This window comes from Denticeps clupeoides, chromosome 11 (genome assembly GCF_900700375.1).
Source record: "Denticeps clupeoides chromosome 11, fDenClu1.1, whole genome shotgun sequence".
Lineage (NCBI taxonomy): Eukaryota > Metazoa > Chordata > Actinopteri > Clupeiformes > Denticipitidae > Denticeps > Denticeps clupeoides.
Genome location: NC_041717.1, coordinates 11,025,209 through 11,097,297, shown reverse-complemented (window position 1 = coordinate 11,097,297; position 72,089 = coordinate 11,025,209). Strand labels below are relative to the sequence as shown.

Sequence of the window (72,089 nt, the reverse complement as noted above, 5' to 3'; positions counted from 1 at the left end):
CTGCCCTGATCCATGGGGCTCAGTCATCATCATGGAGGCACCCAGTCAAAGAGGACTGAATGAGGCACAACAGGGACTGAAATCCCCAGCCTAATAAAGCAGACCTACACAAAAGCATGCTGCTTAGCCCCTAGACAAAGCCTTTCAAAAGGCCCACAGACAGAGTCAAAGGGTTTTTACGTAAAAGCCTCTACTGTCACACTCATTCACTCCTTCAGCCATTCACTCGTTCATTTCAGACATAAACATTATCAGGTGAACCTGTGCTGTGTGTGATGCACTGTCTGTCATTTACATACATCTATTTACTACAATATGCAGCACAGACGTTCTCTGAATAATAAATATATAATATGTTTAGCAAACCCTGAAATTTTCTCATCCGCTGGTGTAACTATGATCCAGGCTGTACTACATCAAAGAGAGCCAAGAAATATGGTATTTTTATGAATTTCCAAGCAGTCTGGCAACCCATGAATGTTCTATATCCATGCATTCAATATCAACATCAGCGTGAGGGTCTGAAGTTTCAGTATTTTTTTGGGCAGTAAAAATGAAAACAAACCACGTCTTCACCATTTTGCACCCAGGAGTTATGCTTGCAACATTATGTATTATGATAATATGATATGTTTGGGCTTTAGGGGCAATTTGATTTATGTATGTCTTCATTCATGACCCTTCCCCGCCATATGTGAAATTCCACTATCTAATGAATGCACACCTTCCAGTCTCAGCTTTCTGTCATGCATTAAAAAAAATTAAAACGCTTATTAAAAAACAACAATCGCATCTACATACTGCTTTAGACATACTTTAGAAAATCAGCTTCTTTGGAGATCACACAAGTATGTCTTTTTTTCTCCTGAAGGCAGTCTCAACTGGTTTCCATAGAAACAACTGTATTTTGGTATCAGCACTTGACCTTTAGTGTATAATGAAACTGCTCAAAGCATTTAGTGCATATCAAATTATTCACCTCTTCATGACTTTTAGCAACTACGTTCTTGTTGAAGCAACATCGTTACATGTTCTTGTAGAAGCAACACAGTTTTCCCTAAATTGATTTTTTGTGGATACATATTAATACATATTAATATAATAGGGTTTTATTATTGCTCTATTAATATGTATGTGTATCATTAACCGATTTAAACAGACAATCCTAAAATGTGTTATTTCCACTTATCTGAGACAGTATTTGAATATTAAATATTGTGTGCAGTTTTATTACCACAATGTAGCTCTCCTTTTTAATAAATCTAGTAAATAAAAAAATGCCAATCCCACAGCACATAACACAGAATGAAGAATATAGGCAGTTGAAGCACTTAATTTCATTGTCCTCTCAGAAGCATCATCTACTTTTATGCACACACTCTACAGTGTACAAAAATGTGACAAGTGAAAGGTGTGGCAACGTTCACTGCTGTCACAGTCACTGCTCACTTACAGAGTGATATATGACACTGTCTGCAGAAAGCATGGCGATAAGTGTCATTTGAGACAGATCTGCTGTGTGAGATTCCCTAAATGAACATGACATTGTATGGATACGTGCATTGGAGCTGAATAAAATGAAGTGCATTGGTGCTTGGAACACTGTAGGCAAACTGCTTTAATGCATGCAATCCACATTAAACGTCATGAAAAAGGAGTACTTGATAAAAAAAATATTTTAACCCGTCGCTGCAATTTTTGATCTGATGAGCAGATGCTACCTCCCCATGATGATATTAATTAATATATTAATGACCTTCAACATTCCCAAATTGCTTTAGCCACAGAAGCCTTATGGGCATGAGCAGTCCAATAATATTCTCTTTGATCCGATTAAGCTGATTTAGACACATAAACTTCCAGATATTTAACCAAAAGATGTCATTAAAGACCTTAACAGATAAATTCATCTTTACTGTCTCTGAGAAAAGAAATGAAAAAATTGGTAAAATTATATAATTGAAGGATTTGGTTTGTCCTGGAATCAGAGCTTGCAAGTCGTTCCCGGTCTCCAGATATACTCCAGGGACGGCAGTCTGTATGTACTTATTGACATAGAATATATTACTAAGTAGTTTTGCACTAGACTTTTACCATTGCCAGTACAATCCATCCAGTAGATTTTGGACTTCCTGTAAAAAAAGACTGATTGTCCCAGATGCACCGTTAATGCAAATATAAAACCACAGACATCTTGGAGGAATAAGAGTTACTGTGCAACAAACGGCCCATAAACGTGGCCTGACAGCGGGGCTCGCAAACAAATAATAGCCAACATTAACTCAGAGGGACCATTTGCTTTCAATTTTGCAACTGAAGAAAAACATTTGCACCGAAGTAGGAAATGTCACTCACTATATGGTATGAGTGTGTGAGATCATTAGCCAAGTACTGAGGTTGGAAGCTGCATAAAAGAGAAATTGTGTATATTGTTCTGTAGATTGGCTTATCTATGTGTTCATAGATGTATATTTGATGCATTGTGTTTTCATTGGATAAAATAATAATAATAAATATATAATAAAACATATACTGTGGTGTGAAAAAGTGCTCCGATTTGGTACTTTTTTCAATGTTAGCCACATTTAAATGCTTCTGACCATCAAATAATAATAAATATTGGTCAAAAACAACACAAGCAATCACAAAAGTGAAGGATTTTATTATTAACCCTAATTAAAAAACAAAAAGATGCACGCACTGAATTAAACTAAATCAATCTGATGTTACCCGGACATAAAGAGGTTACAAGAATGAACAGTTTCTAATTCATTAACTCTGGAAAATTACTATTGCAGTTAAATGTAAATATTGTATGAAAAAAAGGTGCTAATGTTTCAGAAAAAACTAAAATTAAAGAAAGGAGAAAGGGATAGAGAGAGAGGGAAAAAGAGAGAAAAAAGACAGGATCCAAGCTGCAGAGGAGCCAGGGATTTCTCATCTTACACCTACATGGCCCTGTCTAGCAGTTTGATTGGCCCCTTAAACCTAAAATTCGCTGGGCCTCCTTTATTAGCAACATCTGAAATCAAGAATTTGGGATAACTCACAATTAGTCTTTTACAGTGCAGTGGTGGCCCACTCATCTTTGCACAATTGTTGTGGTTCAGCCACATCGAAGGGTTTTATAGCATGAACCGCATTTTAAGGTTAACTGAGGCAACTGAAGCCTGAAGTTCTTCGAATGTTGTTTTGGGGTCATTTGAGACCTCTTGGATGATTCAATACTTTTTGATGATCTGAAATATTTAAATGTGACTAACATGGAAAAAAGAGAGGGGGCTCTGAGAGGGGGTTTACGTACCTACAGATGCATGCGACTAAGTTTGTTGAGGGATTATGTGTAGTATAATGCAGTAGTAAAGCCTCAAGCACAACGGATTTTATCAACAGAGGGGAGTCCAATGCTGTCAACACCTGGGATTGACACTTGCTGAAAAATTTGATGCGCTGTTGGCTTCTGTTATGCTGCCTTTCTTCTCCACTGATCTGAGACAAAGTCTTTTTGGTCCCGGCTGACAGCGCACATGACACTTCGTGGGATTACCTCAGCAGAGGATAGCCACAGGCTTCAGCAATACAGAAATATGACGGAATGTTTCATATTTATCTGTGGCCATTTTTAAGTCTATGAAATGATATGTTGACCACAAATATTATAGGTCACCTGATGCAGGTCTAAATGCAAAAATCCATATCAAAAGGACATTTTCTGCTTCCTTGCAACAGTCTATGCAACAGTCTATGTTGGATATTATGCACATACTAATCAGTAATGTTAAAAGTCTCTATTTCAAAACTGAGAAAGTGCATTGGATTTATCTCAACATTATCAGGGACAACACAGACAGGAGGTGTTGTTTAGGACCACGTACTTTCCTGACATTTACTAAATAGATAGGGAGCACTAAGTCTTCAGTTCTGGGTCCCATGTTGATATGGAATGAAAATTGGCTGTAGGTGTAAGTTTATGAGAGAAGTAATCAATTGTTTTAAGTGTTTCCAAGGTTTTAAGAATTAAATAATTTTTATGTTACATAAGTAAAATAAATCTAATGCATATTTATACATGCTTTCTCAAGGTTTCTCACTATTTGCTTTGTGCCCACAGTAAAACTGAGGTCAGTCTGAACCTGGACTCGCCAATATTTTTCATTACATGGCAGGAACGGTGACACTACTGTTCCCCTCCTCAGGAGTGATGATGTCATTCTAGAGAGCCAGCAGTCAGTGCCTGCAAAAAGCCACCAGAGGGCGCAAGGGCCCGAACCAGAAGACGGCGCTGTGTGATGCAGGCAGCGTTTGTGAAAGCAGTGTGGAAAATAAAAAGCTTCCAAGTAAACGTGGGTCCTTAGCAGGGTCAGCGCTGAGCGACATCATTTCCTTCCTTGTGTTAATTTGCAGATGACAGGGTGAGGAGTAAACACTCCTGTGCTCGGCATCAGTGACTTTGTTGAATGGGCCTGCCAGTAGCAATGGTGGAATAAAGCTCTTCAAATAGATTTAGATAAATAGTTGTGTAAATTATCATATTGGTTTACTTCTTCATTCCCTCGCTATCCATGCTCAAGATCTGAGTTCATTCCTGGACACTGGGCACCAGTGTGGGGCGCTACCCCTGTACATGGTACACACACTCATACTCAGGGCCAATTTAGAGTCACTGATTCACCTAGTGGAAGGAGGAAAGAGGAGAACTCAGAAGAACCCATGGAGAGCATAAAAAGCATAAGGCAACAACATCTAAGCACCACATTGCCACGTGACATATTATGCCATTTAAGGTTTACATTTTTATGTCATTAAAGACTTCATCAATACATATGCTATTTAAAAATATGATCATTAATCTGAACCTGTAACAGACTGTAATCTTCTTATTTATAGCCCAGTGTATGTGTGCATATGTGTGTGAGTACAGTATGATAAACGCTAGTCAGTATGCAATCAAATCCATATTTATATCTTCATTTTTCCAACTTGATTTATTGTGACCTTATATATTAATGCAGCATTGGCCATGCATCCACGAAGGACCCAATTCTATGTGGTTTTTATAGAACAGGCATTAATTAAAGCATTTATAGGTTGATTAGCCAGTCAGTTCACTTAGTTTGCAATTGTTTGAGTTGCAACAAAAATCTGCATACACACTAGTCAATCGCAGAGTAATGCTCATGTTATGTTCTCCTTTAGCATAAAACATTTGCTTGAATTTTAGGTTGCTGTCAAGGGGCCGACCAGGGGGTGCATTAGCAGACAAGCGTATTTGCGCTGTGATGGCAGGGGAGGCGGAGGAGGAGGAGTGCAGAGCAGCAGATACAGAAGACAGCTCAGTAGCCTGCCTGTGGGCGGCAGGAGTACTCAGCAGAGGAGAAGGTGAAATGAAAGCTGTACCTTGACTGGTGGAACCAGGAGTTGGGCTGGCTGGAGAATTAACGTCGGTCCGGAGTTGACAATGAGACGGCGTTGGGGCACAGGCGAGGTTTCGCGGCATCAGGGGCCAACAACGGCAGATAAGGGCGATCCAGAAGAGTAAACGAAAACAAGGCAAGGGTGGGCGTGAGGCGATAGCAAGGTCAGCAGCAGCAGAAGAGGAACATACTCACTACTGAAGAGTGGGCGGTGTAGACTGGGTCTTTATTGTGGAGATTATTCGCCGGTGTCTGGGTGGTCGGCGGCGAGGGCGGCGTGGTGTGGTGCGCCAGGCACTGTGACAGAGCCCCCTCCACAAGGCACCACCCGGCACCAGATGAATCAATGAATTTCTGGAACTGTTTCCAAAACCGAATGCTGGACTGGGGTCATCAGCCCGACAGGAGGTCCAACGGGGGTGACTCACGATTTCTCTGATGGCTGGGGTCACATGACAGGGCGGGGTCATATGCCCAGCACAGCACTTGTGGGGGACCATTGAGGTGACTTACATGCAGTCAGGCAGGGTTTCGGTGGGAGAGGGTAAACCTCAAATGGGTGTGCCCTCTAGCAAGTGCCTCCACTCCTCCAGGGCCAGCTTGAGCAAGCAGCTCCATGTTGCCGACATCATAATTTCGCTAAGCATGGGTCAGACACCAGGAGAAGAATTGTAGTTTTTGGTCGTTGGGGGTCCACTGTGAGAGGACAGCACCTACCCCTACACTGGAGGCATTCACCTCCACTGTGAAGTGCAGTTGGGGGTCCGGATGGACCAGGATGAATTTTTCTTTTAGTGCCTCAAACGCTGACTGGGCCATGTAGTTCCACTGCAGGGCTATTTGAGAGCCAGAGGGGCATTAATAAATATTCATAATGGCCACTGTGGATATGGTCTTCAACTCATCCCCCTCTTTAATCCGGACCAAAAAGTCTAGCTTGGTGAGCACTTTAGCCCTGGCGAGGAGACCGGTTCTTCTGTGTGATCTTGTTCAGGCTCCAGTTATCAATTCCCATCATTTTTTCACAGAAAAAAAGAAGGGGGCAGCTGCATGGGTGTGGAAGGGAGCTGCAGATGGGGTGTGTTTAGTTGTAGAACAGGGCATGAGACATGGGGCAGAACCCAGGCAGAACAAGATGGTCTCTTCATCTCACCAGCTGGTCCGGATCCACAGGGAAGCTGAGCAGAAATATACATGCTTGTCCAACCCCATGACAGCTCACATGAGGGATGTTTTGCCAAGCTTGTGGAGACTGGTCAAATACAGCAGGAGGCAGAGCTGAAAGGGTTCTCAGGGCTCACCAGGGGGTGAACCGCTAGTAAAGGAGTTCACCGGCGACTGAGGGGTGCGGCAGTCGGTGCCGAAGGGTGAAAGGGGTCCGGACGAGGTTGGGGGTGCTCCTGGTTTCGTTCAGTGAGTCAACGGTCAATAGAGGTAGCGAGTGAAATCACACTGCCCAACAAAGGACCCCAATCTCTGTTGATCATTTCGTCCTTGATGCTCCATAATCAGAGACACTGTGAGAGCCTTGTTTCAAATGAGAGCCAAACACAGTCTGAATTTTATCTAGGAAGGCTGTGAGGGATTGCCATACCTGGTCTAGCCATTTAAGGAGCCCAGTCCAAAGCACAGCCAGTCAGGCGGGTTATGAAGTAAGCCATGACCATCTCTTGTGGAATTGTGCTGCCTGAAGCCAGATGAGCAGTCTGCACTGGGTAAGAAAGCCCCGGCGACCCGTCATGTTGTCGTCATGAATAGGTCATGCAGGATTCAGAGCTGCAGCGGCAGAGGAACCAGCTGAAGTGTGGGCTGCAGCTGAAGTGTTTGGAGTTGTGAGGAGATTTCCGTGACCATGGTTCTCAGCTGCTGCGGGGCTTGCTGGATTGCAGCTGGGTCTGCTGTTGTAGCTGGATGGAGTGCTGCTGCTGCCGCAGCATGATGAGCAACTTGTTAATGGCATCTTGGACGGGCATGCAGTCCACAGCTCCCAACCCACTCTTACTGTCAAGCAACCAATTTCTCTTAAATTATATTTTATTTTATCCTTTTATTAATTTTTTTATAACTTAATTTACTTAGCTATTCACAGCCAAAAAAGAATGGTTCAGGATGCATCTCACTGTTGTACTGCTATAATCACTATGCCCATGACAAATAAAAATCTTAATAAAGCAAACAGAAAACTGTGGGATGTCATTTATTTATTTATTATCAAGTCAGTCTGAACATTTTTATGAAGCTAATGACATTATTATATATATTTATTTTTACATTCCATAAATATCATGAATTCTTGTACAAGGGATACCCCTTTGTCCATTTAATTATTCATTTTTTATTAAAAAATAGTGCACTAGCTTTTGGTTCTTATCGTAATGCATTACTCTCACCCAATGTTAATTAAAATTCAGCCTTACAGCTATAATGGACTTTTTCCACTAGCAGTTAAAATTTAATGGGTCATTCTCTCTGCTTACAAATGCAGGGATCCTTAGCTAAATTATATATACCTTGCTGTAAAATTTGTCTTCCTCTAATTTCTGCATTGTGGTACAGCCATGCTCAATGGTGCAAAAGTAAATTTGCACGCGGTCTAATAAGTCATGTTTTGTCTAGGAGTTAATGTAATGAACTTCATGCATTCTTTGCAAAGGATTCTAGGCTGTATAAAAAAGCATCTTTATGCAAGTAACTCTGTGATGGTCGAGGAAAATTAAAGTAGATGCCTTCTTTAATAAGTACATATATATATTTGCATTTTTGTTTCAAGTGCAGAACTGCACTTGTAAATGCCTCCTGTAAATTTCAGAGCTGGACCCAGAACAGTTTGAGTTTTTTTGCTAAATTGACATTTAGACATCAAGTCTATAAGTTTATAAGTTCCTCTTACAGGAAATGTATGGTCAGACAGCATTATGAGCCCTAGAAAAGCCCTATTATTAAATGTCATGGCACAGTCCTATATTTTAGATGGTCTGTACACTTTCTGGTTGGACCTGTCGCATTGTTAGTAAAATTAAGGGCCAGTGGAGATCCCCGGCAGGCGTGCTGCCCCCGCAGGAATTTGGATGTGTGAATCATGGTTATCCCAAAGTTGCTTCCTCTGATCATTTGCTGATGACATGATACTTGTAAAGATACAGTGTGTAAGAAAGTGTGTGAGAAAGACAGAAATAATAATTACACTGTACATTGTGTATTATTTATAGTGAAATCTGTTAAAAGGCTGTAATACTCAAAATAAACTACATGCAGTACATTTCCTCATTCAATTTGTTTTCTTTATTTTTATAAAACTCCAAAACCCCGCTGTTCACGCTGATCTAGGAACTTAAATGAGATAGAAGGATGATATATTACTGTCACGCAGTCACACCACCCAACCACCAGCAGGCAGACGACAATGACAGACATCAGTGACGCGGAAACGAAGGAGGATGGTGTCCCCTAACCCGTCGCCCTGCCGACCCAACCCTAAACTTTGCCGCGACCCTGGATCATTCTCAGGCCAGCCACACTCCGCTTCTCCTTCTTCACGACCGCCCCGAGCACCCAGTACCCACAGTGCCCAGAAACTTGCCCCGTCCACTTGTCCAGCCTCCACTTACCTGTTGCCTCCCTCAGGCATGCTCCAGCTACAATTACAGCTTTGGAACCTCTAGACTAGCAAATTCTTGTTCAACATATTAACACCTTGTTTAAGTTAGCAGCACTGATATATGGTCACCCAGAGAAGGTTTCAGCTTCCTTTAGTGTGTAGATCTTTTAAGCTGTGTCAAGTGGCAAATGGAATGTATTCAATGCATCTTCACTCCAGTGGCGCTCTAGAAAAAAAGAAGAGGTAGAAATTGGGCCATTCAATTGAGCTAATGCAAAATGTGTGATTATGTAATATAAGAGCCATTTGCTGCACCAAAAACTGCCCCAGTCCTTGTTTTTAAAGGAAGGACAAAATAATTTAATTTGCATTTAAATAACCTCTTTCAGGCCTGTACAGATCCTCAAACAGCTGAGCTGAAATCTCACTTCCATTTGTTCCTCATTGTTACACCGCCCACAGGTTTAATATTTCAGAAAAGATGATGGCCTTCACAGAACTAACTTTATCTTAAAAAACAATCTTTATTTTTCTGAAAGCAGCCTTAGCTGGTGGCAAAAAGGAAGTGATCTCCCAGATCTCCCAGAAGTCACAGCTTCAGACTCCACTTACTACCATTGTGCCCCTGATCAAGACATTTAAACCTGAATGTCTCTAGGGGGACTGTCCCTGTAACTACTGATTGTATGTCTGGTAAATGTAAATGATCTTTCTGTACCGCATTTGGTAACCTGACTCAAACCCCTGCTCTAAAGGAGTTCACAAACTTTTTGGAATAAGATCTTAAGAAATAGCTTAGCAGGTAACTGACCTGTGAACCAGATGACCTCAGATGACCACTGACCTATGAACCAGATGATCTCAAAGTAGCAGGTTGTCACCCCTACCACACTGGGTCACTTGAGCTTCTCCAGCAGGACTGTCCCACTGACTGTTCTCTATTAAACTGTAATATAATATCATAAGCCACTTTGGATAAAACCATCTCCTAATTAAACAAGTCTGATCCAAAAATCTCTGACAATTCACAGCAGGCTGTCATGTACAAATCTGTGAATGAGTGTTCTTTGTAATTTTCTACAAATAAAAATTTGTAGAATATGGAGGCACTCTGAATATAATTCATGCAAGAATTCCAGATAAACTCACCAAGGTAAACAAATTTCTCCACAAAAAATTCAGCACACCAATAAATTAAGATTTATTTTGGGGGGGTAAGGACTCATAATCCCCGTCGTGGTATCGGGGTGAACAGACGAGCATTTATACAGGCTACACAATCAGGTTAATAGTAAAACACAACAATAATAATAGCAAAAGAAGACACGAAGAAACACACAACAAAACTCGAATTGCAGAGTGCCCATGAACATAAGTGAACATAAAAATATATTTATTCAAAATTTCCTAAACTATGACAGAAATCTATGGTAAATGTAAACATGGAATGAAATTTAATTAAAAAAGAAATTGACAACATGCATTATTCATGATTAAATGAATAATACTATAAGTGTGAGGGCTATTAATGGTGTGAAATAATATTGATCGGGGACCATAACATCCCCTGAAATCATAATTTAGAAGGAGTTTTAATGCCTCTCTCAAAATGAGAGTTGAGTCATCGGGTTATATTAGCATATTAATAACATGGTAGCCCTTTTCTTACGGATGAATTTGAAAAGATGTGAGGGTTATTGTGATGAATTGGAAGACTTTGTCAGGTGCACTATTATATCTACCATAATAGGCAGGAACCATGATCTGCTTGTATTACAGAGCTGTTTAGTCAATATAATAATATTTATCTTAGGCCTATATGGCAAATGCATTATCAATCAAGCTCGGCTCTGTCCCGAAAAGAAGGAATTCTTCCCATTCATTATCAAGGTGCATATAACACAGCTGCTTCCCTGCATACTAACCCATGACAACTTGACGATACAGTACATGGCCATTCCATTCAAAGCAGCACACTGTTTTGCACTGTGGTCATGGTTCCTATAGCAAATAATCAAATAATAATAAAAAAACTACACCATGAATGTTTATATGACTATTATAAAACAGGCTCTCAGCCGGGCAGGTACATAACTGTCACAGGGGGAATTCGATGACGTACTTGCAGACATACTTTCGGTGTAGGGATAAGCCGTCGTACCGGTAGAGGACACTGGGCGAGTGGGGCAGGAGGACCGGGGGCGCCTGGCCGGCGAGGAATGAGGAAGTAATGGACGCGCTGCAACGCAGCGGGGAGTCAGTTCGGGATCTTTGGGAAGGACCGGGGCAGAGGAGAACCGGAAGACGGCGGGTTTCAGGATGGTTCGGTATCTTTGGGAGGACGGGAGTAGGTCTTGGGCGGCAGAAAGGTAGGGGAACATGGAATCCCGTCTTAACCGATGGGTCAGGTAGGTTCAAGGTCAGGGGCAGGAAGAGGTTGTAGTCAGGAAGTTCCGGTCGGGGTTCCTTTCGTGGTTTCCAGGGGATCAGGCAATTCTCGAAGTCGTGGGCAGGCGAAGGTCGTATTACGGGAATCTCAATTATCGTAGGTCGTGGGTAAGAGAGCTAGCGTCTCTGGCGAGTAAACTCATACAACTCATTTAACTCATACAAAGAGCGGGCGTGTCTCCTTGGTGTTACCTCCCTTTTATACTTGCCACCGCCCGCTTCCATTTCCTCTTCCGGGTTGCCATCTCCCAGGCTGGTGAGGTGCCCTCTAGCGGGCTGGAGGCGCGTTGGCCATGACAATAACATATTACCTAAAAAATAGATAAATGATGAAGAGGCTACACTTTGCCCTACAAATTTTTCTTCATTACATTATGCTAAGTGTATACTCTTACTAAAATTATGCACAAAAGAACAGCTACTACAAAAGAACATGAAGCCATCTTCTTTCGGCTTCTACCATTAGGATTTGCCACAGTGGACAGTTGTCCACACAAATCTTTCACCGAATTCCCTTCCTAACATAAGCTTCCCTATTTATTCGATCCTTCCCATGTACGAACTATCTGTTCAGTTTCTGGCTTGACATGTTCTGTCAATCTCTTTCACTGTCTGTGATCTTATGCTTGTGGTTCATTGCTCAATGTTTTTAGTGACTGATATCACTAACGGAAGTCTCCTTGCCACCAGTGTTGCTCCACTGCAACCATTTTGGGCTAGTATTCTGGGACACAATTGTCATAGAAGTGGATTAAAGTTGAACTGGGCAAAAATACCCCTTATGGATCTAGTCTAGACATCCAGGGACCTAACTCTAACCCTGACCATGGGGCGTGGTTTTTAACCCCCATTCTGCTCTTCCAATGGTACCATTATCTCCTGCCCAAGTACTGACCAGGCCCAAAGATTTAAACCAATTACAATGTATAATTAGTTTAAAGAGCATATGTCAATGTTTGCAAATGTTTATTGATGTGCAGCCTCATGGGAGTGAACTGACTGAATGTCCAAGTAAATTGTCAAACCAAATAACTTTTTCCACTCTTTAGCCTATGTAAAAAAAAGATAAAGAAACAATAAATTCATTCTGCCTCTGGGAATATTCTCCTGTTCAAGCTCTGCAGCTTTAGACAGCACAGTCGCTCATAGCATGAAACAAAGCATGAAAAACAATATTTTGGTTCAGGATTCACATTATCTTCATGGTAATAGGCCTGTCATTTTCTGTTCCCTAGGTACACAGACTTGTCATAGGCATACATTCAAGAATTCTCACTGGGAATTGGTTTTATTTCAATTTTTTAGGCTCATCTCACCATAACTTGACATCACATTTCCTCACATTCTTTAAAATCGCCAGATCAATCTATCATGTGTCTTACCCTTTGAGAATTACAAGGAGTTTATTTTTTTTTATATAATTTGTACTCTTAGGCAGTGAAGACATTTGTTGCACCATCAAACACATATGTTATCAGGTTTATTTAGACATCTATAGAGAGCCTGGAAATGAAAATGATGCAATCTCCTCTACGGTAACTTGAGGACCAGCAAGGTTTGTGGTTTTGAGTCTACGTATTTTTTTATCTCCTATTCTTGTCAAGCACATGGCAGCATTATTGAAAGTTGAAGATGGGGTTCTGCTTTGTTATGTTAATAAAGTCAGTAACTGTGTTGGAGCACAACTTAAGTGAAAAATGATTAGCAGCTACAATGAATTCCCCAAAGTGGGCAGAAATCCATGGTGATGCTATTCAGTCCTTGATTAGGCCAGTTCACTTAAGGAAGCCTTTGAATAATTCAATTTGGTTGACAGAACATTTCTTTCAGGATTAATTGAAAGAGCTCAGAGGTTTAGGTAAAATAATGAGTAATGAATAAAAGTATATATATATATATACATAAATTATAGATTATACATGTATAATTTGCCATTTAATATTTCCATTATTTCTCATTGTATTTGGGCTTCTGGTTGTCTTCTTGATGCAGTTTGGAACTGGGCCTGCTACGTCTGAGTAGTCAGCAGAATGAATAGACAGAATAGTGCCAGTTGTAACATTAATGCGGACTTTTTGTATATGAATCCACACTAGAATCAACATCCTGGGTCATTGGGCAAAGGGCAGGCACTTATATTATATTATAATAACATCAAGCTTTACCAAACTAAAACACCGAAACATGATCGAAAAAAAATGGATAGTGAGAGTGCAAAGGAAAATGAAAAGTGATAGGTCAAACACTTCATCATGAAATGGTGGACAGAACTAATTCAGATATGCTGATTCCGTTAGCACTCTCTGGTCAGGCCTGCCAAACATTTCACAGAAGTGGTGTCCTTAAAGCTCAGTGTCAGCAAAATTAGTAATGGGCCAACCTCAGTTAACCTTATCCATAACTATAGATGAATTAATATCCCAATTACAACCCCAAAAATATATAATCTAAGAGATTTGCTATTAATGTAATAAAATTGCTTTTAAATGAAGACATAGGTCTTTGTTACTATTCAGTAATAACACTTGTGTTATTAATCAAGAATAAAAATGATAAAATATATACAGCATGTGTGACCAAGAATTTGTCAATAATAGGCTTATAGCATTTTCAATAATACACTGACACATGGTGATCCGATGTATCATGCATCAGAACTGATTAGCACAGTGCATATACCATCTCATTTTATATGACGGTCATGCTTTCTTTCCAAGGTTATTTTTAGTTCCATTTTGAAAGAAAAAATTAAATATAGTAATACACTGCCATCTGCTGTTTTATAAGCGAGAAAGCAACAGCTGGGGAAATTCACTCAGGGATTTCTGACTGTGACCGTGCAACCGAGTCAAGTGACTGTTTCATATTAGAATACGATGATATCTGGCAACAGTATTCTGGAAGTCTGCAATCAAGCAACTGCTAAAAATGATTAGCAGTTAGAATGACTTTCTGAAATTAATCAGAAGAACAAACCTTATGAAAAAAGGAGAATTCAAAAAGAAATATTCTCCATCAGTGAAAGTGAAGTGATTGTCATTGTGCAGCACAGCATACGGTGACACAATGAAATGTGTCCTCTGCTTTTAACCATCTCCCTTGGTGAGCAATGGACAGCCATGACAGGCGCTCGGGGAGCAGTGTGTGGGGACGGTACTTTGCTCAGTGGCACCTTGGTGGATCGGGATTCGAACCGGCAACCTTCTGATTACGGGGCCGCTTCCTCAACCGTTGGGCCACCCCTGCCAATTATTTTTATTTATTTTATTTATTTTTGTTTGTTTGTTTTTTTTGGATTGAAAGTGTAAGGATCTGCTTTACATCATTTATAAGCTGCAATGTGCATGAAAATATGTCCTTAGTGAACCATTTACTGTAGGAATGTAAAATCTTCCTTCTGTCCACTAGAGTACACTATGCTCTTATCTTTCAATTTTTGTGTTTCATTTTTCAAACCTTTTGAAGACTGTGGTGTCGAAGGTGTGTCTGTGGACGCAAATCCTTGCCCTTTACTTCATTCTAAAACGTAGCTCCACATAATTAGTCCATAAATAATGTTGGAATGTCTTTGGGCCTGATTTTTGAAGTTTCAAGGAGCTAGAAGCTGGATTGTCTGTGTCATTCTGACAAGTCAATAATTTTAAAACTAATATTATTTTTTGTCTGCTGAAAAAGAAAAGAAATAATTTTCTCCCGCTTGCTAATCAGACCAGGCTGGGATCACTGCACACAGATACCAATTCTATCATTATCTCAGGTACACGTCCCTCAGAAAATCTGAACATTGTGCAAAAATTATGCCAATTTGAGTTTAATTCGATTTCTTGGCAACTGAAAGTAGAAGTCATCTTCTGTTGAAGCATATCGACTTTGCTGCTACTTTGTTTGCGTAGTTGCGTAGGTAGGGAGACTGAAATTTTGGTTGGTAACTGCAGCCCTGGGCAAAATTCTGTTTTCAGATCTCACATTCTGAATTAAGGTGCAAACCTTTTGGCTCAAGAGTGTTTTTCACCATTGTCACAACTTTGCCATCACACTAATGGGTTCCATTACATTTCTGGCACACTCACAGTCCATTCTCCTGCCTATCACACAAAGCTAGCTTCGGGGACATCTATTGTTATATTCAATCATTGTCAGAGTGTATAGAGCTCAAAGGGCAGGTTAAAAAAGAGACAAAAAAAAAGTAGAAGTGAATTTTCAAAATCAACATAATATTTTTTTCTGAGAAACCAAACAGATTTTTAGGTTAATAACTCCAGAAATTTGAATAATAATGCCGCTCTCCTTTGTCAGTGGATGCAACTTATGTAATACCCATGTCCAAACATATTGCACTTAAGAGACCACTGTTTAAAAAGCAGATTTATCAAATAATCGAACAGTGGACACAGATCAACCAAATCCACAGATCAAGGATTCACACACCCTTGACAAAGACCAGATTTTGCTGTTTAGACGGTGGGCAGTTGTAGGATGTTCAATGTAGGATGTAGGATGCAGGTAGGCAAGCACATGGTCGCGGTGGGATCCTTTTGAAAATGTTCTGCTGGCCAACCATATGGTCCCGCATTCATGTGGAGGTTACACGTACAAGTACAAGTGATATTTATTGTCATTACAGCTACACACCGGATAGAGAGTACATAGTGAAATGAAACAACGTGCTTCCTTTCACCCAAGTGCTACATGTAACAATTTAGAAACTTACAGACTGCACATGTGCAAGAGACAAACTGGTCTACGTAAGGTGCAAACAAATACGGTTGCGGACCATAAACACCCCTTTGTGTGCCTCCTTTCAACCCTGTCACTCCATTTTAATGCTTCAACAACAGGTTGGTGTTCTCCATATCTCAGTCCATCCTATCAGTAGGACATGCTGGAAAAGCAGTTCTGATCCATGCAGGAACCATCACACATATTTACAGCATCTGCTACTGACTGGTTGGTACCAGGTACGTTGGTACGACTTCAGAGGTCTAGTGGTCAATAGTTCAAGCATCAAAAGGGCTGTTGGACCTGCAAAACATGGGTGTCATGAACTGACTCCGGACACGGCGATTTGGGCCGAAGCTTCGTTGTGATTTGTTCATTGTTAACCTGATTGTGTGCGGCTGTTGTGTTGTGTAAATGTCACCTCTTGTGTCTCTTCCCTGTCGGATCCGTAATCTGGATGTCCTGTTCTGATGTGTGTTCCTGTTTTATGTAATAAACCCCCACTTGTGAAGCGTGCGAATGTGTCCATCCCTGCACCATGCTGCTGTGACAGTGGGGGAATCGCAAAACTCAGTGTGAAGCAGGTGGTCATAATGTTATGACTGATCAGAGTACAGCATACACGCATAAAGCTTAGTTCATATGAAAATCAATGGCAAATCAAACATTGTGGTTGATAAGAAGTTTATGAAACTGTGAGACACAAAGCAGAAAGCAGAACGGGACACATTTATATCTGCGAAAAAAACACACATATGACAAACATTGCACTCTTTCCATCCCATTACAGTCAAGCTTCTTGCATGCCTTGTTGCACCAGAAGATTGCTGTTTTTCAGGCAATGGTGAAAATCTACATTTGACTCCATATCAGGCCATGCATATACGGGAATCTGTCACATGGACACCGTGTTTGAAGGTTACTGGTTTAGGCAATGCTATAAATTATGCAGGTTACATAAAAATGTCATTTTGAAAGATGGAGATGCAGAAATGGATTTTGAAATCTGCTGAGATTCTGTGGTTTAAAATAATGTTTTTTCAACAACTGATTTATATGAATTTCTAATAAACTGCCCTCAAATTCTGAATGTCCTCTGAGAAGATCTACAGTAAAAAAAGAGTGCTTCTTGTCTTGACGTGAGCACAGTGCATCAGCTTAGCTGAGATTCACAACACAACAGGAATATTCCAGATTGTGATGCTGCTGTCCAGAGACCTCTTTTGAAACATCATGCTACCGCCCCCTGGAAACACCTAAAATATGGGGGTGGCAGAAAAAGCAAGAAATCCAACATTTTCAGGTGACCTCGCAGAAGCCTGTTGATTCTTTTGTACCTGGATGAACTGTGGAAAGTTTTCATTGCTTGAAAATATTTGAAATGATTAAAGAGGTGCAACCCATCAACCATCTGCCCATCCATAGAACAGAAGTCAAGGTTGTATGGAAACTGGAGGCTTTCCCCGCAATCTTCACACGCAAGTCAGGATCATAGTTTATTGAACAAATAAACGTAGGACATCCTTGAAGCTTTGGAGCCTCTATCAGAACTCTTTTTTTTAAAAGCGGTGTCTTTTTTGTATATTTGCTTCCGCTAAACCCTGTATTCCATCACAGCAGCATTGTTTCATCGCCTTCTGAAGACAAGTGACCCGTGGAATTGTGCAGCAGCCTGTGGAAATGCAGCCTGAGTGGCTTTATTTTCATGGGGGGAAATTTCTGGTGAGAGTTCTCAGCCACTGCTGTCAAGAAGCAAAGCTATAGGGCTGGATATGAACACTAGCACATGTCCCCATTTTCGCTCATTACGCTTCAGATTAAATGACAGATGACAGTTGTGACATGGTGTTTTCAAGCAGAAAACATGATAAGGATTTACTGTTATGACATGGTGGTCTCATTGCGATCCCCAGATCGCTACTGAAACAAACAGCCTTGGGAGGACATCATCTTCACCAACACAAAACTCCCAGTGTGAGTTTTAGAAGAAAGAAGATCATTTCACAGATCCAGCACAGTGTGCAATATTAACAACAATAAACACGTACCAATTCATAAATATTGTATATCGTAGAGAATCTAAACTAAAGGCACACAAAATTCAAAATTACCTAAACAATACACAATTTCAAAACCACGCACATCAGCAAACATCACCAAAAAAATGAGAAACCCCCAAAAATGGCAAAAACATTACCATAGTACAGCTGTTATGTGCACATGTTGTGGTTGTTCAATGGTGTTGATGAAGTTATTTCCATGAATCCCCCCTCAATTCTTTAGGCTCAGCCGATTCAAACCAGCCATGAACCATTCCAATCAATGCGATTGGCGAGATAAGCCTGCGCATACTTGTCCAGAATCACAGGCAAAACGCACAACAGTTTTTACGACTGAGGATGTTCTGGATAGTCTGGTGTTGGATATTCGCTGGATATACTGCCGTATGTCCTGATGAATCTTTTTCTGATTAAGAGGATCTCTCACGCGCATACAAAGTTGAGGCAGACAGTAACGTTGGCATCCTTAGGGTGAAAACTGCAGAAAGTGCCAGGTGCCACTGTGCCTCACTTCTATTAAGAACTGATTTAAGCAATGGCATGATACACAATAATGTGAGATGGTGTTCATTTATTCCATTGACTGTTGGAATTGTATATAGTTTATTTTTAAAACTGTCCCAAAACCGCTCTAATTAGTTGGAATAAATAGCTATGGTCACAAGTAAGTAAAAAACTATTTTTAAAGTTTGGTTCCTTGAAAATTTCAAATGGTACATATGGGTGTACAAAATGTGCTTCCTGTTCCCTTGGATAGCAATATGTTATTAGGGCTTAGTACTATGGGTTACTTGAATAATATTGCTTCTACAACCTCTCTCAGATGGTCAAATCATTGTACAATGGCACTTTTTTGGTTCCTTCGAAATTGAAACAGTTGACTTATATGCATAAATGGCCCAGTTGCCATATATGCTGATTCCTAAACTCATTTCAGGAGCATTTTGATTTAAAATACTTTACTTTACCTAATTTTACTTGGCAGAAATATAAAAATATATATACTAATTTACACTTAGATTACATTTACAGCATTTATCAGACGCCCTTATCCAGAGAAACTTACAATCAGTAGTTACAGGGACAGTCCCCCTGGAGCAACTTAGTGTTAAGTGTCTTGCTCAGGGACACAATGGTAGTAAGTGGGATTTGTACCTGGATCTTCTGGTTCATAGGCGAGTGTGTCACTAGGCTTCTACCACCCCATGGTCTACCAGACCATGCAGTTGCTGAGATATTCTCTGTCCATTCAGAAAAATCGGCCCAGGGTTGAATAGATTATTTGTTATCCAGGTCACATAAGCAACCATTTAGCCTTTGTATAGCACTTTTTACAACAGACATTGGTTGTCAAGTGTCATACATGAATCAGGTACACCGCTCAAAGCAAGGCAATAGTGAGATTGGCAGGTAAAAATCTCCCTTTGCAATAAGGAGCAGGAAGATAGAGAGCAAGATTCAGTAAAGGGATCCATTCTCCTTGTGATGCGATGGTTGATGTTGAACAGAAAATATGAGATTTTGATTCATTCATTAGGTGATCAGTAGAGGTCAAAGCAGGTGTCCACAGATGTAGAACCCAGAGAGCTGCAGAGTGCCAGACCCGTGTCAGAATGAAGACTTTTCCAAAAGAAGCCTTTCCCATCCAGAAACACTTGTTATTGAATTGACCGTCCATATGAGAGTAGATAGTATGAAATGAAGAAAAGAAAATTATTCTGTTGGTATATGTGATATCAGTTTGAAAGCAATTGATCACTGACATTCTTGAGCTGCCAAAAACACAACTTGTATCAGTGGCAAAATCCCATTTTTTGTAAAGTCCCTCCTGGGTTCTTGTGATTAAAGAGAAGGTCTTTATTTAAATCTGATGTGAGCGAGTTGGAACAGGGAGTTCATTCTCCGTCACTCATGGCAGAGTCATCCGAAATCTGTGGTGCGACTTTTATTAATCACCACAGAAGACAGAAGTGACTTTCACCAACCGTGCATTTAATGTGAGTCATTACAAAAAGCCATTTTTTAATTGTTTTGCTTGTAGAACATCAATATTCAAGGCCACCAGCATTTAAAAATGAGTCTGCATGCATGCTTATTCTGTGACAGAGAGACTTCTTGGCTGGGATAGATTCCAGCATCCCAATGACCCCGACCTGAAAAAATTTGTTCAGACATAGGACAAGATGGACTTATTTCTTACAATACTCTCAAATATCCACACGAGAGCTACACCAAGCACCATCTGGCACATCAGTTACCATCAGCAGCCTTCTGCAGAATCCGAGCTTCAGTTGTTACGACACCTGACCTTCCTCACGCACTATGTAAGAGTAACGTCACTTCCTGTCTTGACAAGCCAACATCTGCCTGGATAGCCTGGAGACCTCAGAGAATGACCACACATTGCAAATTGTATATTTCATTTACATATAAATAACTGTATATGTTTGTGTGTGTGTGTGTGTGTGTGTGTGTGTGTGTGTACATCTATATATACAACTTATGCAAAGATATGTAAAAGCCATTTTGAAGAAAAAAAATCGTAGCAGGCGAGAGTAAATTTAGTGAAATTTGCAACATAGCCGTTTTCAGTAGTCGTTCTTATTTTGCATGAGGTGCTACTGAAGCACCCTCTGGACATTTTCTCTTCTCCAAATTAAGAGGTACAGTAACCTATTTTTGTTACTTACTTAGACTGTGTAATCAGCTACATTAAAGCTAAACTGATGACATAGCTCTGGGGAGTAGATGACGGTTTTTAATTATTTGAATGCAAATTAGATGTTGGAGATGCACTTTTTTGTTACAAAAAGAAGTTTGTGTGGTATTTGTAATTTTTATGCCCAAAGTTCACAGAAACACACCCAGGCAGCCTATGGCAAGAGGTTGATCAATTGTTGTTGTGACTGATTCCATACGAGGTGAACCAAATAAACCAGAACTAACTGGTCGCCTCGAGCATCCGAGAATAAGAAAAGGTTGGTGATCCATATATAGACACATGACCATAACAAAGCCACAATAACACAAATCATCCTGTTAAACAGAAAACTAGTGTATCCAACAGCAACCAATCAGACTTTTATTTGAGAATGTGTGTGAATACATCAGCTATGCAACAATTATTAAAAATATAAGGTTTAAGCACTTTTAATTATGTTTTTCATTAACATGGATCATCGTGATCAAATCAGCATCTGACTATATTTATTATTGTAACCATGGCAGATAATGTCGAAGTGTTTCCCACTGAGAGCATTGGGATGGTTGGTTAGTTGGGGTTAGTCTATAGTTCATCAAAAGTGTTCCAGACTGTTAGACTACACTGCTGGGCACTTTGCCCAGAGCTTTGAATACAGAGCTCTGACTCTTGGGTATATTTTTGTAATACCTCAAGTCTCATTCACGCACTCAGAATCATCTGCCATCTGATCAGTCTTCGCCACCTAAATATTCATCATAAACACTGACTTAATTTGCAAAATTACTCATTTTGGACAAATAATTGTCTTTCTATATAAACAGTGCTCAAATAATTAGTACAACAATCCTAAACAGGTTCATGCCCACTATAATAAAATATAATAATAAAACTCAGAACAGGAGGAAACAGAAGGGTTAAGCCCACATCAGTGTTTCTGGAAACTTACCTTGTTGGACTAGCCAGGGACCATTCTTGAGGATGAATGTCTTCCCACGAGCTTCTGTTGTTAGAACAGCAAAGAAGCCCTGTGTTTCTATAGTGTTTTTAAATTCCTATCATCAAATTCCAAACTCCAGACTGTAAAATAATGAGGTCGTTTATGCTCCCATTATGTCTTTATGAGTCACTATGCTTTGCACATCAGACCTTGAGAGGATCATGCTTGTTTGCTTTTTTCCTGACAAATACATTTGTTTGCCAGAATGGAGCAACGTACATAGACAGAGCGATCTGTCTCATGTGACTATATATTTTCTCTATCAGACAGGCATGGAGGTCAGCATTCTGTTTCCTCAGGTGCAGTCAGCTAGAGACTTGTGCGCTTGCAGCACGCCATCTGCCAAACTGCGAAAAGCAGAGCTCGGAACTTCCTGTGATTCCGTAGCAAGCTCTCAACGAAATCTGTTTTCCTGCCATTTCGCCATTAGAACTAGTTATTGCCATCTGCAACAACAGACCAGTTAATGAGCTCCTCCACACACTATGTCTAATATTAGTGTACATGTCATTAAAGTCATGAATAAAGCATCAGGACATCTCAGAAAGCCACATTGCCGCTGGTCAGAAAAGCACCGAAATTTGAAATTTGTACATAGATTACTTTCTAATTGAGGTTTTGGCTGCCCCAGAAAATACATCACCCATAGTGTAATTGATGTTCTGCTTGTATAGATTATTCATGTTGCACTAATAAATTATTTCAAGACACAATTTTCATTATGCCTCTAACTTCCACAATACATCAAAACACACAACAGCTTAAAATTACTACTCATACTGCACCGCCTTAAATAGTCAGTAGTTGGTTTTTCACTGGGTGGTAAAATCACACACCATCTTGTGGGGGTTTACACCGACTGTCGAAAATTGGTCCAAATTCCCTTCCTATAATTTACGTCCATAAAATAGTTGCATTACAGGCTGTTATTCGTTTTAGAGTGGGAACTGACCTTTTCCCACAAAGCAACAGACTATCCATGTGGAGTGTGTGCATTCACAGAAAAATGTGTTCATCTTGTTCTGGAGGAAACTCTCTGGGAACGTTACATAATTTTGTACTGTTTGGTTTCTCCACGGATTATACATTACTGCATATGCTGTTAATCACCGGATTGCCTGCTCGTTTTCTAAGGTACTGATGTCCCCATCTACTGTCTAAAGACAAGAGCCATGGGGTTAATTATTTAGGGTTGTGTGGTCTATGGGCGTATAAAACGTTGTTTACAAAAGTAGTAATTCCCAGTTGAGAAGAGTAATAGTAATGTAGCTAACACGTGGCAGAAAAGGTTTTTTTCCTTCCTGAGGCATGCATGATGCATGTGTGTGCACTACTGTACACATCATCTTTGTTTATCATGGACGAGAAGGCTAATGCACACCAAAGGCGTGCCGAGTGTTCTGCCACCACTTGATCACCCAATGAGGCATCATGCTTAATGAAGGGTGACAAATGATGGGCCCTTAATGCAAATCCCTTATCAATCAGCATGAATTATTCAGGGATTGAGAATTTAACATTTTGCATGGGGAGTCGGATGTTCACACATGTACTTCTGTCAGTCTTAGAGACACGTTTGTTCACGTCAGAATTACAGTAAATGTCCATTAGCTCTCAGTCGCGAACAAGGCAGAAGCAACTGCTGGACATGGTGCCAGTTCATCACACCATGAACACTCACACACACACAATTTACACAGATACATTTTTTATGAATACAACGCAGGCAGAACACAGTATTTGATCATTTTATTTTATTAGTATTTATTTGTATTTCATGTATTTTTTTTTGTGAAGTGATTGACAGCAGCACAGCACACGGTGCACACGGTGAAATTTGTCCTCTGCATTTAACCATCACCCTGAGTGAGCAGTTGGCAGCCATGACAGGCGCCCGGGGAGCAGTGTGTGGGGACGGTACTTTGCTCAGGGGCACCTCAGTTGCACCTTGGCGGATCGGGATTCGAATCGGCAACCTTCTGATTACGGGGCCGGTTACTTAACCACTAATTGCTATGCCATAGTAATTTTTAGATGAAATCACTTTCAGAACACAATAAAACCATTGCATTCATCTTATCCTGCTTCATAACACCATGAGGAATGTGAAATGTGAGAGTGTTCTCCATCAACGTTCGCAACGGTGACACTGCAGACTGTTGACGCCGCGCTCCCTCACATCACCAGCTGCTCAGATTCTCTCCGTGGATCATTGGGAAATGCTCTATTATTACTTCACAGCACCGTGCGGCCACTGACGCGTTATCAGACTGGTGCATCCTGCGTGGCGTTGCTGCGGCAACAGCTGCGTCTGCATCTGGATGTGGCTGGGTCTTGTCAACTTGTCCTTCCGTTCAGCTGTGGAGCAGAAAAAAACTGGAAGGCCTGTCTAAATTTGAGAGGATCTGTGGATTGATTCTGGGGGGTGTTGAATGAGGGCAGAACAGGAAAAGAAAGAATCTCCATCATATTTTGTCCTCCATCATAAGTCTGAGCAATCAGTGGATTTTCAGGTTTATGTGGTATCTGGAGTCTTTTCCCTCTGGAGTCTTTTGTGTTCCATTGCATTTTGAGAAATAGAGATATCAACTGGACAGAGGAACATTCTGTGATGTACCTGAGCACAGCACACTGATTAAACATACAGTTGGGAACCTGTATATTGAAGTCATGAGGTCTTTGTTTGCTTCAGCAGATGTAGATTGCCTTGTTGTAGTTTGTGATGCTTCTAATAAAACAAACAAAAAAAAAGATGACATAAACCACCAGGGTCTTGTTGAAATGTCCATGACGGGTTTTGGTCAAAATGCCATGAGATCCATGCACTTCAGCACTCATTCTCACTAGCCAAACTGAGCATATAATTGCATGGACAAGCCACTCTGCACCTCACCCTGCAGGGTGTGTCAGTGAAAGTCAAGTCATGGTGCAACACCAAACAGGATTTGACAGAAAAAGTACAATACACTAAAGCACAAGCGTAAATAATTCCAACAGGCAGGACAGGACAGCATACAATGGCTTTGGATCTGACATAAACTCAGATTACAGCTATTTCAGTCTCACATTATCTGAGATGTAAGGTCTCTATTCATTTTAGCTGTGAAACTCAAGCTTTGTGACATTGAAAAGTTTCAGGGTCATTGTTACACCATGAAATGAACACAGGAACAAGTAGAAACAGGCAATGTACAACAAAGGCAGAAACAATCAGTGCAGGTTGTACATCAAGACGAGTACATAAGGACGAGGTAAAGCACAGGACAGAGGAAACAAATGCATCACATTTTCCTCCCACAGTCCTGAGATGTATGCAGCCATGAGCCGCAAGGACTGGTATGTCACACCCAAATTTATTGTTAAGCACCATTTCGCTGGAAGCATTGGGGTCTGATTAGAGAAACACAACAGTACCTTGTACCTTGCAGAGACACAAAATGTGAAAGAGGGGAATTACTAAATCAAAGAATTACTAAATGTCTTGTTGCTGTAAATATTAATTGCATATGACACAGTGATATGTATGGATATCTTGGCAACCCTGAACATCTATTGAATCTCTATATTTCTACAGACATGTAAAACCCTTCTCCTGTTTTGTCTTTGTGTCGTGTCATTTAGCAACATTGATACAATTATGGCACATATGAGACCTTATTTACATTTGTATTTAGATGTACAGTACAGGCCAAAAGTTTGAACACACCTTCTCATTCAATGTGTTTTCTTTATTTTCATGACCATTTACATTGGTAGATTCTCACTGAAGGTATCAAAACTATGAATGAACACATGTGGAGTTATGTACTTAACAAAAAAAGGTGAAATAACTGAAAACATGTTTTATATGGTGTTTAGCTCTTGTTGGCCCCTTTGTCTTCACTCTGCGGTCCATCTCGACTGGGTTCAGGTCCAGTGACTGTGGAGGCCAGGTCTCCACTTTTTGTTAAGTACATAACTCCACATGAAAGTGAAAGTGAAGTGATTGTCACACGTGATACACAGCAGCACAGCACACAGTGAAATTTGTCCTCTGCATTTAACCCATCACCCTGAGTGAGCAGTGGGCAGCCATGACAAGCGCCCGGGGAGCAGTGTGTGGGGACGGTGCTTTGCTCAGTGGCACCTCAGTGGCACCTTAGCAGATCGGGATTCGAACCAGCAACCTTCTGATTACGGGGCCGCTTCCTTAACCACTAGGCCACCACTGCCCCTTTTTTTTTTTTTTTTTTAAATTTACTTTTTTATTTATGCCTTCATTGAGAATCTACCAACGTAAATGGTCATGAAAATAAAGAAAACACATTGAATGAGAAGGCATGTCCAAACCTTTGGCCTGTACTGTACACTATCAGTGAAAAGTTTAGACGCTTGGTTCGGTCTTGCATTGGATTCTTCAAAATGGTCTCCATTTTAGTCTCCATACCTGCCACAGATTAGGTTTATTTATTATTTACAATTTTAAAAGCTTTTAATTATTCTTCTTGCACATATCTGATCTAATACATTACGTTTTGATGGCCATAAAATTGCTACCATCTGTGAAGTCTAGCTGCTATTGTTTGGTCAAACATGATTGGGCTGTGTGTAGTTACAGCCAGCACACTAAGAGAGAGTGACCTATTGATCCTTATTATATTTTGCTGCTTACAGAATAGCATTACTGGTGAGAGTTACAGTTGTCACTCGGGCTCCGATGAAAAGCTATCAGTCTGGTTGATATGAGCCACAGGTAACAGGCCACAGTGCCTGGAATATAGCAAGCATGAATCATGGCCCCTCCGGGTTGCCAGCCTAATGTTGCTCGCCATTGTGTGGTTAGCTGTTCTTGCTGGCAGCTCCGTATCCCACGTGTCACAGTAAATTTGGCCGGGCGCAAAATCACACCGTGTAGGTACACTTCACCCGTCACCGTGGCACTCCTCTCAGCTGGCACGCAGTGACACTTTCAAAAAGGATCTCCTACGTTTCACACTCCCAGCACGAAAGAAAAAAAGAGCTCCCAAGTTTCAGCCAAGTTAATATTTTTTTTTAATGGAAGCTTGTCAGTGGGATTTTAGCACAGTGATGCAGCAAGTATGATGAAATTATGAATTAGCTAGTTGCAATCGTTTGACAAATGGATTTGTTTATTGCTCCCCTAATGAGGAGATGAATGATCAGACGATATGTATGGTTAGCTGGTGCTACAGCTCGCGCGTGTAGTTTACAAAGTCTTAATGATGTCTCTTAATTTTTTTAGAGGTTTTGACTTCCCGTTCAATATGCCTAACCCTGGGATGTTCTTTCAAACGCATCACATTTAGAACAACCAGTAGTCAAGACATTATCAATTCTAAACAAGCCTTGGAATATCTTAAATATCAATCTGAGGCTGCACTCACAGGGTGAGCTATATTCAACAAGAAAAATAGCTACGAAGGGGCCAGAATTACACAGTGCATCAGGAATTAAAGAGCTAAAGCAGTGTCAGCCGGCTGATTTATTTCATTGCCTTTAATGTTGTTTCCTTGTGAACTCATGCAGCTTTGCCATTAATGCATAATTATAACAATTCCATAATTAGCGAATTATCATTTAAATGGAATACTCTGGATACTTAATAGTACATATATTGGTGCCTATGGAGGACATGCACCATTACTACCGCTTATGTTTATCTTTAGCACTATTTTTTTTTTTTGTGAACCAGTGTCAGATTATGACAAAGTTAAAATGGATGCATTGATCTATGATCAGTGCTGTACATCATTACGTTGAATTGCTTTTAATGCTAATTGCAGAAAATCATTAATGCATGCAAAGTGACTTTTGTATTTGCTTCTTATTCTTCTCATGACATTAGGTGATAATATTTCAAAAATATTAGACAGCAGATATTGTTGGGCAGCATTTTGTTTGACTACTATTGGTCACTTTTATTTCCAAACATAGTCAGTTTACTTATTAAGGCATTCCAGCTTGTTTAAAGGAAGATGTTTAAGGCAGGTTGCAAGGCATTTAATGTGATTTTTAGTGATATTTAAACAGGAACTTTAGTGATACATCACATTTGCAAACATCATTAAAGATTGTGTTTCTTTTATTTGATAGTAGTTTATATAAAATCCTGATGACACCTTTGACGTTACTACAGTGAGCAAGCCATACCCCTTGCACCAGACACACTGAAGAAAGGACTAGGGAGAGCAAAGGGAGAAAATGAGCTAGGCATAGCAGAATAATGTCAACAGACATTAACAGAAAAACAGAAGAGTGGTGCTTAGAAATGATGGGACATGAATAGAGGGTGGAGTGTGGCAAACACACACACACACACACACACACACACACACACACACACACACACACACACACACATATATATATATATATATATATCCTGTGAAAACTGTGCAAGAAAACCCTACATCATTTTGAGGAAAAAGGCAATAGGGCATGCAATAACACCTCATCTGGTGCAGCATTCGGCATGTATAAAAACGTAATTATCTTTTCGACCAGATTAGCCTTTCTTTCTCTTGCACGCTCTCTCTCACTCTCTCTGCCAAACCAGTCTGACCACAAAATAACGGAATCGAATAAATATGATGCGGCTACAACATATGTGGGACTGCTGAATATCTTAGTATTCATGTTATTCATGAGTTATTGTTGTCTAAAACTTTGAATAATGTGATTGATCAACACATGAAATGTCAGATACAAAACAACTGATTACTGCAAAATTCACTATAATTCAGAAATGAGATGCCTGTTAAGTGCTGTCTTCAGCTGAGCTTTTGTTTAATTAGAAATGGCACATCAGGCTCTTTCTTACCAAAAAGGGAAAGGCATTTTCACTAATGTAATATAATTGGTCCAAGTACAGCATGTCCGCTATCTGTCAGTCATTTACAGGAAGACAGAATCACCGTTGGCAAAGTCGATGCAGTTAAATCTTGGCAAGCATTTTCATGACTTTGATCATGTAAATGTACGAGGGAGAATGATTGACGTCCAAATGCACGCAACAAGGCATTAGTGAAGCTTACAGGACTTAGTCTTAAACTAAATCTGAGCTAAACCAACACTTTTAGAGACTGCCTTCCAACATGGCAACACAGCGGGAAGTTTATTTTAGGACTCACAAGAAAAAGAGGGAAATCAACTTAGATTTTACTCCCAGGAAAGTTTTTTTTTTTTTTTATTATTATTAAACCAAACAGGATCCATGTGTCACTTTCCCCTCTAGCTCAGGTGAAAAATGGAGGACGCAGGTTGAAGAAATAACAATGTGTATTTTATTTGAACTCAAAAAACAAAATGAAAGAACTGAAATGTCCTTGCGTGAAGTGCTATGCCTCTCCTCTAGAAGCCGGGTTGTGGGATCTTCCGCGAGGCCCTCGGCAAGAGCCAAAGATCGCCCTTGTCTTGCCCAGGCTTCGAACCTGCGTGGCTGAGCTGTATTGAGCCTAGAGGGGAGAGTTGAGTTCCAGTCCTTCTGTGGGGTTCACTGTCAATTGGCGTTAAGGACAGCATGCAGTGCAGCAACAAACTCTGTTTGTGTGAGGGAGACCGAACGCAGGACTAAAGGGACCGGCTGGTTATAAAGAGGAGTGGACAGACCCATTACCGCTAAACTAACCAATCACCGATCAGAAGTCATTACCCTGCTAAGCACCCGTGATTACCACCACTTACCTGTGATGAAGAACAGGTGGGAATAATCAGGGTGCTAGTGAGCCCCGGAAGAACACACACTAATACATGGGAGAGGTAGACCGCTGGGGGCGTGGCAGAGGTGGCACAAATGTTACAGTACCCCCCCCTCCAGGACCGGCCCCCGAAGGGGGGCGAGAGTGGCCTCCTGGCTGCACAGGGCCACGCAGAGGCCGACCCAACCACGGCGTGGTGGGAGGCCGACTGGGCAGACGGCCCCGAGGTCTGGGTGCTGGGCGATCCGGCCATGCACGGTGAAAGGCGTCCTTCTGCTCTTGGCTGAGGACGTCGCGGGCCGGGATCCAACTCCGTTCCTCGGGACCATACCCCTCCCAGTAAACCAGGTACTGCAGCCGGCCCGACGCACCCGCGAATCGAGGAGTTGCCTCACCCGATATGCAGGAGCCCCCTCGACCTCCACCGCCGCAGGGAGCGTAGGGGTAGCTTCCCCTTTATCCAACGGTCCAGGGGTGACAGGCTTAAGAAGGGACACATGGAACACAGGGGAATACTTTCATGTGCGAGGGTAACTGCAGTTTAAAGGAAACGGGATTAACTTGTTTGAGGATAACAAAAGGGCCTACGTACTTGGGGGATAACTTCTTTGATGGGAGATGGAGTTGCAGATCCCGGGAGGAGAGCCAGACTCGATCACCGGCCTTTAAAACAGGCGCATCTCTACGACGCCTATCCGCTTGCTAGGTGAATCGACGAACGGCACGCTGGATGTTACAGTGTGCTCCCTCCCAGACCCTCTCTGCCCTTCGGAACCAATCGTCCACCTGAGAGACCTCAGATGGGGACCGATCCCAAGGACACAGAGGTGGCTGTCCCCCGAGCACACACTCAAACGGCGTTAGACCGGTAGCGGAGTGACGCAAAGAGTTCTGGGCATATTCTGCCCAGACTAAGAACTCAGACCAGTCGTGCTGCCGATTGTAACAGTATGCCCGGAGGAACCTGCCGAGCTCCTGGATTAAGCACTCAGCCTGACTGTTGGACTCGGGGTGGTAACCTGAGGTGAGGCTGACGGAAACCCCCTGCTTTTGAAAGAAAGCCTTCCACACCCGCGATACAAACTGGGGGCCCCGATCCGACAGGATGTCCTCCGGGATCCCGTACACCCGAAACATGGACTGTATCAGAGCCTCAGCCACCTGCAGGGCAGAAGGAAGACTAGGAAAAGGAACAAAACAACACCCCTTAGAGAACCGGTCTACTACCACTAAGATGGTACTCGGCCATGTACTTCTCCATTGCCCGAGTCTCTGGCTCAGACAACGGATACACACGCGACTGAGGAGGTGTTGCTCCAGGCTGGAGATCTATGGCGCAATCCCAAGCGCTGTGGGGGGAGGCTCAAGGCCTTAAAGGTACTAAACACCTCCGCAAAATCAGAAAAGTGAGGGGGAACAAAAATGGGAAAATCAGCTAAGGGGCTTTCAATAGAAGTAGAACTAACAGAAATGGGTGCCAAATTGCAATGAGAAACACAAGATGGTGACCACGCGGTAATAGTGCTTTCGACCCAATTGATGCTGGGGTTATGCTGGCATAGCCAAGGTAGTCCCAGCACCAATTGGGTGTCTAACATGGGTAAAACAAAAAACTCTAGGGATTCAGAATGGTGATGGGGAATAGAAAGAGTGACCAATTCAGATTTGTGCGTGACTGGTGCATTACTGACGGGGTGACCATCCAGGGCCCGAACGGTGATCGGCCGTGGCAATTCCACCCAGGATATTGAGAGAACAGAGACCAGGGATAAAGAGATGAAATTCCCAGCCAATCCAAAATCTATAAGGACAGACACAGGGATAGAGTTATCACAATGGGAAATGACTCCAGCAACAAAAAACTGAGAACTGAATTGGTAGGATGTTGTGGATACTCTAAGACTACCCCCCTCTGGGACTCGAAGACGCGGGCACCCAACTACAGAGTGCCTTGGGTCCGCGCAGTAGAGACAAAGTCCTAGCTCTTTACGTCTCCTCTTCTCCTCCTCCGACAATCGGGTGGACCCCAGCTGCATGGGTTCTTGGGCGGCTTCCGCACTCCCTGGACTGGGGCAGGAGTCTCGGACACTGGATCGGACCGGATCCGAGGACGAGCGCATCTGGAAGTAGTGGTGGAAGTAGTCGCAGGCGCCATGCGCCCTTTCCCGTGCAGATGCTGGTCCAGCTTAATGCCCATCATATTTTTCATTCCGTTTGAAATATTTGTTGAACTCAGAATGATGTTTTGTTTTTAGTTTAGTTTTTTATGTACTCAGAACTAAAAAGGCCATTTCCAGTTAACCATAAGATTTTGATGGACTTTTGATAAAAATTCAGACCAATGTCTTGCCCTTTGATAGGGGACTGATTCATCTGAGGCGCCTAATTTAAGACATTCAATCAGCAAGTGAATTTAAAACAGAATCCCCTCACTTCCTCTAAGAGGTAAAAAACACTGGCCTTGTTCTCTCTGGAAAACAAATGGCACCATTCATGAAAACACACACAGCCCTCTGGAAGCGGGATGAGCGGAGGATCAGCGTGAGTTCCAGCACGGCTGGTGCACAGCGAGCGCAGAGTCGTAAAAATGGAGAATTGAGGTGGTCGCCTTGCCGTCTACATCTGAAATCCATATTCACAAGCAGCAGGTCATGGGTTGCTGAGTGTTTGCCAAGGACAAAGTAGACTGAGCACTGTTTACGCCTTTGCTGAATAATGAAGCTGGTTTTGCACATGCACACTGCTGGTATTAACATGGCTGGTACGTACTGAGGTAAAATATATTTATTGTTGAATATAGCTTGGATCATAAGGTTGCCACATACAGATTATAAAATAAAATTAAATGATTTTGCAGAACATCTGGAGCGGATAATCTAGCCGGCCTTAACATGACTATGCACAAATTGCATTTTAATTTATAATTTTACTAAACATTTGCATTTACAGCATTTATCAGACGCCATTATCCGGAGCGACTTACAATCAGTAGTGACAAGGACAGTCCCCCCCTGGAGCAACTCAGGGTTAAGTGTCTTGCTCAGGGACACAATGGTAGTAAGTGGGGTTTGAACCTGGGTGTTCTGGTTCATAGGCGAGTGTGTTACCAGCTAGGCTACAACCACCCTACTAAACATATACTAAACATATAGTGTGTGTCCAATGCAACTAATATATTTAGTATTTTTGAGGCAGGAGACAGTGAAGTATGTTTGATGAAGTATGTTTTTTCAGAGTCGCTTCTTTTTAGCTTCATGGCTGCTTTGGTCACTGTTGTCATAAAAAGCTGTTTTATAAGATGCTAATTAACATGAGAGAAGGATAAGAAAGTGTTCAGCATAAACCTTCAGCACTGTTGGAAACCGTCCCCGTTGTCTAATTTAAGGAGCTCGGAGAACAGCCATGAGTGTGAAATGCTGGCATCACAGCAAAAACTTTCTTGACTTTTGTGATCCACCATCAATATTTGTTACTTTCGTAGTGTTTATTTTGGATCAACATGATTTAATGTAATGTTTCTAAAAATGCTGAATATTTATATACTGAATATCGATATTAAACTCAGGCATTATATTCAGTCATTTCTAAACTGATCTGCTTCAATACATGATTCGAGATTCCTTGAACATGGGAAGTGAATGCCAACATTTGATTGCTTATTCGCTTCTTTCATGTCTTCTCTCAGAAGTATGGTAACAACTAAAGGCTGCAGTAATGCAGGCCGGTCAATGACTGTTGACGAATTAAGTGAACGTTCCCTTTAATGGTCCTTGCAGTAATAAATCACATTATACATTATGGATTTTGCATGGAATGTCCTTGCAATTGAGTCCCTCCTTTTTCATTTCAGTTCTAATTCATAAATAATGGATATAGTACAAAATGCCTATTCATAATGTTTCCAGACAATTATATGTATATTGATTTCGCCGCCCCCCCCTTCCAAGTCAATGCCTAGCCAAACAGCAAAGGTTAATAAAGGGAGGAGATATGCTTTAAACAATAATTATATGCCATCTCAGATTTGTTGAAAAGTTAAAAAAAAAAAAAAAGTTGAAGTGACCTACACAAATATTAGCTCTAACTGAGGGCAACATGAAAATTAATCACCCATCAGTGGAACTTTTAGTTTATCATCAAATATGTACTGGTTAACTCTAGTATTAGGCACGTCATTGATCTATTTTTCCAATTAATGGTGTGTGATTAAAAGGTTTTCATGCAAACAATCAACAAATAAGATATGAATATTACACCTGGAAACATATTCACTGTACAAATAGATAATAGAAAGAAGCAGACTATACTATATACTGGACAGTGGGAAGAACCTGGAGGTCAATGCAAGGTCAAGGTCGCAACCTTGGCAGTAATGCATGAAGCCTCCTTTATTGAGAAGACATAAAACTCGACTGTTGTGTTTTTGGTTATGTCCACAGAGCAAAAGGCTTGGATTTGAAATTGGATGGAAAATGTAAAATAATTAGATATGTGGGTAGAGGACCAGCACTGAGTTACATTCAGAAGTTCTCCTGGTGGTTAGCTGACACAACAAAGGCGGCTTTGACAGAATTATTGTATTGATGTGATGGATTCCTGCTAACAATAGTTCCTTCCCTATCTAATGTTTCTTGTTGTGTGTTAGCGGAACACACACACTGCTATATTAGTAAAAGTAAATCATGAGCTTCATTTTGACTCAGGGGGTCTTTTCTCATCTCTCATATCGTATTGTGAACAAATGCACCAAAGGGAATAGGGTCGCTTCACCTCACTCTCTTTCAAAATAATAATAATAATAAAAATCCCCCTGTAAAGAATCAAAATATCTAGATTACCACCATGAAATGTGGCTTTTTCAGTTTCAGCTTCCAACCTCCACTCTTTTTGCAAGTCTTACAAAAGCAATCAAATCCCTCAGCAACTAATGCACCATAATCAAACTAAGTGGCACCTTCTGAAAAAGACACATGTTCTTTATTTGTGCAATGTTAATGTTCATGTTTTGAGCAATTACTGCCATAACAGGTCTAAAAACATAACCTCTCTGCTGCTCAGCAAGTAAATCGCCATTAGGTGACATGCTCTTTTCTCACCCAGAGAACTTCATGCCTTATCCATAAACTCCATGAAAGAGCAGAAATGAAACTGAATTGAGAGAAATGTCTCCATGTACTTAATTTCCAAGTACTGTATGGGGCTAGAATATCCTAAAGATACTTTAAGAAATCAAAAAGCTGAACTTATGTATGATCCATAAGTTGCATGAGATAAACATGCACCAGGGTGTAAGTGTCATGTTTGCACTATAGCATGTCATGCACAAATTTGGTATGACCCCATAAACAAGATAGTTGATCAGGTATATGAATCCATTGCAACATTGCTGTTCCGCGTGAGTCTCCACAATGCGTCTGGTGTCCCAGTGAGTGTGAGAGACTTATACTTACGGGAGACCATTCATTTGTTTCCAAAGTTGGGAGAATTACTTATTGGATAATGAAGAGTCTTTAATTAGTTTCAATTCTTGTTAGAAAGTAGTGCCGGTAGTGACTGTGGTGGTCTGATCTGAGTACAGCGCCACGTGGCACGCATTGCGTTCGGTCTGAAAGCGGCTTTAGATTTACTCCAATGAGCAGAAAAAGTCTGTGTTAGGTCCGTGCTCACCTGACCCCATGAACGTCTGAACCAGCCGTTTTTCTGGCACTTCTGGTGTCAGGGGAGTGTGGACTGAACACAGACCATTTTTCTCATGTACGAGACCTCGACTCTTGTATTTGAAAACTTCATCTGACCATGTAGAAAATGCATGAGATGCATCATGATGCATTGATACCGAGGCATTGATAATTGTGTCAAATTGTGAGACCATTGAAGGATTCATCTGAGGAAGAATTTCTAGGCTTGGAAATATGAAAACTGCACATCCACAACACCACACACTAGAGAATAGAGAGCTGTTCATGACTGCTGAGTGTATGCTCAAAGATGTGAAGCAATTAGCAAAGCTATTTAAACAAAACAAATGATAACACTAAATGCTCCAAACCACTCGAACAGCTCAGCATCAGAGTCTTCATTCTAAGGTGGGTAGGAGGTGTAGCATGCAGGCACTTAAATAGACTTGTGCACTGGAGTATTGCATTAAATGGTAACCATATGTCCCTAACCATGGGGGATAATCCCACATCCCCAATTAAAGCCATGCATGGGTGCAATGCCTCTAGTGTGTGGACAAACTGTGAGAAATCTCATGCCTAAGGCTCAGGTTCAGCACCACCTATGGGTCACCATTTTGAATTACTAGAAATGGGAGCAGGACTCCCTTAATTGATGTCCCATTGAAAATGTGGAAATAGATGAAGACTGAGATGAGACCAAGACCTCTGAAACTTGACAGGTTTCTTCCCAACATGCATTATCGGGTGATGTCGTGTGACCATGTCCTGCTCAGGAGCAGATTTAATGGCAGTCTTGTTTCAACAGGAGATGAACTTGGCCACCTCCACAAATCAAAGCATTTTCAGGCAGTGTTGTCCACACAATCTTTTTTAAATAAGGCGCCAGCAACAGGGGCTGCTTTTGAATTATGCCATAAACCAATTCCAACAAAATTACCTTTGACATTCATTAAAGATCACAACAGCCTTCCCACAGTCAGGAAAGCTAATTTATTCCTGCGACTGTCTAAATGGCATTTTAGCACAGTGGAAAATTTTCAAATACAGTCCAATTGTTGTAAATTGCTTCTAAAAATAATCTGACGATTATTTTTTGACAGCTTTGAAATTATTTTGTAATTATTTAGGGAAGCTTTTATTTCACACTTGTCAGATGCAACGGACAAAGTGGTATAAGCAGATTGTCAAAGGAGCAATCAAGGACACAGGTAGTTATAGCTTGAAGATCAGGATTTATAAACCTAAATTGATTGCGTTCCATTTTGTAAAGCGAAAAAAACAATGTGGACCGCTAGGAAAGCCTCGAACAACTGTCAGCAAATTTTGTTCGCAACAACTGCAATTTTACACATTCTAGCACCATAGCAACGAGTCCACATACAGAAACTGGACAGTGTTTTGTGCATGATTGATTTTTGGAATTAAGCATGATAAAACAATGCAGCCCTTGATTTTGGATTTGGGGATTATGTTCCCTTAGAAATTCTAAACAAAGGAAATGTTGGGCATGTCTCAATTTGTGGGCCAAATCCTTCGGAAGATGTGGTCCATGAAGGTCCTGTATTCATGCACTTCACATACAATCAAATCTATTGAGGGCTGCCACTTTGAAAAATTAGATGGCCTAGACTATTTTTAATTAATTTATTTCCATAATGACGCCCCACTGCTTCAAATGCTGTGCAAGTGACCAATGGAGCATTTCTAACCCTTTTATCTGAAGTGATGTGATTGTAAAATTTTCCTTTGAAGTAAATGATAAATTTTTTGGTTTGTACAAAAGATTAATCAGAAGAGTCCTTCTGCACCTGAAAATCAAATGATGCATGTTTGGACTCTGTCTATTGGGCCAGGCACACCAAATGAATTGCAAGCATGTTTCACAGCATTATAGCCTATTTTGAATGGTATAATGTGCCACAAGCACATTTTACATTTACAGCATTTATCAGACGCCCTTATCCAGAGCGACTTACAATCAGTATTAACAGGGACAGTCCCCCCCTGGAGCAACTTAGTGTTAAGTGTCTTGCTCAGGGACACAATGGTAGTAAGTGGGATTTGAACCTGGGTCTTCTGGTTCATAGGCGAGTGTGTTACCCATTTACATTTACATTTATGGCATTTATCAGACGCCCTTATCCAGAGCGACTTACAATCAGTAGTTACAGGGGACAGTCCCCCTGGAGCAACTTAGGGTTAAGTGTCTTGCTCAGGGACACAATGGTAGTACGTGGGATTTGAACCTGGGTCTCCTGGTTCATGGGCGAGTGTGTTACCCACTAGGCTACTACCACCCTACTACCACCAATTTTACGTGATTTTTGTCATTGTAATACACAGCACAGCAAAGCACATGGTGCACACAACCAAATTTGTCCTCTGCATCTAACCCTTGGTGAGCAGTGGGCAGCCATTGGCTCAAAGCAATTCGGGATTTGAACCCACAACCCTTCAGATACGAGTCCGCTAGGCCACCACTATCTCAAAAAAGAAGGACATGGGAGGGAGCAGGATGGTGTACATGAGCTCACGAGGGGTGAGGGGTCATATAGTAGACTAGTGGAAAACACACTCGCCTATGAACCAGAAGACCCAGGTTCAAATGTCCCTGAGCAAGACACTACAATGTCTCCAGACTGTCCCTGTAATTACTGAGTGTAAGTCACTTTAATAAGGGCATCTGATAAATGGCGTGAATGTAAATGTGCTTAGTACTAAAAACTGTTTAAAACTATGTCTATTCTTGTTGCTCTTTTGCAGTCAAAATATGTCCCCTACTTTTCAAATGAATCCACAAATGCCTTCGGTCACAAACTTAAGCATACCCCATAGCTGCGACCTAGGCCAGGTAATGTTGCATTAGGGTCATTTATTTGTGTCACGTGGTGCAGTGGTGTCCTAGCGATTAAAGAAGAGGCCCATAATCAGAAGGTTGCCGGTTCGAATCCCGATCCGCCAAGGCGCCACTGAGCAAAGCACCGTCCCCACACACTGCTCCCCAGGCACCTGTCACGGCTGCCCACAGCTCACTCTGGATGATGGGTTAAAAGCAGAGGACATATTTCGTTGTGTCACTGTGTGCTGTGCTGCAATGTTTCACAATGACAATCCCGTCACTTTCATATTGCACTGTGTAGATGACTGAAATGACTATTCACATGCAAGTGGTCTGTATGATGTCCACGCCATGCATGTGCATTTCTGTATTTGATCGAATCTGCATGGATTTATGGGATATCTCTGACAGCCATGCTTGTCTGCATTGTCCGGGCGGTGCAACGCGACATTTCATATATTCGACAAGAAGTCTTGAAGGGTGCAGCTGTAACTTTTAGAAGTCAATCGCGAAAAGGGTGGGCGGAGGGGTGGCCCTCGTCGGAAACGAGCGGTGCGGGAGCCACGGCGCTGAGCAGGATGGCGCGCCCGAGTCCCGAGCATCATCATCGTGAAAAGATGAAGTCCCGTCGGGAAGGCGTGATGCGCCGCTGAGGCGGATTCGGGAGGAGAGGGACACGTTGCTGTGCCCTTATATGTATTTTTTTTAACAGCCCACTTCGTCCTCTCCAGCCTCCCGAGCCGCCGACGGACGGTTCTCCACGAACGCAGCGCGGATCCCGGACCGCGATTCCGCTCCGGGCGCCGTTCAACTTTTTTTTTTTTTTTTTCTTTAATTTTCTTTTATTTCTCGACTCTGGCGTTACGCGGATATTTTTACGCAGAGAGAGGTCGCGCTTCGGGTTTTCCTCTTGTGATCTGAAAACCGGGACGAGAGTTCCGAGTTAAAACCCGGTCGCGCGTCGAAGTTTCGTCCAGCGGAAGGTCGCGCAAGACCCCGTGGAGCCGAGTGAGGAGCCCGGCGGTGCCATGGGTAAGCGCGCCGATGGCCACCGAATCGCGGAGAGACTTCACATACGATCCAATGCTGGAACGTGTACCTGGCATTGCGCATGAGTATAATTCTTACGATCTGTTATTAATGCACGTCTTCCGTCGTTTTTTTTTATGCAGGAATGCGCGCAGCTTGTAAAGGCGTCATCTGCGTGCAGTGTGAATTTAAAAAAAAAAAGAAGACGCGGTTTTCTCTGCATGCACCACCTGTTGGTCTTTGCATCGTTATTTCGACGGCGTGCACGATGCGCATAGTCGTTTTTTATTCCATTTTTTTTTACCAGAACTTCAGAGACGCGATTCGGCGTGAGGCGTTCGGACGACGCGTCGACCGTGCAGGTTGCAAAATGGCACAGTTTCATCCGGCTGCGCGCTTTAAGTGTTTTTTTTCTGTCTTATTCATGAGCCTGTTCGCGTGTGGGGGTCTGTAAATCGAGTGTGGGGATCTGTAAATCGCGCGTTCTACGTGGGCGACGCGGCGGCACCCATCCAAGGACGCACGGCGCACGCCAAAAATCCAGATCTTTATGGCGCTCGTACGGTGGGAGGCATTAAATAACTTTCAGAGAAGCCTGAAGACCGTCCAAGATGAAAGCTTGTGGGCGACGCTTGTAATCGGACGAAGATCCCGGCTCTTCGGATCGAATTTGCCTGATTGTGGCCAGACTTTGATTCGATGTGGTTAGTGTACGTGATTGCGTTATCATTTGAGAGTTGTAATACATGGGGAATAAAGACATTTGTGAGGACATTTGACATCCTTGTTGAACCTCATCTTCACGCTCTATTAAGATAACGAATGCCCTGCGCAGTAATTACAAAGCGATTATCTTCCACGCCTCCCTCAGAACTCGCCATCCTTGGGAAATAATGTAGGAATAATTACACAAAATGGTTTAATGGCTTTTTCTCTTCATCAATAATGAAACTCCATGATTTTCATCAACATATGACTTTTTTTTTATCCTATTTTGCAAATATTTGCATGAAATGCATGGGCGAACTGTTTTTATTTCACTACATCACAACCACACAGTCATAATTAAAAACATAATTAGAACATTACGGGATATGAGAGGGTGTGACTTTGCCCACCATTTCTGTGTCATATCTCATGTATACTGGGAAGATATCATGGTGAAAGGACTGAGGATGAGGATGAGGAAGGCGAGGGTGTGGAGCAGAAGGGGTTAATTTACCAGGAGGGCGGTAACTTCAATGTGATTTACGAGGTTACAATAGGCTCCTGGGGCAGATTCATCTTGGGGCAGTGGTGGCCTAGCAGGTAAGGAAGCGGACCCGTGATCAGAAGGTTGCCGTTTCAGTTGGCACTGAGCAAGCTACCGTCCCTGGGCGCTGCTCCCCGGGCGCCTGTCATGGCCACTGCTCACCAAGGGTGACGGTTAAAAGCGGAGCACGTGTCACAATGACAAGCACTTTAAATCTTGAGTGCAGATTTCATGCTACAGAACTCACAGGCTGTGATTAGTGATCATCTGGTTAATAATCAATCTTTACTTAATATTTTAGCAATATAATGGATGGACATATTCGATGTAATATCAAAATTGTGTGGTTGGTGGATGGCCCACCTTCTGAGTTTGATATATGGCTGAGATATCTTTCTCACCTGGCTGTAGGAAGAAAATAATTATATCTGATCTCTGATTGGTTCAGTTTAATTGAAAAATGTCCTAAAACCTTCCAAGATTCAGGTAGGAGTATAATTTTGTTGCTTATCAGTTTCTGGAAACGCAATATATTTGCATAAAAAGCATTGGGCAGATTTGCGTCTTACGTAAGTCCTATAAAATGTCCATCATTGAAATCCCTCATTTGGTTTACTAGGACGTGATTGGATAAACCTGACTATAGCATTAGACATCTTTATAGTTGTAAATATCTTTTGTATGTGGTGGAGGCAGAACTAGATGATCCTAATCTTTCAGCGGATGTGTCATGTGATCTGTGGCATCTCTTTTATGCATTTTTTTTTTTGGCTGGTACACTTGTCCTGTTCTCCATCGTTGTCATGAAGTCAATGTCTTTGGTTTTCTTCCTTTTATTCTGCTTCCATTCATTTGACCCTGTGCTAGTGATAACTAGTGCTAGTGATACTACCACCTTTAAGAATCATTTTTCTTCGTCTAGCACTTAACAATTTCAGAGCATGTTCAGAACAAGTTAGGCCTTATCAGGACTCTTAGTTTTGTTAACTCAAAATCTATAGAAATCGAACGAGAATTTCTGGTGTCTTCCTCCTGTAAGTCGCTTTGGATAAAAGTAGGGCTGCACGATTTGGGGAAAAAGACATATTGCAATTATTGAGATCGTGATTGCTATATGATAAAGGGCACTTGCTTGTATATCAATGAAAAGTCGCATAGAAATTACTAATAGTGAAATGTTTAATTTCAAAGTGAAACATACAAACTACTTATAACAACTTGAAATGCCCAGTTCTTTCAAAATACAATATTCTACTAAATTAAATAATCCCAAAAAAGTCTTTACTTAAAAAAAACATTACTGTCGAACGACAAACCCTGGTAAGGCTAAACAACTGTTTTGATTATATTTGGCCATTATAAAATCCCGTATTATAGTTCTTACGTTTAACCAAAACGTTGTTTGGAGGCTGACACAGGGATGCATAGCTTTGCTAGCTTAGCTAAGGTTAAGATTTGTAAACTGAGGTGAATTTCTTTAGGAAACCTTCAAAGTTTGAGAAAAGTTAACTAAACAGCTAAGAACAGTCTAAATAGTTAATGCCTACGTTTAACCAAAACGTTGTTTGGAGGCTGACTTGAACACAGGGATGCATAGCTTTGCTAGCTTAGCTAAGGTTAAGATTTGTAAACTGAGGTGAATTTCTTTAGGAAACCTTCAAAGTTTGAGAAAAGTTAACTAAACAGCTAAGAACAGTCTAAATAGTTAATGCCTACGTTTAGCCAAAACGTTGTTTGGAGGCTGACTTGAACACAGGAATGCATTGCTTCGCTAGCTTAGCTAAGGTTAAGACTTATAAAACGGGATTTTATAATGGCCAAATATATTAAAAAGAATTGTCCAGCCTTACCTATGAAATGTAATCCCCCGGGATCTGGTTTGGAGCGTACAGCGGTTTGTACAACCCCAAGCAGCACAAGAGTGAGGCATTTTTATGCACTTCTCTCCATAGACATGTATATGCTTCACGCCACAGCAGAGCCTCTCGCAATATGGCGGCGACGTTGACGTACGTGTACCCATATGTCAATGTGAGTCACGAATCTCAGGTCTCCATTGAACCGAATCGAAAGTCATGTGACCAAACACGTCACATTTAAATCACAGCTTTTTGCGTTCATGTAATCGCACAGACTGACATCGCAATTACGATTGCGATTAGATTAATCGCGCAGCACTAGATAAAAGTGTTTGCAAAATAAAGTAAAGTACAGTTAAATGTACAGACCACAGGCGTTTATATCAGTGTTGGGCTTTCAATAATTAGACATGGAGAACCAGATCCTTATGGTAGTCATCAACACATTTCTGTCTGAATCCTGGTGGCAGGCTACTTTTCTTGGCAGAATTAAAAAATTGCTAATTGTTGGTTTCTGTGGTCATTGTATCCATACAACACAATATGAGTCTCATCTGACCATGAAATCATCCTCCCAAAGGCTTTGTGTCTGTGTAACAGTAATTCTTTGAGTCTTCCAGTAATGATTATGGCCCAATGTTTTAACTGATGATTTTGGCAACCATGATTACTAACAAGATGTTAAAATGTGCAGAACTTCCACCAAATAAAAAGAACAGTCATTATTGAATATGGTTTAAAAAATCTAAATAGCAAAACTCATTCAGAATACAAAACATGTATGCAGTATTCAGTCCATGTAATATTTTTCAAAGGTGTATTTTGAATATAGGTAGTACTTTTAGAATACATATGCTTTCTTTAAAAAGTTAAAATATCTTCTTGCATAGTATGAGATGTTTTATTCCCTTGTTTCGTATTTTGACTAACTTTAATTAGCCATAGGATGCAATGTTAAAGATTAGTTTCCTTCTTCACATATTCAGATGTGAAGAAGGAACACAGCTATTCTCAAACATTTATTTTACATTATATACTTTTATCTGCTGTAACAGACCACATTAGATAATGCAAGTATTTTTTCCAACCCAACATGCATGTCAATGGTATGTACTTTAAACTTAAGTAAGAAACAAGTCACAGTCTAACCACTATTAACATATATTAACATATACTGTACTGAGTATGAAATATATTAATGGCTTTTTTCGGCTTTGTTTCTTTTATTAAAATTTTGAGACCAAAGCATGAGGTCACCATCCATCCCTTCACTAAATCCGCTTGTCTGCAGCAGAGCTCAATAATATCTGGGTGCAAGGCAGGAACCACCCTTAGACACGGCAGCAGGCCATAGCAGGGTGCGCACAGAAGCAATTTAGTCCATTTGGCACTGCCAAGTCATTGCCTAATGCAGGTCTTCCGACTGCAGGAGGAGAGTGGAGCACAGGAGGAAACCCGAGCATACATAGGCTGGGCTGCATGTTGATTAAATTCTGTACTTTGGCTATAGAAAGCATACAGGCTAGACAACTGCCAAATAGTGTTTTTAGGGTCATTTGTTTTAGGGCAGGCCAGGTCACGGTAATGGTTGCGGTAAATTTAGCCTGGTTTGTTAAACTGATGATAAATTGTATTTACAACACACTTAAAATTCACTACAGGCATTGGATAAATGGCCAAAAAGCCAGAGCAGTATTAAAGGTGAGTAAAGCATTGCTCTACATAGTCCGGGGGCATGGTGAAAGAAAGCTCCATCACCACGGCTTTAAGTTGATGTTGGACTGTAGGAGGATGAGAGTACCTGCAGGAAGGATTCAGCAGGTTGGGCGTGTAGTGTTTGACCAGAGGCTGGTCAGGAGCTGGCCGAGGGCCAGTGTAATGCTGAGGAAACGGGTGTTCACACATTGAAGCATGAATTTTTTTTTTTTTTTACTGATATGTCTGTAAAATATCAGATATGAATCAGTCAACAATGTTGGAACAACCCACTTGCATCATGCAACATTGCAACTTTGGAACATTTCGCGTCTCTCACTCGCGCCCGCGTTCCTCCTCAGCCCTTCATCATCTCTCATTGAGCCTGTGAGGCTAATGCTTTCAGCGGCGGTGTAATGGAATGCAGCAGCTTTCTCGTGAAATATCAGCTTGTCCTCCTGCCAAGGGAGACGGCAGCCCACTCTCCTGCAAATCACGCGCTCGGAAGGCACCCTGCCCGTGCAAACTGCAGATGCAGAGATGAAATGACTGATACGAGTTAGTCATAATTAGCAGCGTTATCACAGGCTCATTGCCTCACGTAAAGTTGGACTGGTTTTGATTCATTCTTTTTTCTTTTTTTTTTGTATGGTAAATAACATTATTAATTGCGTGTTCACCTTCCCTAATAATGTAATGGGGTGGTTATTCGACCCTGGGCCATATGAGTATAATTAAACGCTGATAGTTAAATAATACACACGCTGTTCGCATATAATCACTTTGTACCCCTCGGTGTAATTTAGTTCACGGTGCATTTTTGAAGACGTTTTTTTGCTCATTTATTCATCATTAATTTGTTATGCTTCGAAGTTACAAGAACTCTTGGCCGGAAAATAATGAAGTTATATGAAAATGCTTAACCCCAAGGCCCGGTTAAAAAGAATCCATAATTAAATGGTTTTTACGTGAAGTTTGCCAAGGTGAACTGGAGAACCTCTGGGTCCAGCGGGACGCGAGGCTACACTGAATGTGCAGGGGGGGTCCAGTGGTAAGGGACGGCGTCACTTTTTTGCGGGACCGTACGAGGCCCTCCGGGCATTTCCGGGTAACTGCCAGCAATCATACGCCTTATGTCCGGAGCACCAGCTCATTTCTGGAGATCTCCTTATCCGTTAATCCCCCTCCTTTAATGACGCGCCCGCTTAAGGGCTTTGCGAGAATTCCCACCACCACCCCCCCCCGCTATCTGTGCCGACGCAAACTAAGCCGGCCGGAGAAGGGCCTCTACCTGAAATTTGTATTTACGGACCATTTACTGTAGCAATAGGACACTGCCGGGGGGGGGCGGGATTGATGACTCTGTAAATTGGCCGGTATGGCTCATTTACCTCCTGCCACAGTGTTGCATATCCTTTCTTGTTAGGGAGCACGGCGAGAGGACCCTCGGTGACTTCTATTCTGTTTTATTCCATTCTTTTTTTTTTTCAGCCGTTCCACCCGAATAGGAGATAAATGGGCCACTGTACCTTTTATCCAAATAACATTTATGCCAGATGCGCATGCTTCGTTGCTGTCGCAAGTAAGTTACGATCGGCAGGGTGCTGTACGATTTCATTGTTTGGCCAGAGTTTGGCAACTTTCACTCTTTCTGACACTCCTTGTAGGCATTTCAAGCCACAGCTGAGGAATCCGAAATTAAAAACCCTCAATCCAGCTCACGTTCATGACGCCGTGGGCGGCCGTCTGAACGCGAGCGTCCTGTGACGGTGCAAAATATAACATTAGCTCCGCGTGGATTAAAAATTCTTTATCCTTTGCTGGCGTAGTACGCCCCCCCCCCAACTCATATCCCCACTCCCCAGTGTCCTTTTTTTAAGATGAGTTTAGGCACTTATTGAGCTACATGGAGATGCGGATGCAGTGTAATCTCTTTAAGAACATGCATTGTGCGCGTCCTTCCTGCAACGCAGTGCTGAATAGACCTTGGCATGCTGTTTTGGAACATCATACGTGTCCGTGCATGTGTGCGTGTGCCTGCGGTCCTCTGGGTGTTTTTTTTTTTGCATGCTCGTTTCATTAATCTGCTCCTCCCTTTCTGCCCAGGGCTGTTATACTGGGATGGTCGGCTGTCATGTTTCCTCCTCCATGCCTCTGTTCTCCTGCTGCTGGGCAAGGGGGAGAAGATCTGCCCACTGAGTTGCCGCTGTGAAGGGAAAATTGTTTACTGCGAGTCCGGCTCCTTTCAAGACGTCCCGGAAAACATCTCTTCGGGGTGCCAGGGCCTCTCCCTGCGCTACAACGGCCTGCCCCGCCTCCAGCCTTACCAGTTTGCTCATCTCAATCAGCTGGTTTGGCTGTACTTGGACCACAACTCCATTAGCACTGTGGATAGCCTAGCTTTCCAGGGCTTGCGCAGGCTCAAGGAACTGATCCTCAGCTCCAACAAGATCTCGCAGGTGGAGAACAGCACGTTCTACAGCGTGCCCAACCTGCGCAACTTGGACCTGTCCTACAACCAGCTGCAGCTTCTACGGCCAGGCTACTTCCACGGGTTACGGAAGCTGCAAAGCTTACACCTTCGGTCCAACAGCATAAAAACGATCCCCATACGAACTTTCCTGGAGTGCCGGAGCTTGGAGTTCTTGGACTTGGGTTATAATCGGCTGAGGGCTTTGACACGCACCACCTTCTTGGGTCTGCTGATGTTAACAGAACTTCACCTTGAGCACAACCAGTTTTCCAGGATCAATTTTTTTCTTTTTCCACGACTTTTGAACCTCCAGGCCCTCTATTTGCAGTGGAACCGCATTCGCTCCGTTAACCAGGGCCTGGCCTGGACGTGGCACACGTTACAGAAACTCGACCTTTCAGGGAACGAGATCCAAGCGCTGGACCCTGCCGTTTTCCGATGTCTCCCCAATTTACAAACCCTTAACCTGGAATCTAACAAACTCAGCAACGTGTCACTGGAAGTGGTGTCCTCCTGGATCTCAGTCACCACTATCAACTTAGCAGGTAATGTCTGGGACTGCAGCTTGAGTATCTGCCCCCTAGTGGCGTGGCTGAAACATTTCAGGGGCACCAGAGATGCCACCATCATCTGCAGCAGTCCCAAATACCTGCAGGGGGAGAGGGTCATGGACGCGGTGAGAAACAGCTCAATCTGCGAGGAGTTTTTAACACTGGAGCCCACGCTCACAGGGATGGCGCTCCTGACAACGGCGTTCACCACAACGCCTCGCACCACTCCGCCCACCACCACCAGTACTACTGATTCTACAACCGCCACCACACAAGCCGCGCCCGGCACGTCCGTACAGAGACTCGTCCCACGGACTAGTTTTCCTAGAGGGACGGATAAAAAGTCTTTCTTCACCGAAACGGTTGCTCCCAGCAGCCCGCCGTTCACCCCAGGGCCGGAGTTTGAGCACATGACCTTCCACAAGATCATAGCAGGCAGTGTGGCCCTCTTCCTGTCAGTGTCATTGATCTTGCTGGTGATTTATGTGTCGTGGCGCCGCTACCCTAACAGCATGAGGCAGCTGCAGCAGCACTCCATCAGACGCAAGCGCAGGAAAAAGGCCCGGGAGCCGGAGCACAACCTCAGCTCCCAGCTGCAGGAGTACTACTTGAGTTACAACTATGCCAACTCGGAGACCATGGACTCGCTGGTCAACGGAGCGTGCACCTGCACCATCTCCGGCTCCAGAGAGTGCGAGGTATGACACGGCTCCTAAACAATGCAATCTCTACGCCGGGGATGTCACAGGTAATGTCTTTTGGAGGGTGCCTGAACCACCACCCCCCCACCCCTACCCCGCCCTCCCCTGAGACACGCTCAGGGCACACAAACAGGCCTAATGGTAGTTTTAAAAGCTTGTACGTAATAAGATTCAAATGCTCCAATAAACATCAAACGAAAACAGGTTCCAGCCTGAACACGAGCTGTTAAGTGATGGCGTGCGGGGCATGCTGTGAAATTAAAGCCAAATGATTCAGTCCAATGTTTGCATAATACATGACATCTATTTAATAATTACGATTTTACGAAGATGAAATTCAAATAAGCTCATTTGAGTTATGTTAACTCTGACCCTCCATTATAAGTCGCGCAGCCTCAAGCCTCTCTTCTGAATTACACCCATCATATCTAAAATCATGCATTTCCTATCATAATTTGTATGCTGCTCTAATGGAACATTTCTCATTATTAAATGTACGATATTTGCGTTGGTGTGGTGAAGTAAATTTGATGCATTATTATAAAGGATTCATATGGAAAATACAGAATATATACAGAATATAACAGAGAAGATCAACAAATGATAGATTTAACCTGGCCACATTTCTTTGGGAGATATTTTTGGGATGTACTATATATCCTTCAGAATGCCTTAGTTAAAAACGCTAATAATCTTATCTGTATGTTGGCTTGGTAACAACTTTGGTCCCAGGATGTCCACCGATTGCATTTGTACAAAAGGTACGTGTGAAAATGATAAATATAGTTCTATCCAGGTGAATATTTCATTAAAAAAAAAACTCTCTCCCATCTATGATCCAAATGTGTATTGTCTGTCATATTAAGTTTGGTATAAATTGTGATAAAGCATAGCATGTCATTTTTAACATGCACTGAATTCGCTGGATCTGGGACCATAATTGGTTCCAGCGCCCTTTATCCATGCACACAGCTCTTTATTTCAGATTTTTATATATATTCTTAATATGGTTCTTTATATGGTCGCCTGCTACTGTTGCAAATTGCTTTTTATTTGAGATCGCTGGGCATTATATCAGTCAGTAAATCAGAAACGTTAATGCCTTTTAAATCTCACCGACATGGAGGACTTAATGAGCCAATGCCTACCAGCTAATGATGCGACTGATACTATCACATTACTTTTTATTATTTCAGCCCCAGCCAATATTGGTGCTAATAAATTCAACATTTAACTTGGACAAATCTTGAGAATAGTGTTTTGAATGTAGGCTTGTATAAAAGTTACCCACACGTACCCCACAACAACCTTAGTCGTCCACAAAAGACTTTTTAAAACTATTATTTTCAGAAATGAGACCTTGTCTAAGACCAAAAAGGGAAAAGTCCAGAAATGCTGATTGCTGATTTAGACCACTTGTACATGGCTCTCCATCATTCCACACCAGCAATTACTTAAGTGGCCATTTCCATATACACACTATGGGACATTATTATTCTACTTCAAAAAAAGAGAAAAAAGGCTTTTACACTCTGAAGTACTGGACTAACACTTAAGCCTCTCTCAAAGCAGAAGCTGCGTTCATTAGCGTTAATGGGTAGAGCTGAATGATTTTTTTTTACAATTCCAATGTTTTTTATATTTTGATTATCTGAAGCTTTTTTTTCTGATAAAGGATTGTTTCAACTGATAGGGCCAGTCCCACTAATGGAAAATAGCTCATCAAACACTAAAGCTGCTCACCAGAAAACATTTAAATGTTTTACTATCATTGATTTTTAATGAATGTTAAAAACTATTTTTCCCTTGCAATTCTGAGCAGCGGACCTATGAGGAAAGAGATGTTTATGTCTGCCAACGTTACCACATCATTGTCAAACTCTCACCAGGGGCCGCTTTAAGTGGATCATTTATATTTTAAGTGTCTTCGAGCAAACGCAACTTTCATGAAGGCAGCAGTGACACTGCCATCGCCGCTTCTCCTCGGTCTGAGTGCGGGACTTGTCACAAACATCTAATTTCACCGGAACACATTACAGAGATACAGAGTCCGTCCTGGGGGTATTTCTCAAAAAAGGGCTCCACACAAGCAATTTATTTTAAATGCCGAATGTGAGCATCACTTTCCTTACAAAAGTTTCCATCCATGTTCGGGCAGTTTTCCTGAAAACGACGGCAAGAGATTGTACCCCTCATGATATAGCGGTGGTGCCACGAAGCGGCTTCATTAAGGTTCTTCAAACAGAATGCCATATTAAATGGACGGGGGTGTTTATTAATAAACAGAGGCAGCGCGGGGCTTTCAAGCCCGAGGCAGGGATGAACAGGGATGCTGATCACGGACTTCTGGTTGCAGAAGTGATCAGGGTGTTTGTAACGCCACCCTCGCTGCTGGAGTTTAAAGGGGGTAAAAAAAAGTTTGTCTAGTTATCTAATAACCTCAGTGGCTTTGGGGTATACCCCCCCCCCCCCCAATAAACTCCCAGGCCCTCTTGCTTCTCCGTTCACTTTCGCCTTCTGTTTCATGTCTGCTTGCTGTGAAATTCCCGCGGCCTCCAGTGTCTACATTAACGTACAGAGCAGCCGCTTAGCACTCAATCAGCAGAGAGCACGTGAAGTCGGGGGGGCTCGTGCTGTGTGACGGGAGACGTGAAGAGCGGGGCTGACAGCAGCCGAGTATGCAGGGGACTCCGAGGGTCCGGGCAAACATTTCTTATTAAAAACAGCCCCCCCCCCCTTTCTCTCGCTTTCTCTCTCTCTCTCTCCCGTCGCTCGCCACCCCTCTGTTCGTCCTTTCTGTTCAGCCTTTTCCGTACGCACCCCTCCTCGCCCCTACCCCGCCTCCTCCCTCCCTCCAAGCCAAACGCAAGGAGAGAAGGAAATTAAAGTGGGCACAGGAGCGTGTCCTGCTAGGATTAGGAGCGCATATTAAAAACAAACTCTGTGCCAATGTGTTAAGGCTATTTATATCGGGGAGGTATCAGGCTTAATCAGCGAAGGGTGGAACTCGGTCAAACTCTCGACCCCTCCAGTAATTAAACACTGAGGTAATCTCAAACCAAACCGCCGGTCGGAGGCCTAGTGGGTTCAACACATCTCTCTCTCTCTCTTTTTTTGTATTGCTGTGCTGTTTCTGCTGGGGGGGGGATTACTTCCATATACTAATACACCGGTTCCGGAGCCAGGCCATTTACTGTGTGTGTGTGTGTGTGTGTGTGTGTGTGTGTGTGTGGTCCAATCAAATAGAGATGGCAAGCAATTTTCTAAAGAGAATGTATTGTCTGAGCCGCTGCTTTATGTCCACAGCTGAGTCGTTGGAATCTCGACTTGCGCTGTTGTGAAGGGATAAATGACACTGAGTCACTTGAGCTCATTTGCATACTCCTGACAGCTGTTGTATAGTGTGTCGTAACTCTCACATGGCCAATTCAGAATAGGTCGCGAGGCTCCACAAGACTCCAGAAGATCTTTAGCGCTTCTTCATCTCAGTTCCTCCAGTTCCCGGATGGACGGTGATCTTCAAATGCTTCTCCCTTGTTTGGCATTTCGATAATGCTGTTTGGAGATGTGATCAAAAGACGACTTTTGGAGCAAAATGTGAACCAGGGGAACCTGGGGAGTTAATTTGTTTCAGACTTATTCAAATTAACGTGTTTAAAGTTTAAAAATTTGACCCATATTTTTCTGCTTTGATTCAAAGTTGGATGGTTATCCAGAATCCTAAAAATCAAAATGGCGTGTACTTCATCAGGACCCACGCATTGCTCCTGAACCTCTGGAATTTGACCTGGCACTGCCAACTCTGCACACGGTGACCACAGTCTTTGCCATTCTTCCCAAGAATTTGAAGACCTGACTGAACACAGCACTGCTACTATGCACTGTCACGTTGGGGACTAGGACAGAGGAAAGAGAGGGAGGGAAAAACTACGAACATTTATAACAATTTTAATCAAACAAAAATAAATAGCCCAAGCCACAATGAAGACAAAACAAATTCCATCAGAGTCATTAGGCTACAAAGAACCATGGGGTTGACACCTCTGCAACAGGGCCTTTGTCAGACTCACATTTTTCCCACTTCGCCAAGATTCCACTGAGGTATCTGTCTTTCATGTGGTGATGGGATAAATGCACAGAGCAAGTTCGCACTGTGTGCTGTGCTTATTCTATATCACAATGACAATAAAACACGCACATAACACATTCACATCATTATGTCCCCCACTATGTCCTCTCATCTGATTGAGTACTAAGCTCTCTCTTTCTGTTGTTAAGTGAGATGGTCATGAGAATTGCTCAAAATGCAGTCTTTAAGGAGGTGTCCCAAAATCTCCCATTGTTACGGTGAATGAAAGCCATGTAAGATGATTTATCAACAAGTCAGTATCATTTTGGCCAGAGGCAGCCCAAGGTTACATGGTAGAATTGGAAATTGGGTTCCTACACCCAGTTAAACCTGTTGCCTCAGTATCACCAATAATGTATTGACCAGGCTGGATTGTTAGTGCATTGTACTAGGCCTGCATGACTAGGCCAAGCTAAAAAAGCAAACAGTGATGGAAAGTGAAAAGGAAGTGATTGTCACATGTGATACACAGCACACGGTGCACACAGTGAAATTTGTCCTCTGCATTTAACCCTGAGTGAGCAGTGGCCAGCCATGGCAGGTGCACGAGGAGCAGTGTGTGGGGACGGTGCTTTGCTCAGTGGCACCTCAGTAGCACCTTGGCGGATCAATATTCGAAACGGCACCCTTCTTATTACGGGGCCGCTTCCTTAACTGCTGGGCCACCACTGCCCCCCGCTAGGCCTCCAGCGGGACACTATTTGACAATGTGTCATTTTGGTGACCAGAGACCATCACAAGGTTTTGTCTCATAGGCATGCTGGTTAAGATTGCAAAAATAGGTCAAGATTGCAAAAAAGTTGCAATGATTGGGCAGTGCAAAAAATTTTAATAATTTGCAATAATGCAAATGGTGGCTATTTTGAAGAAACTAGAAAATAAAATGTGTTTTCAGTTATTTCACCTTTTTTTGTTAAGTACATAACTCCACACATGTTCATTAACAGTTTTGATGCCTTCAATGAGAATCTACCAATGTAAATGGTCATGAAAATAAAGAAAATACATTGAATTTTTCCAAACTTTTGGCCTGTACTCTGTATCAGGATTATATTGATTTAAAAAAATAAATATTCTCAGTTTTGCTTTTGTTTGACTACTGCTCACAAAAAACACTGCTGGTGAGCCCTAAGTGGTAGCAATATCATATTCAAAATCAAAATGTTACCAAATATGATAAAGTGATAAAACATTACAAAAATATTCAAAATAGTTTATTTGCAATTAATTTCTAGCGTCTTTCTCTCTCTTGGACATGGATAAATGAATAAAAACCATGCAGATCCCGCTTCTCTTCACTTCACTTATCCAGGCTGTGTGGTGATTTGTCATATTTTCTACCATTTTTTGTATGTGCTGTGATTAAAATGTCCTCTATCACAAGTTTTTTTTTTTGCTGTTGCTTTGCATTATTAACTTGTCAAAACCACAATTACAGTTATTGCAAGATGCTCCCAAAGGTCCTGCTTCTTGTGCAAGCCTTCAAGTTATTATACACTGAGTTTTGAGAGTAACAAAGGCAATTATGGAGACACACTGGTTCTCCCTACAGGCATGCATTTCAATACTGCGCTTCAGTCAGAAGAAGTGGAAAATGGCCGTTGAGCACAGACACAATTTTTGGTGCAAGGACAATCTCTTCATTTGACTTGCAGAAGCACCTGCAAAGGACACCATTTAAATACTTCAGGATGCCTCGGTTTCTGCTTAAACTCATTCTGGCAGCTGAAGCCGTGCGTGTCAATATTTCCTCATCATGCTTTCATATGGATTGTCCAGCTGTGTCCAATTTGTGTCCATCGAGGACCCCCGTGCCACCCCCCATCTAAGCTCAGTAAGAGATGATTTTGTAGCTATTGATGGACCGAGCTGGTGATCCCCGAGACGGATCAATCGCACCGCAAAAAGGCATGCGATTGAACTAGTGTATCCAATTTTTTTATCTCATCAAAAAAAGTTAACAGAAGCCTGTTGAAGATATGGGCCGTGTAAAATGGAAGATCTGCCTCCTGACTGCTGTTGAGGTGCGGAAGCGGGTTATTTATGGCACCACAAATAATCCCCCTTAGTGCAGAAATTGGCAGCCGTTGTAAATGTAAATTTATCGGAGATTGTAAAAACAGATTTGCAGCTCTCATGTCTCCTGCCAGATTTTCTTCTGAATATATTAGATATTAGGCTGAGCATCTTCTTTAGCACACATCTTAACAATATTAAATGTGTTTACTTGCAGTACAAAAGAGTTTTCTGGATCTTTGATGCCATTTTTATTTTGATAATGTTTGGCTATAGCCCTTTAATACCTTATGAATTGTTGCCATAGACTTTATTATTCAATAACTAGATGTTATCAATGCAACATTTAGATTAAATGGTGGTTGTGATACAGGTTTGGTATTATTATGATAATTACGATAATATGATAATTTACATTTAATCAACTTATATTAACCAGACATGTCTGAAAAAGTTCCAAAACTATTAACATAAATTAATCTAATATAAAAGCTAGAGGTTAATACATTCTTATATTACCAGATGTACTCTTCAGTACATTCTATTCACTCATTTCACTCCATTCGATTGAAATGAACAGTTTTTTCGATTATTTATGCCATTTTTAACAGCTTGTACCTGCATGTACGCCATGCATTTGCAGGATGTATCCTCGACATCCTCTGCATTGTGACTGGATTATCTGCTTTAGCTTGTTTACATCAGTCGGGTGAGCTTTCGACTAGGTTTTAACCCTTTTAATCCTGGCCTTCAGGATAACACTGAGTTGCTGAGATGTTCAAATGTAGTTAAGTACAAGTAATTGCTCTTCCTTCTGGGAACACAGCATTTCAAGGAACTACAAGGCTCTACAAGAAGGAACTGAGCCAATATTTTATATTCTATTATGCATTGCAACTGCAGTCCTTTTTCATATCAAATGAAATGGCCATATGCTTTGAAATCTGTGATCTTGACATGTTTATTAGTTATCAGGAGAAGTGACCCAATTTGCATTCTAGTGATTTCCACATGAGGCTACTGTGGTGTTGCAGCCACACAGATTTATTCCTCTGTACATTTTACTGACTCAGCACTCACACTGTGGAAATTAAATTCTGCATCAGCTTTTCACCCCAGAGGTGAAAGGGAATTCTATTCACAATAGAATGGTGAAAAAAGCTAATTTGTTTTTCATAATTTGATTAAAAAAGTTAAGCTTTCAAGCCTTCAGCCTCGACCAAGCATTGATTCTTTTTTTTCTGTAACGTGACCCCTTTTTTGATTGATCATAGTTAATGCTTTAACCATTAGAGATTTCTATGTGATACTGTCATTTCAACTTCAGTAAAGTGTGGCTAGGTACTACATATTGAGAATCAAAGACTTTAATCATGCATTTAAAGATTAATTTCTCAACTGTTTGAAAAACAGAAATACTGTAATAGCGCTTCAGTCCACCACTGACTCAATTTATCATACATTATGCCTTTAGAGAATGCCAGTGTTATGCATCTCTGCTGGCCAACTCTTTTTCTACCTCTTGTGTCACTGACATGGCGTTTGAGGAAGACGCGTTCTTGGGATCTCCTCATATTCAACGACATGTTTAATTAGGGTGACCAGAAATACTCTTTGAGACCTGGAAATTGCGTCCGGCCAGGATTTTAGATTTGTTTTTGATCTGCTTAAACATTTGTCAGGTCATGGGCATTCAACACGGCCATTCACGCTAGTGGATTAGTTTCCCGCATGCTCGCATTGGTGCTAGTGGAATTACCGCCAGCACCCCCAACCACCTGGTGGTGCAAGTGGGATTTCTGCTATACACTAAATCCAAACTATGTCCAGATTAAGGACACACCAATTTTTTTAATTAACTGCTTACTTTGCACTCTGTGCTCTCAGCCATTTTTCAAAAAGTATTTTGATTCCATTGTGTAGCATGCAAGAAACCTTTTGTTTAACAAAATTTACAAAAATGATAAGAGTCAGCTACTGCATGCCCATTTACGCAAGTGGATATCATTCAAATAAGCTGAAAAGTTCCTCAAAGATTTATTCTTTTACATTTTACAGTACACTAAAATTCTAACGGCAACTGTTGTAGGGTAGTGTAAATGATTAAAAAGGTGCAAATATAAAATGGTGTCAAAATTTTGTAATTAGGATTGTGGGGCAACACACAAACTCAACAAGATTATAGCTCATTATTCAAAAGGAATTTAAGGCTATATAAAGCCGACAAGTATACAGAAAGAACACAAGAATATAGTTGTGTGTATGTTTATTTATTTATTTTACCATGTACAAAAGTATTTCAATGCAAATAGGGACATTAGACACTTTTTGTCTGCCAACCTTTCCTTTGTTGTAATCTTCTCATGTAATCATATAAGTAAATGGACATAAAAATCGAGCTCCATGTTCATGATGTTGGTATTGAGACAAAAGGAACATTTTGAAATTCATCTTGGAGAAATCCATTTCCTCTGCAGCAACAGATTGGTGCTGTGTTGGTTGCCACAAAAATGTATGTGCATCATCACTCAGTTTGCATTTCAATGGCTTGTGATTTTTATCCAGAATTGACAAAAGGTGTAAGAAGCATTCAATTTTACCTCTGGCACGCATATTTGTGACAAAGTCAAGTTAATGATTTATTGAAGAGAATCCGGTTTAATTAGAACAGTGTGCCTGATGTAGTCTGTGGTGAAATTCCTTTCCAAACCTTCAATGTGTCAAAAGCAGAGTCAATGGTATCGGCCTGCTGCAACCAGAGCTGTCCTTCATACACACTTTATGCATATATACAGGCTGTATTTTTCTCCTCAAGTTATGATAGCGACATTGAATCGATATTTTTATTTTACCCTTTAAAAAAGTATTTTTTCTGTGCTACTGTGCGATGAGACTAGAACTCTAGAGACTAGAAAGTGCATCTATGTTACCCCCACATTTACAGCATTTTTAATCTAGTTTAATCAGTCCAGTCATGTCCACATTTGGCCTGTACTTTTAAAAAAATGGACACTTTTAATCACTGCAGATGGCACTAATTAGTATGCATGGAGCTGCCTGTAATTAATGCAACGTTACGGTGAAGTGGCTATGCACACATTGTTTTTGTATAAATGTTTTTTTATTGAATCTTTAGTGTTTTATTCATTTTTCATGCATTGTCAATTTTCATAATACTGTAGTAAGAATATCTGAATATATTTAAAGGTCTTCTGGCATTCATTGAATGACCATGTATACTGTTTTGTGTCCTATATTTTATTATTCTTTCAGTAATTGGACAAATGGTACCAATGTGCAAAAGATGTTTTTAATTTTTATTTCATACAGTATGTTTGGGTGAAAAAGTGTCTGCTATGATTGAATACTGGATTTTAATATTTTAATGGTTGTCTCCAACAGAACGAATACATGTGCGCCAGACACTTGCCTGGAGGCTGGCAGGAAGAAATACCCACAATCCACTGAGGAGCTGAAACTGCACAGGAAAGAGAAGCATATGGATTTTAAAGCCTTTGTTGAGGCCAGGGATGAGCTGCTGCCTGATTTTTGTTCTGGGCGTAATTTGGGGTTCTCCGCTGAATTGTTTTGGGGCTGAAAAGCATGACAGTCCTTGGACGGGAACTTCCCTGGAGGTTTTTTTTTTACTGTGCACCAAATAAACAGATTTGGATTTTATCCACTCCAAGGATGTTAAATGAGCTTGTGGGGTCTGCAGGAATGGCCATAATGAACTGCAAAGCTGTCTGAGGGAAGGCATTTCACCACCCATTATTAGTGCACTGCAGTGTCAATCCGCCTCGGAAGGTGCCCAGGGCCTCCGAGACGGCGCCACATCTCCCTGCTCATCTGTTGCTGTATTGTTTAGTGTACTTCATATTGAATGGGATGGACAAGAAGAGATTGAGTTTCATTATTTTTATACAAAAATCCCCCAGCTTTTGATTGGTCAGACTGCTCCAGATGTGTACAGAAATTTGGTGAATCCAAAATAGCTGTGAAATGTTCTAAATTGGGCAGTAGGAGCTGAAATTTTCACTTTAGTTCACCATAGTTGAAATAAAACAAGCTGGTGCAGGGAGCAGGCAGTGGATGTTTTACAAATGTGTGTACATTTTTGGTTGTTTTTAATTCAAGTTTGAAGTTATTATTTGCGTGCAGACCAATCGGACGGCAGGTTTTAGATTCGCAAATCGCATAAGCCAGTCGTAGTGCTTTAAACATGCAGTACTGGCACTGGTAGTGATATGCCCTTTAAAGGCTGTTTACAGGAATTCTCACTGTCTATTTATTTATTCATAAAGTAGGCCACTGGATCCTATTACATGAAACCGTAAGGAATAAGTACAGTAACGACTGCAACTTTTATGAACTCGTGAACTACATCTGGACTACTTTAATCTGGCCCCTAGCCCCACATTACTTTGCTTGCAATTAAAAACAGATGTTGTGCAAACAGCAGGAGGTTGTGGGTAAAGCTGACCTACATTTCATTTTAAAATTAACAAATGCTCCCCTATAACTTCCCATAAGAATTACAGCGCTCATATGAAATATAGAATAGAAAAAATATATACTGCAACATCTTCATTTTTTATGGGGAAACCTGTGTGCTCTGGGTCATTGTTTGCTTTATTCTTTATTCTTTATTATTTATTTTATGTATCTGGAATTACAGCAGATGTTTCTTTCAATGCCTTCTGGCATAAGTCTATCCCAGTTCATCTCATTCCATAACGCCAGGTTGTGGACACTGGGCTTGCAGCAATACCATCTTCATAATAAATTCAGTTCTTTCAGCCATCTGGCATTGTTGCACAAAAAAAAGGTACGGCATAATTTGGTTAATTGTAAATGTTGTTCTGTCTTCTTCACCATGGTGCGTACAGGGAGGGTGCGATGTGTGAGTCAATTTGCTAATGGGTAATTAATTAATAGTTCACTAATCTTAAATTAAATCACCGATTCTTATACCTGCTTCAATGATAAATTACTAAAGTTGAACACAGATAAAAGGTTGCAACAGGCTACAGAATTACCAAAAAACTACCAATTACCAATATAAAAATGGCATAAATAAGGCATCTACTGTATACATTTTTATAATGTTAAATCTAAATTCAACATTGTCACTTAAGTACTTGTCCAGGTCACCTGGGGGTGTTCCATAAAGCAGGATTTCCCATTTAGCTGGATTGATGTCATTATCAATTATTAGGGAGGCAAATAATTAATAATGAGATTTGATCATATTGATCATACTTGATATTGGACAGTCATGAATGCTGGCTCATGTTAACCCAGCTATCTCAGAAAACAACACCCCACACCCACCCATCCTCGCCTCGAGCTCAAACGTGCTTTAGTCAAATGAAATCAAATGGCCTTCATGAAAAGCTGCATGTCATGTTTCCACATCAGCACTGATAAAAAAAAGAATTCACATTTTACACATTTAAAGAGAAATTAAATGTCAAAATCATTGTTTTGTAGAGTTTAGTGGTTTACACACTTAAGCATACATGTGATACACACATACCTGTAAATATAAACTATTATATGATGTTAATGTGTATAGTAAAGCTAATTTTAAATGTAAATGTCATTGTGAGCCAAATCTATGTTGCAAATTGCACCTGGTTATGTGTCCTCTGGATTTTTTCATTGGCAAACTGTACTGGGCCAGATTTTATGCTCATTTTGCTCACAGGCAAAACTGGTATGTGAAAATTAGACACAGAAACTTTACAAATATTAATATTAAATGTTGTGTCAAATGTAAAAACTTGGATAAAATATTTGATATACTACTGCAAATATGCACATGAAATATGATAACATTGTTAAGAAATGTTCCACGAATGTCACTTGGGATCTTTTGTATGACTGATGGGGGCTATGATGCATATATCATGTATATTTCATATGAAAAATAGGAATACAGTGATAATATGCATTAGAAAAAATGTTTAAATGCATTCCAAAACATTAAAGAGCAGAGATGTGGCAGCAGAATGGACCATTACTAGTCTTTGCTAGTCTGACACACTGTATCCTACCCATAAATGCAGCAAAGGAACTTGAGATAAGGACCTGGTCAAAAATCATGAATGCTTTGCCTAAAATTGCCTCAAGTGTCTCCTTTTGTTCCATTCACTACAAATTTCACTCATCACTTTGCTTTGGATGGTTGAGTGTTTGTTGCTAATGTTTTTTTTTTTAAGTGAGAGCAGGTCAGCACCAAAATGATGCAATGATGCATTTATATACATTTGTATTTCCACATTACTGCAAACATTGTACTTTTTTGTTTTGAATCATTTGTAAATCAGACATGTATGTAAACATCATTATAGTAAATACTAGTGCATCTAAAAAATTACAATATTGTGCAAAAGGTCATTTGTATTTGTAATTTAATAATAAAAAAAATAAACCTAGAGATATTATGTATTCAATAGAATTTGTTTTAGTTTTAAATTTTGTCTGCAATCTATCAAAATATTTCAGAACACAGAAAATTCTGAAAGTATGTCCATTTTTGATTTTGAGATGCTGAAGGGTTAAATGTCCACATTTTTAATGAAATCCCAAATGATCTTTTTTATTATATTAAGTTTTTTAGATGCACTAGAAGTACAGAGATTAGTATGATAGGCATTTTTATTGAAATGATAAATGTAAATTCTAAATAAAAGTTTTTTATGGGAGTGTTTTTATCACACACCTTAATCATACAGTTAATTTTGATAAATGTCTGGATTTTCAGACAATTCTGCCATGTTTTCCATTTTAAAAATAAGGTGAAGGCGATTTTGATGTAGTCAACTATGAACACCCTGTGTTTACATTAAAATATTAGTAAATTATCATGCGTGTCATTTTCTGTATAATTAGTGGTGACATCTCACTGACAGCTTTTGAAAGCACCTTTTCAAATTTGGTCTTGTGGAGACCAAGAGTAATGAACAAGTTGATGAAGAAGGCTGATTTTGAGCCTCATGGTCTGTGCCAGTGAGAAGTACAACTCTATGCTGCTGTTTATGAAAATAACATCTCCATGGGGAAACAGCTGCCGTGGTGACACTGTGGCTCATATTTTACATCTCTCAATGTTGCAGACTTTCCCAAAGCAACGGCAGGAAGCCAGGTGTCTAAGCAGATTGGCAGCAAGTTCATCATGGCATTCAGCAAAGATTTTAGAATTTAATAAAATCATAGGCCAGAATACTCAATAATCTAACCTTAAATACATTGGTCCAATTTATCACAAGGTCCGTCTAGGACGGATATGACAATGGTGTGAGGCCAGGCTATCGTTTCTTTTTGCAAAGCAATTGGTGCAATACATGGAAATGCAACAGGCTTTTTTAACGTGACTGGCAAATGCAGTAATTGAAGAGGAACAAAAGCGCCCGGGGAGCAGTGTGTGGGGACGGTACTGAGGTGCTCAGTGGCCTTCTGATTACGGGACCGCTTCCTTAACCACTAGGCCACCACTGCCCCATTTTTCTGTGGGGTACCTTAAGTTTATCATCCTAGCCATTAATCATGATCCAGTACATAATCTCTGCCATTAATATAGTATTTGCAGTCTTGTGCAAATCTAACCATTTTACTGTGCTCATGTCAATAATGTTCATGTAAATTGCGATTGAAAATGGTCTTAATATTAAACCCCACTATGTGTACACAGGCCCACTGTTAATTGAAATGAATGCAATAACATAATAAGTCAAATGAAATTGCTAGCTGAGAATAACTCATTCCGATTTACTCAACTTCAAAGTTCAAAGGCTGGCATTTATAATTGACTTTATCTTCTGTTCTTTTGTCAATCTTGTCCATGCAAATGTAGTAACACTTATTCTAGTAGCACTCACCATACACATCTTAGATCAGTAACTCTTCTACTCTGGCTGATACTGTCTGTTTAATTTTGCTCAGCACTCCAACTGTCCAGAAGATTAAGAGGATGTGTGCACCGACTGAATTGTTCGGATTTAAGCACAAATCTTGTTGTGTGGTAATAAATTTCCAACCTGAAGATTGGGTGGCTTTATTTAAGCACATTCAAGAATATAACAGCTGTAATTGGTTTGCAATGCATCACCATAATAATAGAAAAGCTTGTTATAAGAGACTTTGTAGAATATTATTTTGGTTCATTATGTACACTTTACTTGTCTCATCCTAAAATAATTGAGATTCATCTCAATGTAGTTGAGGTCTTTCTCTTATATTGTTGTAAATTATGCTCATTAAATAAATGCAATGGCACAAAATGAAGTATAACCCAATCCAAGGGAATTTGTGACCTGTCAAAAAATTTAAAGTCCTTGTGCTTTTTATTAAATCAATTGCCACAATGAAAATAGGCCACAGAACAATGATTTTTTTATCATAACTTTCCAAAATTTTGATAAGAATTCTATCTACATTCCTAAATGCAGACATTGGGCTCTATTTTCACCTTGGTGGTAGGCGCAGTGTAAGAGCATTTTGCTAATCACAAACCTATTAGGAATTTGATCGCTTGCAAGCCACATCAATCGTGCTTCACTATGGCACAAATAAAGAGGATTAGTGAATGTGAAATTATTGTCATTATGATGCGTTACAGCACAGCACACAGCCTTATGTTACATTATAATATTGTATTATAATAGGGCAAAAAACAGAGCCCAAACAGTGGTATGTAAACAAAATAAGCACCATAAGCATTTATGCAAAAATGTATTCATTTCAAAATGTAATTTGTCATGTCCCAATAGAATATAGATATAGTTACCTATAAAAAAAAGTATGACATGGTTAATGAAGAAATAATTAATTATATCTTGCATTTCCACCATAGAGGGGAAAACTTAAGAGAGAACTGTCTGAGCTTTGTGTTGCCTCTCAGGACCTCTGTAAAGAAATCTTTAGCCACAGTGGACAACCTCATTTATTAACATCCAAATATACAAGAACCAGTTCAATGAGGCTGCGCTGTTACGCTGCCCAGTTCATATCACCATCACATCCATCCTCATTTCATTAACCCATAATGGATTTCATTAACCCATAATGGACTCAGACCAAGATGGCGGCGCGTACACATCGCGAGGCTCAGCGTCTCTCCAGTTTCTGCAGTTTTGCGGTAATTTTCTTGCTCATGTCGGGGCTGTTCGTGCAGAACAGTAGTGCCTCAACATCGTACTCCCGACAAGAGCTTTTGGATATTGGTTCTCGTAATTTTAACAGTTTTATCAGCAATCTTGAACTCATCCCTGAGATCGGCAGAACACCCGAGGCGGCGCACCCTACCCGACCGGGCGGAAGTGCTCGAAGACGCCGTCGAGACCGTAAACAAAGGCGGGGGAAGCGCGGAGGGCTAAGAGCTAAGCTAAAGCTAACACCACACCGGCTCTCTTTGCCCAGCATTCTTCTCGCCAATGTACGGTCACTGGTGAACAAAATGGATGAGATTCGACTCCGAATCAACCACAGCAAGAAACTCTGGAACTGCAATGTCATGATTTTCACTGAAACATGGCTAAACAATGGAATACCGGACAATGCTATTGCTCTAGCTGAGCACCACATTCTCCGGGCAGACAGAACGGCGGATGACTCCGGTAAGACCAGAGGTGGGGGATTGTGCATCTATGTTAACAAAGCCTGGTGCACGAACTCTACTATCATTGGGAGACACTGCTCAGCTAACCTAGAGTTTCTCATGGTTAAGTGCAGACCGTTCTATCTGCCGCGGGAGTTCACATCCACCATTATAACTGCCACTTACATTCCTCCTGATGCTGATGCCAAGCTTGCTATGAACGAACTTCATGCGGCCATCAGTAAACAACAGACTGATCACCCAGAGGCTGCATACATTGTGGCGGGCGATTTTAATCATTCCAATTTGAAGACGGTATTTCCTAAATTTCATAAAAACATTCTCTGTCACACCAGAGGAAACAAAACTCTGGATCAAGTTTATACAAACATGGCTGAAGCCTATGCTGTGACCCCCCTCCCCCACTTCGGACAATCAGATCACCTTTCTTTGTTTCTCACCCCCAAGTACTCCCCCCTCATCAACCGTGTGAAGCCATCAGTGAGGACCATCAAAGTGTGGCCAGCGGGGGCTGACATCACACTCCAGGACAGGTTCCAACACACAGACTGGAGTATGTTTGCTTCACAGGCCACCTGTGGCTCTCACACGGACATCGACATCTACACCTCCTCTGTTCTGAACTACATTAACACCACCATAGACACGGTTACTATTTCAGAAACAGATCACCACATACCCTAATCAGAAGCCTTGGATGAACAAGGAGGTGCGTCTCCTGCTGAAGGCACGCAACAATGCCTTCAGATCGGGTGATGCACAGGCCTACGGCATTTCCAGGGCGAACCTGAAGAGGGGCATCAAAAAGGCCAAGCACTGCTACAAACTAAAGCTAGAGGAATACTTCTCCAATGCTGATCCTCGACGCTTGTGGCAGGGCATTCAGGCCATTACAGACTATAAACCCAGCAACTCAGCCCCCACAACCACAGATGTCCTCTTTCTGAATGAGCTCAACGACTTTTATGCTCGCTTTGAAAGAGACAACAAGCAACCTGCTGTCAAGATCCCCTCATCTACCGACCACTCGCCCATCATACTCACCTCCTCAGATGTTTGCACTGCACTGAGTCGGATAAACGCGCGCAGGGCTGCTGGACCAGACGGCATCCCGGGGCGCGTACTTAGAGCATGTGCAGAGCAGCTCGCTGGCGTATTCACGGACATTTTTAACATGTCTCTCGCCCAAGCAGCTGTTCCAACATGCCTCAAATCCACCTCCATTGTACCAGTGCCGAAACATTCTAGTCCAACATGCCTGAATGACTACCGCCCTGTAGCACTCACACCCATAATCATGAAGTGCTTCGAGCGGTTAGTCCTGGCACATCTGAGGGACTTCCTCCCACCAACTCTGGACCCACACCAGTTTGCGTACCGTAGCAATAGGAGCACAGAGGATGCAGTCTCCATAGCGCTGCACTCTGTACTCACACACCTGGACAAGCAAAACACATATGCACGGATGCTGTTTGTTGATTTCAGCTCAGCATTTAACACTGTCATCCCCTCTAAGCTAATCTCTAAACTTAGAGCCCTGGACATCAACACCTCACTTTGCAACTGGATTATGGACTTTCTGACCAGCAGACCACAGCATGTAAGGTCAGGCCACATCCGCTCCACTACTGTCACGCTCAACACTGGTGTACCACAGGGCTGTGTGCTGAGCCCCTTCCTCTACTCCCTCTTCACCCATGACTGTCGACCTATGTATGGATCAAACTCCGTTATTAAGTTTGCAGATGACACCACGGTGATAGGTCTCATCGACAACAACGATGAGACTGCCTACAGGGAGGAGGTCCAGCATCTGGCCACTTGGTGCACAGAAAATAACCTTCTTTTAAACACCACCAAGACCAAGGAGCTCATTGTGGACTTCAGGAGGGAGAGAAGAGGCTCGCATGATCCCATCCACATCAATGGGATGACTGTGCAGCCTGTTACATCCTTCAAGTTCCTGGGGACCCACATCTCAGAGGACCTGTCCTGGAGCATTAACACCTCCAGCCTGGTCAAGAAGGCTCACCAGCGCCTCTTCTTCTTGAGAACATTAAAAAAGAACCAGCTACCCACTACCATCCTGTTGAACTTTTACCGCTCTACAATAGAGAGCATCCTTACCAGCTGTCTCACAGTGTGGTATGGAAGCTGCACTGTTGCTGAGCGTAAGGCGATGCAGCGGGTGGTGAAAACTGCCCAGCGCATCACAGGGACTCCACTTCCATCCATTGAGGAAATCCAGAGGAAGCACTGTCTGCGTCGAGCTCACAGTATTCTTAAGGACTCCTCCCACCCGGCCCACGAACTGTTCTCTCTCCTGCCATCAGGCAGACGGTTCAGGCTACCACGGACAAGAACCAGCAGACTTAGGAACAGCTTTTTTCCCAGAGCTGTTTCCTTGCTGAACTCCTCTGCCCCCCACATTCACTCTTGATAATCACTGCACTGCACATATCACTTTGTACTGCACATATCACTTTGTACTGCACATATCACCTTATGTATAGCACATATCACTTTATGTATATATATATATAACTTAACTTATTTGAACTGTATCCTGCACTTGCTGCTTATTGCACTTCTGGTTAGACCTAAACTACATTTCGTTGCCCTGTACTTGTACATGTGTAATGACAATAAAGTTGAATCTAATCTAATCTAATCTAATTATAAAGTGTCCTATAGTAATCACTTTACCAAAGGTGGAGCTCTACCAGTGCATGATCTTTAATAACCCAACCTCACAAGGAATCCTCTGTATAAAAATGATGTGCAGGGTTCTAAAGGGTTTCATAATTCACTTTAGATCTTCACTGTGGTACAGGCATTTTATTAGGAACATCTACCATGTCTACCAAACATGTGAAGGCGCACAGTTACAAATTGCAGCCTGTATATTGTTATCTAGTGGTGTGTTACTCGAATAGTACTATGTGCAGCAAAATTATTTTCACCACTCCAGAGGTTAACCAAAACACATGCAAGGTATGGCCTTTCAAATAAAGCAGCGGGTTTGTAGGCCTCATCGTATGCTGTCCCAAAATTGCATTCTCTCACATCTGTTGTGAGTCTAATCCTAGAATCCACTCAGAGCATTTTTTTACCGGCACAGTTTAAGAGTAAACCTACAAACTCTTGCTAAAGTGAGCAGTGAGGTCATATTTAACTATAATTCCTCACTCTTTCATTCCCTTATCATATAAAATGGCATCATGTACACAATATTTCCAGGTTCTAAAAGTGAATTATGACTACAGAGTGAACAGGATATTGTATTTTTTTTTTTTTTCTTTTATGAATGGCTAAAAAAGAGTGTTTCTGCACATGGCCCTACACCATGGCTCGAGCATCTCCACGGCTTTTAGGCACCAGTCCTTTTATCTGATTTTACACAATGACACACTACGTCATTTATTATCTTAGTCTACAGGGTACAAAGGCAAATGTCAAGGCAATTTTTTTCTATTGTTTGTCAGATTTCTGAAGGACTGCAGGAGGGAACAGGAGAGAGCCCTCTGGATTTAAGTCAAGTGGCAACACTGGGTTTACAAAAACATAAAGTCTGCCTGAGTGTCACCTCCCACAACAGACAGTAAAGACCTGCAACGAAGAAGCACAATGTGCTGATCCTGGATCAGGAAGTGACAGCCTTGTGTCCCTAATAAGTTCGTGTCCCAGACTCCCTCCCTGGCGGTGTCATCAGTGAGGAAAATAGAGAAATGTGGGGAAAAGTAGGAAATTTTTTCAATGGAGAGACAGAATCTGACGAAAAAAAATTGAGGGCACCGCAGATGTAAACTGCAATCGGTGAAGAGGCCATTTGTCAAAAAGGATCTCATCAGACCTGGATGGAGGGGGAGAGAGATACTTTGTTTGAAAATCCTCTGGGTCTGGCAGGCAATGGCCAGGGAAAGAAGGGAGAAGCTGTGCTACACATACTGGTCAAATGTCATGAATGGTATGAATGATTTATTACAGAAGTAAAGAACAAGTTCATTTTGAGTTTGCCCACGTTTCACAAGGCTTGTGGACAATGTTCTGAATGCCCCGTCATTTGGTTGGAGTGTTTGCTTTTCTGTGCAGGTAAATAAGAGATTCTCACTTTTAACTTCTTTGGAATTTTGACACTCTGGGGCACTTTGCCTGATTGATGTTTTTTTAATGACGAGTAGTGATGTTCTATTTACATGCCAGTTATTTGCAGGCTTTGAAGGATGATGAATGTCTTTTTAAATCTGAAGTCAGTCAGACCACTGATGTGTTAAACTCCCTTTTGAAATGAGCAGTAATGGGCCGCGTGTATCTGACGCATCTTTTTCACTTCAGTTAGTTGTCAATTAATCTCAACTTGTTTTTCTTGGAATGTTAAAAGGATTTTTGCTTTTTTTTTCACTTGACTCTAAAGGCTAAACTTTTATGCATAAAGTGATAGAAGAGAATGACAATTGTGATGCCTATATTCAATCAAAAAACAGTGAACAAACATCGAAGTGTCTTCGGTTGTAGAGTCAGCGTGTGGTTAGGGCTGCACTGCAAACAATGAAGTCTTAACCTAACAGAAATAACTTCAATGGTGGCAATGCTGGCCTAGCGGGTAAGGAAGCAGACCAGTAATTGGAAGGTTGTCGGATCGAACACCGAAACGGCAAGGTGCCTCTGTGGTGCCACAGTGAAAAAAGTGAACACTTGCTAAACTTAAAAAAAAAGTAATCTGTCACAACTAATGTTTTCGCATTGATGTAATGTGAATAGACCAGGTTACAGAAGGTTTGATTTGTATATTTACATTACCTCAATGCTGAAATACTAGGTTTAGCAAGTGTTCACTTTTTCCCCCATATACTGGCACTGTCATGATCCGGTCCGGCAGGGGTTACTCCGGGTCCGGAGTTTCATGTCCGTCCTGTGTAATGTTCCCTGATCGTGTTCACCTGTTTATAATTATATAATTGTATAAAACTGTTCTGTTCTTGTCTGTTCGCCATCAGGTCATTGTTTGGTGATGGTTCCCCTGTCCTGTTTATTATGTATTAAATCCCCTGTCCTGTGACGTCGTGCATATACGTCCTGCTTCCTCGCCATGTCCAGCCATCGTGACAGGTACCTTTCATGGCTGCCACAATTTGTTGGGTGCAGCATGTGCTGTGCTGCAAAGTGTCACAATGACAATCACCTCACCTTCACAGATACAACTGACATGTATCTGCAAGGTAAATAATGTTTATAATCTCTGTTTAAATAAAAGTGTTTCTCACTGTATCAGACTACACAGGTGTGGGGCTTTCTAGTGCAGGCTTTTTCATTTGTTTCGCAATGATATTTTGCAGAATGAAGGTGTTGAAGGAAGATGTCACCTCGTTGCTGAGAACGTTGCGGCAAAACGGCATCTCAACCCACCACAGTCCAGATGGAGGGACTTCTAGTAAATGTAAAAAATGAATGAGCTTTTTTGCACTTGTACATATAAATTTTTTTTTGTTTCATTATATGTATCAACTTCATACCAGACACTGGGGATACACGTTGCAATGTTTATCTTGGTTTCAGTCCCAGGCCCAGGTAAATAGTGTGGGTTTAATCAGGAAGGATTTTGCCAAGTTCAGCAATATTTTATGATGAAAAATCTTCATCCTAATCTTAATATATTCCAGAATTAATAGCTGACGTCTATGAACAATTTTCCGATTGGCTGTGTTGTTTGCAGTCACATAGGCTCGTTTTTCTCTTCTTTTTTAAAAAACATAAGAACAGTAAGCCCCTCTCTGATGTATTCTTGGCTGTGCCGCTCAAAGGGTCTGATGTGTTTTTGTGGTGACTGCAGACAGCCTTTCCAACAGGAAAATCATTACACACCATTAAGTGCAGTGAACACAGCCACCGCTAATTCATTCAAAATAGTCCATGTTTTGAGATGGGCTGACAGTTTGTGCCTGTTTAGCCACTTGGTGAAATTGAGCCATTGGGCCTTGAAGGCCTGAAATCGTCTCCTCTGAAACTAATTAAAGTTTAGCACAGTGGAACGGCAGAACATGGCCCGGTGACGGGGAAGCGCCCCAACTCCAACACAGCTGTGTTTGTGCAAGTATGTCGACTGAAGAGAAAAGGGTAGAATCGTTTGGAGTTAGCGTAGCCTCTCTTGACCTTTTAATATTACTTTTTGGCTGCTAAATATCCAGCCTCTGCCCATTTCAGAAATCTGAGTTTGTGGCACTTTTCATATTTCCAAGCCAAGCGAGACATTTACATGCCCCGTGATCAGACGAGATGTTTTCCCTCAGTGCTGAAGGAGGATAAGGATTGGAGCGTATTACGCAGGGTTAAGCCTTCTGTAAACCCTGCAGATTAGACATCGGTGTTCTCTCAAACACACAAGTAAACCAATTTATTGCATGTGAACAGTTTACTATCAGTAATAGCATTCATGTTGAGCCCAAACCTGCTCTGAATACAGAACCTGAATCAAATATTAATAATGCTTATAATATTTGAAGGTCCACAGATAAACTGGCTTTTTTGAAGAGTGAAAGTGAAGTGATTGTCGATGTGATACACTGCAGCACAGCACACAACGAAATGTGTCCTCTGCTTGTAACCCCTTAGTGAGCAGTGGGCAGTCATGAAAGGCTGGCTGCTTACGCTTTCTTAACTGCTAGGCCATCACTGCCCACTGCCAGTGGTGGCCTAGTGGCCATTTTTGCAGTGTCTGCCCTCTCTTTGTGGACGTGAATGTGAGAATTTGTCAAAGTGAAGTTTAGTTAAGTTATTATCCTGTTAGTACCCCTATCGCCAGGTACTCTGTACGTAGTATCTAGTTACTGTCCCGTTTTAAATTATTACCTATTTATTATCCTGTTAGTACCACTATTTCCAGGTATTCACTACGTACTAATCGGTTACTGTCCCGTTTTAAATTATTAGCTATTTACTATCCTGTTAGTACCACTATTTCCATGTACTCACTACGTACTATCCAGTTACTGTCCAGTTTTAAAGTATTAGCTATTTATTATCCTGTTAGTAGCACTCCAGATCCAGACAATCCTCGCATTACTATCTAGTTGTTGCATTATTACTATTTCTTTACTACTTCTATGTTCTAAGTTTTAATATGTTACTAAACTATTTTTTTAATAATTTTTTATAATTCAAAGCATTAATTCCTCTGCTTGCTTTTATGTGCTATTGTTGCTACAACATTTCATCATTAATTCTGTTTCAAAATGTCTATTTTCTGGTAATCTCTCTACTCAAAAAGCTCTATCTTGTTATCTTCACAAACTGGATGCAGAAGGTGAAATATTAATAAAGGACTGCATCTAATACGAAATAAACACACAAATATTACAAACTAATAATCAGCATAGATGTATTTGTGTTGTTGGAATGAGGTCATGAAGGCATGAAGTCAATTATTTTCAAGTATGAACTGAATAAAAAATTATACTAAATATTATCAGAAGTAATTAATCATTGAACCAATTAAAATAGTTTGTTTTCAATTAGCTGGTTTATGAAATTTTCTCAATTGATTTCCAAAGGTTTATCAGTTTAGCAAGGCATCTGAAAGGCATCTGTTTTTAACAAAATGTCCATGACAGCTCAATGTCTGCAGTCATAATATTCATCAGCAGCATTACTGCTCAGACACCGTCTCTGTATGAAGGGTCAAGTCCTGAGGTGACAGTTTTTACTGAAATATGAGAATAAATGGTATGATGAAGAGTTGAGGGATAATGAAGCAGTATTTGAGTGAGTGATGTGAAAATACACATACCATAAATCTGTAAGCCTGCGAGGAGAAAACGCGATCGGTCGCCACCACCGACCCCATTATGCAGATGAGAGTCGCGTCTCCTCTCACAGTTTATGAAAACTCTTGTCAAACTGAGTGTCGGTGTATGTGGGCCCTCGTCTCGCTGCGCTTCAAAATGTTTTCCAACTCACTGTCAACTCATCCGCATCAATCCACACTCAAAGCCGGCGTGATTGAAACGGGTTTGTCAGCATGTCCGCGCGAGGCGGGGTGTCGACTGGATAAACGGGGCACCTTCTGGTGTCGAAAAGGAGAGTGATCGGAAGTGAGAACTGCTGGCACTTTTGAATTTTTATCGGGTGAACATTTTGTTCTCTGATGCATTTGTTTGTCATTTTGTGTCCAGATCTGTCTCTGTTATTCTGTCACCGGAGCCCAAGTAACCAGACACTTACAATTACAAGAGTTGCTGTAATTCTGTCCAAATTTCACAGAATGAGTGGTGTTCATCACGCTTCTGGATCTGAATTAGGCCTCTGCTCTGCTCAGTAAAACAAAAAAAATAGATTCCCACAGCCTGTGTTTGTACCAGCAGCTGCTGCCAAATGGTATCAGTCAAGATATTTCAGGATTTAAAGGATCTACCTGAAACCAGTTCAGAGACAGGAACAGCAAGACACACACAGCACAATACAGGATACCCACCAACATACAGGATTCTGATATTTTTCAGTCGATAAGTTTCCTTTTAATTTAAACAATGAAAGAGTTTAAAGTCAGTGGCAGAACGTTAAATAATGTTGTCATGATCCGGTCTGGCAGGGGTTACTCCGGGTCAGGAGT

At 41.4% G+C, this 72,089-nt stretch overlaps 1 protein-coding gene across 2 annotated transcripts; it reads left to right on the top strand.

The window, feature by feature from the left end:
- The first annotated feature begins 38,766 nt into the window (after window positions 1-38,766).
- On the top strand, window positions 38,767-60,732 carry lrrtm4l2 (leucine rich repeat transmembrane neuronal 4 like 2). Of its 2 annotated transcripts, none has more exons than XM_028997062.1 (3): window positions 38,767-39,189; window positions 46,099-47,714; window positions 57,265-60,732. In XM_028997062.1, the coding sequence occupies exons 1-3, from the start codon at window positions 39,186-39,188 to the stop codon at window positions 57,328-57,330; spliced, it is 1,686 nt and encodes a 561-aa protein (XP_028852895.1). In that variant the 5' UTR covers window positions 38,767-39,185; the 3' UTR covers window positions 57,331-60,732. The 2 variants fall into 2 exon arrangements, with proteins under 2 accessions (XP_028852895.1, XP_028852896.1); XM_028997063.1 differs by having other exon boundaries at window positions 46,099-47,764.
- The last annotated feature ends 11,357 nt before the right edge of the window (window positions 60,733-72,089 follow it).

Bases quoted from the DNA above. Each gene is read 5' to 3' on its own strand.
- lrrtm4l2 (XM_028997062.1), top strand. The intron at 47,715-57,264 runs GTATGACACGGC...TGTCTCCAACAG, and splicing joins CCGGCTCCAGAGAGTGCGAG to AACGAATACATGTGCGCCAG.